The sequence below is a fragment of the Dunckerocampus dactyliophorus genome, chromosome 14, assembly GCF_027744805.1.
Source record: "Dunckerocampus dactyliophorus isolate RoL2022-P2 chromosome 14, RoL_Ddac_1.1, whole genome shotgun sequence".
Lineage (NCBI taxonomy): Eukaryota > Metazoa > Chordata > Actinopteri > Syngnathiformes > Syngnathidae > Dunckerocampus > Dunckerocampus dactyliophorus.
In genome coordinates, this window is record NC_072832.1 from 16,228,958 (window position 1) to 16,289,905 (window position 60,948).

Here is a 60,948-nt window from a genome sequence, read left to right on the forward strand (position 1 = left end):
TCTGTGCCACTGATGAGACCAGAAAATCCAACCGGAGACTGAATCACTCTTCTGATTATTTTTTGGTTTTTATGCTAAAATAAAAAGGATGTGTAAAAAGGAAAAAAAAACAAACATCTTCACTCTCAGTATTTTTACACAAAAAGAAAGCAAAAAAACATCATTTATAGATGACAATGATCCTTGTGACCTGCAAAAAAGCTGTAATACACGCTAAACTCTTGCCACTTTGCGTTTTGAATTTCGTGGCCTCACTCTATTCACGGTTTTTCAAAAAAAATTAATAAATCATGCTGTTTCGTGATAGAATATGGCCCATTATTAGTTTAAAAAAATGCATATTTAAACACAATTTACATATGTTTTGCCTAAATAAAGCATTTTTCAGCATGAAAATGGCTAAATGAACTAAAATACAGATACAACGCATTCCGAAGACATATTTCAAAAACACTGATATGATAAAACGACGATATGTAGCATAGTCGTCTCTCGGTACATCACGGTTCGAACATAGCTCCCTCACGCTCATGTTTTAAAAAATGTAATTCATCAATAAATGATGGCTGTTTCTTTGTGGAATAAGTATGTATATATATTATTTGTAAAATATAGGCATATTTAAGCTAATTGTACTTATTGTTGCGTTTTCAAGCAAAAAATGGCTAAATGAACTAGCTAAAGGAACTCAAATACAGAAGTACAAGGCAGAAGAAGCATTCTAATTGTGAATGTAGTACTGTATTCTTCATTAAGGTTCCCTGGGGAACACATATACTGTGACACTGCTTGAGCAGGAGTTTAATTTACGTCTTAAAGGGCTTTTTTAGTGTTATTTGGTGTACTATATTGGGTAATACAAGTGTAAAGTTATAATTCTGACCTTAACATGAAAACAGCAGTGGAGCAGTCGTCAGTTCCAACACTATACATACAGTCAAACCTGTCTATAGCGGCCACCAAAGGGAGACGGCAAAAGTGGCCGCTATAGGCAGGTGGCCGTTATAGACAGGTTGGCTGCCATTTTGAATGTTGACCAGTAGAGGGCAGTGTGGGACTGCGGATAAAAGTTGTAAAGAACTACTACTGTAGGTTAATAAACCGCTGTTAATAAAGCCATTAAAGTGCATCAGCGACGTGAGTCTCTCCTTCCTCACAACAAGGGGCATTACAGTATTGACCAGTGCACATTGTCTCACACCAGGAAATAAACGGTGTGACTGTCTGCAACAAGCTCAAAAGAAGACGGCTTTTTTATGTGGAACAACTGACAGTTTGTGTGGATCTTGTGAATGATTGTGACTGAGCTAGGACTCAGTAATTAAAGTCTACACACGACGGTTTCATTGCTTAAAAAACTAAACTTTTTCGTGCATGAAGCTTCTGCTTGAGTCGGCATTTTGGCCGCTATATGCGGTCAGATATTGACCAAGGGATACAAAATGGGTGGCCCTGGCCGCGTTAGACAGGTGACTGCTATACACAGGGTCTATAACATGTAAATTTTCTGCGGGGGATTTTTTCAGTGGCCGCTATAGGCAGGTGGCCGTTCTATACAGGTGGCCGCTAAGACTGGTTAGACTGTATCTCCAACTTGCACACCGTCTCGACGTCCTTTCTAGCGATGTGGCGTTTGTGAACGAATCAGGTCTAAGAGGTCTCTTTGAAATAAACGACAGGAGCCGGCTCGCATCTTTGGCGGCCAATTGGGAGCCGATTCAATTTTTTCCTTGTCTTTTTTTCTGTTAAAGTCGAATGTCATTGGTCAAGATGTGTGGCGGCGTCTCTGTGTCCACACTGACCGGGGGAGGGGCGGGGTTAAACACGCTGTAGTGCTCTTAGAGCCGATTCATTCATGAGAAATTTGCATGAAGAGATTTGACCTATTTTGACCAACTTTTTCTATTGAGATGGGTCTTTGTTTTTGTATTTTATAATATAACATTATATTATAATATCATTTTGTAGCTGTTCATTGAGGTTTAAATCAATCCATTTAAATCATAAACATTTGATTTCATGTATTTTTTACATGAGTATTTTACGCAATACACATAATTTGGTAAAGACAACAAAATTTGAGGATCCACTCGGGAGCCGAAAGAGCCGTCTCTTTTTTGTGAGCCAAGCCAAAAGAACCAGCTCTCTAAAAAGAGCCAAAATTTCAATCACTAGTCCTCTCCACACCCACGCAACACTTCGTCAATCTCCAACAATCATCACGCAAGGTGCATTCATGGACATCGGCACAAAACACAAGCGGGTCTTTCCATTGTGACAAGCTAAGCTCTCAATAGCACACGCCTGATACTGTATGTGAACGTTGTTCAAAAAAGTAACGCGATAATGACTTAACCTGGTAATGAATTCCGTTTATGAAGGGGGAATTCTGTTACTAATTGAATTGCTTTTTTTGGGAAAGTAACTTTTGCTTTTTTAAAGTAATTTGCCCAACATTGATGCCTACACTTAATACTTAACAAGCAGGTATTCAAGACAAATGTTTCACAGTTGAAAAAAATGTCCACTTCGGGAAAGAATGTGAACTGTCGGCTTTTTCAAGCTCCAAAACGCACACATCCTATAAATGATCAGCCAAAACGTCTTTTACAGTTGTGTAAATAATTAATATCACTTTTGTGGAAAACTCGTAACTACGTGCAAGAACTACGATGCCCTCTTATGAAATTCCTTGCCTGAGTTAGGCCACATAAGTATTTAAATGATTGCCAGATGGTTTCCCAAATTAGCCACTGATTGAATTAATCCAAACGAGTTTCCTAAATCATTACCATAACTCATCAGTGGAAGTGTCTTCTAAGTGCCCTTCAACTTTGGAAAGTGTGGCGCTGCAATGACCACGTCACATTCAGTGGATCGTTCGTCTGAATATTTAGAAGACTAATGACGTGCACAAAAAAACCCAACCATCATCATGTCTTCCTCAAGTAGATGCTTGTGTTGGTTGCACTAAACTAATAAACAGGATATCCTAAGCGGTGATTGGGCCCATTTCTTTGTTACCTCGCTGAGAATGTTTTATTACCTTTTCATAGTTGTGAAGTTGTTCAAGGAAACAATGCTGTGGTTTGATGGATTCAAAGAGAGCGCCCGTGGGTGATGTTAACACTCTCGCTCGCCCAAAGTCATCCATTTATGTGGCGTGTAGCTCATTCCTTTGGCAGATGTTTATGGTACAAAAGAAAGAAAACCACAGCTCTGATCCTTATCTTTGAATGTAACCTTTCACCGCCTCTGAGGCTTTTTGATTTAAGACAGTGAAGAAATGTACCTGTATGCTACATGCATGTAGTCGTACAGTGGAACATCTAAAAAAAAAAAATGCCGAAGAGGTTGTAATGTTTGGAATTTGACCAAAAATTGCCTGGAAAGATATTTTGCCCAAGTCACACAGAACTTTGGAATTCAAACCAGTGACCTAAGACCTCAGTGTGCCTCGCGAGGGTTCAATTCAGCAAAAATCAAAGCATTAAAGGGATAGTTTGGATTTTTTGACATGAAGTTGTATGACATCCCCATCAGCAGCGTAGTTCATCAACAGGGACTTTTCCCCCACTTTGTCCCGTGAGCCAAGTTCTGGTTCGGTGTTGACGAAAGTAGTTCCGGTTAGTTTGTGAGGGTCACATAAGTAAAACGCTCAAAACAATATGCCTTCCAAAGAGTTTATACATTTGCATCACAAAACCGTTTTTCACAAAAAAGTCAGACCTCACAATCGCTCTGTGTTATTTTCTCGCCCTTCATACCACTGCACACTGCGGCCAGCGTATATGCTCCACAGTGTTTACGTGCGAGGGTGACGATGAGATGCAGGGGGGTTAAAATGACAGTGGTATTGTCACAAAAGAAAATATCTACAAAAAGGTTACGTACTTGTAGTTATCTGGTTTGTAACAACAAAAATGTGTCTGCATCGCTACTGTATATTCCACCGTTTTCCTGTCACGGACACTGCTATTATACAACTTTGTTTTTTTTGCCAAAGTTGGTTTCTTGGCTATAAAGTGGGAACCGAAGTGGCCAGGATTAAACAGTGTCATGTGTGTAGTGCACACTTCACTGAAGACGATTTTGTTCCTACACGGCCAAGACAGAGGAAGAAACATGTTTTGAAGACATCTGCTGTTCCAGCACCCCAGGTAAGAACTAACTATACTAGCTAATTAGATACCACCTACCACCTTGTTTGTAAGCTAACTGTATTACACTCAGAACAGGCTATCAAGAATCAGCCAGTAACATTGTGTGCAGCAAATCACAAATGTCATATTACCAGTGACGCCGCTACATATGTAACATAATATGATATGATGACTGTTATGATTATTATAGTCAGCTACAGTACATGGAAGTGTGCTCATCTCCACGTTTCTATTATAATGCTTCCATACATATGTTAGCTGTATGTGAGATGTCCAGTGTCATTTGGAACTCAGCCAATATAACATGGAAGAAGTGGACATCGGTAGAGTCTACTCACATCTACAGCTGTGGGTCCAGCTTTAGCATGGACCAGCTGTCCCTCTTCTCTCTCAATGCCGTCCTAACTCCATCTGACGAAGTTCGACATCAGTGTATTCCTGTTCACATAGGTATCCCTTTGGGTTTGAGCTAAAAAGAATGTCACTATCACTTGTCAGACATGTTTACTTTCACGATACCAGCAGTAAACAGTGTGGAAAAGGTGGAAATGTGCGCAACATTTAACAGCTGACGGCAACGCGCATTGAGACGAAAGGAGAGAACATAATGCAAAGCGATTGTGAAGTCGCACTTTTTTGTGATCGATCACACAATTTAAAAGGCTTTCAAATTGTATTAAAAATAAGAGCAATATATTTGAATACAGTGCCGGGCTTTATCATAGACAAAGACGAATGAAACTACACAGAGTCTATATAGCAGTTGCTGCGCCCCTCTAGAAAGTGAAAGTCAAGCTTGTGTTTAAGTGAGAGTTAAGCTTGTGTGAGTGAAAACGATGCATCTATTGTGTGTCTCCCAGCATTTTCCCATCAGTCGTATGTAAGCATTATGCATCTCTGATTGTGCTAAGTGTGTGTGTGTGTGTCATGGAGGGCATGCGTGTGTGTGTGTGTGTGTGTGTGTGTGTCCTGAAGGTCTCTATGAGAAGCAATTAGACTCACATTGCACTGAGCTATTATGGGTGCCACGCACGGGAGGCGACAAACGACTGCGATTGGCTCAACTCATCGCCAACATGTAACAAACCACACACACGGGAGACGACAAGCGTCTGTGACTAACGACACCCGTGAGTGACGTGTTCACATCCAGAGCCTATTGTACGAGTCTCCCACGCTTTTGATTGGCTGTCAGATGTGGAGGGAATTTGGGGATATCAAAGTAATTCAGAGGAGGAAAAGCGGCCGGTGTTGATCGAGTACTCTTGCTAGTACCGGATCTTGCTAGTATTGAAGATAAACTTACGTAAATGTCAGTGTAAAATGAATGTAAACTTACTAGATATGCTTACTCTGGCTCAAGTTCCCATGCCGCTCTTTTCTTTATATCTCTATATTCTTTTTTAGAAATGTCAAATAGCTCCGGGAAATCTGACACGGCAAGTGTAGCGTGCTGATGAGAATCCTGTCCGCTCATTGGTCGATCAATGAAACTCCCGCTGACAGCGATGAAAAGTTGAACATTTTTCAACTTTCTGGGATCGCGTCGCAAGCCAGTGTGTGCACAACGACGCAAGCAAACACAAACTTTCGCACGCATGAATTTCGCATGTCACTTGGCGGGATGGTGACACGCCCAATCGTGCTGGTTCCATTGAAAATCAATGGAGTAGTGGCGATATCACCTCCCGTGTGTGGCGCCCATTAGACGGAATCTAAAAGTGTAATAATAATAATAATAATAATAATATCAATCCAGTCCAGGGTATACCCCGCCTGTCGCCCAAAGTCAGCTGGGATAGGCTCCAGCATGCCCCTGCGACCCTAATGAGGAAGAAGCGGTATAGAAAATGGATGGATGGATGGATAATATCAATATCAGTAACAAGCAAAGGATGGTCATTAAAGAGAAAAGGATGTGTTACAGCAATATCATTATTACAGCAATGTCATTTTTATTGCAAATGTTGATCCAAAATTGAACGAGAAGACGTGGAAGTGGGCTGTCGACCAATCACAGCCTGGAACCCTTGGACCCTGGAACTGATACTTTCCCTTTTAATTCTTTTCTTTCGTCTAAATATTTTGTCAAGATGCAAACAAAATGAGAAACCGACGGATGCCCAAGACCTGATTGTATTCGACTTTCAAGGTTTCCCTGTTGCTAAACATGTCAGCATCCTTGCACATACCAACTGGATGTATCAATAGATGAAATATCATTTTCTTGAGAGGCTGACGAGTAGAAAACGTAGTCGTAGTCAGCGGAAAAGCCCCATCTCCCCTCTTCCAGTCTGTTTTTGCCTGTATAATCTGACTTTTCTAATGAAGAGGAAAGTGAGAAGAGTGGAAAGAAAGAGATGTCAAGATTGAGGCAGGCCGCCCCCCTTGCAGGGTCAAACTCGAGGGGTTAATACCTGGTGTCTGACACTGCACATAAACTCTGCTGAGCTCATCACACTAATTAAACAGACACACATCCTTTTGGAGCTCCGATGGCCAATCGCTGCCAGCTAAAAAAGCACTCCATTCATGGAGGCTGGCAGGGTGTGCGTGTGGGGTGGGGAGCTCGAGAAACGCTACCTGCCGTTCCTCAGTTTGATTAATGCGAAGAACAATGGTGCTCTTGTGGCCTGCCAAGCTCACTCCACTTGGTTCTGGTTCACCGCTCAAGGAGAGGGGACTGCATGTTTCCGACTCTACCCTTGGACAAACCACCAGCGAGCCTAACAACTTGTTTGCCACAGCTGCTACTTGAAAAGACTTATCTGATTAGACTGGACTGGTTGAACGAACAGGAAACTTAACATTGATGCTGCTAAAAACAATGCAAACAAATTATTTTTAAAACAGGAATTGATTGTTGCAGTGTGATATTTGTGGTATGCTCGACTACTGGATCAATCAAGCAGAACTGTTCAGTTCAGCTTAAGTTTGAACAGTCCCAAGTTGGGAAGGACACCAAAGCAGCAGATCCGCCCGCCCTTACGTGTTGTACCTAAAGGGTTGAGTTTGATACACTGCACTTCATTGGTCACTTCTGAACGACACCAGGAAACAAATGAGAAGAGCAAAAAATGTATCTTCAAAAATGCAGTCAAAGGTGTTTTTTGATGAATCCATAACTACAAAATAAATGCTTGGTATCCTGCATTGTTGTCTTTAGTTTCCTACAATGTTACAATACAATGTAGAGTTACAAGGCACATTGCAGTTTGCTGTTCTAAATGAACGTGAATGTGTTAAATATCATTAATAAGGAAACCCAATCCACACTATTGTTTTTGCTGTGTAATTATGATCCAACAGTCAATCAGTCCGTGACATGCAGTCAAGGGAGGCAGGCGAGTCTCACCAGTCATCAGGAAAAATGAAGATATGATAACATTAAAAAATGAATATTAATATTTGTCCGTTGAACTATATTATAAATGTATTACAACATTTTTTTTCTTCAGTAAAAATTGCTGAATTTGCACATGCCCTGATGAAATGCACGACAAAAACCTAACATGAGGCTGCCGCGAACGTCTCCTCTTGGCTTAGTGCGCAAGCCCCGTCTACGGTCTGCGAGCGCTTAGTGACTGCACTGAGTTGGGCCAAGGCGCCTGGCAGTTTGTGTTTGTTAGCACGTTGCCAAAAATACAATGTTGCATACACCATGACTTTCTAAAGCTATGTCTTTAATGTAAGTGTGACATCATTATCATTGCTAATCGGACAATAAAATACACAGAAATGTCGTACAGGAGGCACTTGCAGTACTCGCTTCATCCTGAGGGGTGGGGGTGTGCATGAACAGGGAGGTGCTTGCCACCGCCATCCTTCCATAGAGAGGAAAAACCAGCCTTTTTTGACAGTCAAATGCAATGAATGAATTTGACTGCCAAGATGGAGGATTATATACCCAACCTCACCAGTAAGTGATTAGACTTTTACAACAACAACAAAAAAAACTTTTTCTGCAGAAGGGTAGCGTGCACGTACTTCATATACAGATCAAAAGTAACACAAATGTTTGTCAGTTGATAAAAAATTTAATTAATGGGACAAAGAAGTATCCGAAAAAGTTTTTTATGAGAGTTTATTATCCTCTTCTTTTCTGTTATCCTTTTAATGAGCAACCCGCATTAACATTCAATATAAGAATTAATGTATTGAAAAAGACCCTAAGTCAGCTGGGATAGGCTCCAGCTTACCTGGTACCCTCATGACGACAAGCAGTATAGAAAATAGATCAATTGAAATAAACTTGTCTAATAATTTACATACAATTCAGCAAATTTGTGGATTTTTTTTTTCCTGAATTTTTTTTCCCCCACTGACCATAAGTCGGTAATCATTTCAAAATATGTGATAACACGAGTAAAATGTACAGCATACATGTACCACTGTTAGAAAGCCCACCATTTTTACGTTTATGTCTTTACGCTTAACTGATAATATTTTTCGTCAAGCGTTGGGATTTTGCACTGTGTTCGGTGGTCCGTGAATGCACCACAGTTGTGTGCCGTGAGATGCAAAAGTTTGTTTCACGATGGAAGCGCCAGCTTCGATCGTCAAAACCAGACATTTTTATTTATTATTTATTTATACATCAGTTGCATTTTTTGCCATCGGTTGGTGGTCCTGGAGCGATAACCCCTGTGAAAAGCTTTGCACCATGAGCCAATGGTTTGCCATTCAAACAGCCTAGAGGGCGTGGCTAGCAGTTACCATTTCTTTCATTGGCCAAGCGGGCTGTTATGATTGAGCCCTGTGAGCTCTACCTAGCAACAAGTGGCTGCACACAAGTAGCATGGCCAGACAAGCAATTATGTAAATCTAGGTGTCTTGTCTGCTAGACAGCTAAGGTGTTATTTCGCCATCAGCGATTTTTGTTGTATGTCTGACACACTCATTTCTTTCTTGAAAGTTTCTTGGAGTTGAAATTGTAAATGTATTTACAGTATATGACGATGTCTTTAAATAATATTTTAATGTCTCATCTGTTTTTCCCAAGATTTTTCAGACTTCTATGTTGGGAGAATTTTTTTCATGTTTACACTGATTTAAGCCAAGTTTTTGTGGCTTTATGTTCATCATACAGGTCTGAGTATCAGTCTGTCCGACTCTTGAGGAGACGACTAACAGACATCCAACAATTACCTCTGAGGGATGAAGACATCAAGCCTCTGAGAGAGTGACAGCATAATATTGTGTGTGTCAAAACTCGGGCGACATAATTAATTGCAGCGCTCGCTGAACTCACAGACACGTTGAGCTTTACCAACACTTTGCCAATAGTCAGCGCTTCGGCTTTGTCAAAACAGGGAGACAAATTGCGCCACCTGCACAAGTCTCCAACGCTTGACATCTCATCTCACTTGCAAATTGTGACCATTCTAGCCTTCTACAAAGAAGTCCGTAGAGGCCGGATAGGTCTTCACGTAGCAATGTGATACTTTCAAAACAGTGGATGCCTTCAATAATATTGGAGGCAGGAAAAAGAGCATGCAAATTCCTGATGATGATAGCCCATATGGCCAAGAGCAGCACGTCACTCAAACACTATGAGCGGTTTAGAGAAGTGCTGCACAATTATCTGCGGTGAACATACATTTTAAGAACAAATCCAGCTGGCTCAAAGCCAAGCAGGTAAGACTATACACTGTGTGCACGATTATTAGGCAATTTGCATTATTGATTATTAGTTTTATTATTTAACGATAACAGTGCTCTTGGTCAATTTGAATTGATAATAATAATGTCCTGCATTAAATCATGGTGGTCTTGAAAGGTGCACACTTTTTCCTGTACCACTGGGTGAAAAAGTGGCAGTAGATTTGGGAGTTGAGTTTGAGTCCATCTTCAACCTGAAAAGGCCCAACAAGCTCATCTTTGAATAACTCCAGCCCTTCCCAGTGCCCCACCGCCACCCTGCTGGCGTCTGAATTCGAGTGGAGCTCTCTGCCCATTGCTGATGCAGCCACAGGCCCATCAAGAGTCACTCTCATCTCATCAGTCCATAAAACATTTGAAAAATATGTCTCCAGATATTTCTTGGCCTTTCAACTTGTGTGTTCAGTGGTGGTCGGGTTTCAGCCTTTCTTACCTTGGCCATGTCTCTGAGCACTGAACACCATGTACCGTACTTCTGGACACTCCAGGTAGATTACAGTTCTGGAATATGACAGCACTGGAGAATAATGGGTTCCTGGGAGCTTCACTTTTGATTTTTCTCAAATATTTGGCAGCTAATTTGCATGTTTTTCTCTTCTTTGCGAGCCTTTTGTGCACTTGCAACAAAACATTTAATATCTTGGCAATTTCGGCAATTTCAAGAGTGCTGCATCCCTATTAAATATGTTTTACGGTTCTTGACTTTTCAGAGTCTGTCAAATCTCTTTTCTGGCCCATTTTGACAGAGGAAAAGAAGCTTCCTGATAATTGTGCACACCTAATAAAGGGTGTTGATCTCCTAAGGCCACACCGTCCCTCAGTACACACATGCACATCACCTGGTATGCTTAAAGCCAATAGGCGTTCAAGTTTGTTCAGCTTGGGATTTGGTTTGGTTGAATTTTATTTGAACATGCATGCAAGTTACAATGGAATCACATGACTCATTTCGCAATTCCACATGTCCAAAAGGAGTCGGAAGAAGCAAAGCTTATCCTACCCCCCCATCCGTTCCACATCTTGTGCAGTACATATTATTTACTTCTTGTATTCCATGTGATTTTTAATACATAGAGTAATAATAAGGTAAAGTCACAATATGATGATGTAATTATTAAGATTTTTCACAATTAATATAATAATCAATAAATAAATAATAATAAAAACAAGCATAACAGAACAATGAATATAATAATTAGTATAATAATAAATAAATAAACTAAAGACAAGCACAATAAAGCAAGTTCAAGACTCTTGTATTTAGCAAACATCAACTGCTTGTATTGGTTTTTGAACTCGCTCATCTTGGTGCTTTGTTTGAGTTCCTTGCTCAGTCCGTTCCATAATTTAATTCCGCATCCTGTGGGTTTTTAGCGTTGTTCTTGCATGTAAGCGTTTCAAGTTTAGTTTTTCCCTGAGATCATATTTCTCCTCTCTTATAAAGAAGTAGTGTATGGCATTTTTGGGTAGCAAGTTATTGTTAACTTTATGCATTATTTTAGAGGTTTGAAAATGTATTAAATCAGCAAATTTTAACATTTGTGATTTTAAAAATAAAGGATTTGTATGTTCTCTATATGTGGCATTATGTATTATCCTCACCAATCTTTTTTGCAGTACATTTAGTGAGTGAAGGTTGCTTTTATAATTATTACACTATATCTCCATACAATAAGTTAGATATGGTAATACCAGAGAACAGTAAAGAGTGTGGAGTGATTTTTGATCAAGAACAAACTTTGCTTTATTCAATATTTAAGTATTTCTCGCCACCTTTTGTTGTATATGTTTGATGTGAGATTTACAGCGAATTTTTTCATCTATTATGATCCCCAGAAATTAATTTTCATTCACCCTTTCAATGTCCACTCCGTCTATTTGTATTTGGTCGTACGTGTCCTTTCTGCTATTGCCAAATAGCATTATTTTGAGGTTGGAAAATGTGCATAAAAATGAGAATATGGTTCCAATTAAGGATTATTTGCATATTTTTGGTCAAAAAGAAAAAATGTAATTTTTCTCCAAAAATAGGCAATTTATTTTTTCAGAAAACACATCCAATTCATCATAAGACAGTAATAATTTAGTTAACGTACGCCCCAGTTAGCGTGTTTTTTCATCCGAAATTCATGCTAAAATGTGCCTTTGCAGTCACCCGCCTGGTTATCTTGCAATATGGTGTGCGTAATAAACTTGTATTTGTGCTTGGTTTGTTTACGCTTGGATCATGCGGCCAAGACAAAACCTCACGATACTTAGGCTGTATCTCAGTTCTAAACCTTAAGCACTTCCCCTATGCCATGAAACCAAGTGCCAGGGGAAGAAGCCACTAAGAAAAGGGACACTACTTGATTCTCATTACGTCATCACCCTTCACCGCTTGCTAGTTGTGACATAGGCAGATGAGATAATTCAATTGTTCATAATAAATGTTTCCTACCATAAAGTACGGTGCATACATTTCTACATTATTTCAATGTTATGTAGCCTACCTCAGAACACTTTTGTAACCTACCACAGAACACTCCCCCCAGGAGTGGCCGGCCAACCAAAATTACCCCAAGAAAGCAGTGACGACTCATCCAAGAGGTCACAAAAGACCCCACAACAACGTCCAAAGAACTGCAAGCCTCACTTGCCTCAGTTAAGGTCAGTGTTCATGACTCCACCATAAGAAAGACACTGGGCAAAAACCACCTGCATGGCAGAGTTCCAAGACAAGAACCACTGCTGAACAAAAAGAACATTAAGGCTTGTCTCAGTTTTGCCAGAAAACATCTTGATGATCTCCAATACCTTTGGGAAAATACTCTGTGGTCTGACGAGACAAAAGTTGAACTTTTTGGAATGTGTGTGTCCCATTACATCTGGCATAAAAGTAACGACGCAAAAGAACATCATACCAACAGTAAAATATGGTGGTGGTAGTGTGATGGTCAGGACCTGGAAAACTTGCAGTGATAAATGGAACCATGAATTCTACTGTCTACCAAAAAATCCTTCAGGAGAATGTCCGGCCATCTGTTTGTGACCTCAAGCTGAAACCAACTTGGGTTCTGCAGCAGGACAATGATCCAAAACACACCAGCAAGTCCACCTCTGAATGGCTGAAGAAAAACAAAATGAAGACTTTGGAGTGGCCTAGTCAAAGTCCTGACCGGAATCCTATTGAGATGCTGTGGCATGACCTTAAAAAGGCAGGTCATGCTGGAAAACCCTCCAATGTGGCTGAATTACAACAATTCTGCAAAGATAAGTGGGCCAAAATTCCTCCACAGCGCTGTAAGAGACTCATTGCAAGTTATCACAAACGCTTGATTGCTGTTGTTGCTGCTAAGGATGGCCCAACCAGTTATTAGGTTTAGGGAGCAATCACTTTTTCACACAGGGCCATGTACAGTAGGTTTGGATTTTTTTTCTCCCTGAATAATAAAAAGTTTCATTTAAAAACTGCATTTTGCATTCAGTTGTGTTGTCATTGAATAATATTTAAATTTGTTTGATGATCAGGAACATTTAAGTGTGACAAACATGCACAAAAATAAGAAATCAGGAAGGGGGCAAACACTTTTTCACACCACTGTATATGTTACTTCTTAGCATATCTACTGTACATGTGTTGTTTCACAAAATATCAAAGTGGCCCTTGCATCCTTTCATTTTTCAGTATGTGGCCCTCGGGGGAGAAAGTTTGGACACCCCTGATTTAGATAATAATACCTTATGCATTTTTATCAGCAAAAGCATTACTCCCTGGAAACATTATTCCAATTATATTGCCATTATAATAATATTATAACACTACAAAGACTAAAACAATAATGAACTCTTGAAGATATACAATTGTAAAACACAATCATAAAGCACATGTACAACAAAACATGAACAAGTGTTGCAGCCATAACATTTGCAAACAACAGCACTACGAGAACATTTTGCACACTCCCACAGGTGTTTTCACTTACTCTGAGTGATTACACCTCTGTTCTCACTGAAGATGGGACGCAATGCATTATGTGAGGTCGCAGGTCACGCACCAATAAGAATGATAAATGCATCATGGGACTCACGCTGGCAGGTGCTGCAAAGGTGAGCAGTGAGGAAGCAGCACACGCTGATCATCCAAAGTATGTTAACTCCCCCAACGGATAAGAAAAAATAAAAGGATTTCAATTTACATCACAAGTTATTTTTAAATTTTGGTAAATTACAGCCTGGCCTTCTTGCTAATGAGTGGTTTGGATCTTCTGGTGTAGCCATTGTACTTTTGTTCATGTGGTCTTGTATGAACAGTAAATAGTGATACCTCCACTCCTGTCCTTGTTGCTGATGTCATTAATAGTTTGGGGTCTTTCTTTACAGTTCTCGCAATGTTTCTGTCATCACCCGCTGGTGTTTTCCTTGACACAAAACGACACCAAAAAAAACCATCCACACCTTTATCGAGCTCTGCATCTAAATGTAATACATGCTATCTTGCTGTTTACCACACTCGTCCAGGACGTTTTGTGCAAATCTACCAGTAATTTCGGACATCTGCCCAATTTCAATGGCTTGTTTTTGCGTAATCTCATGAACACACAAGCAAGCATGCATGACCTTGGCAGAGGTTAAAAAAAAACAAACAAACATGGTGTGCTTTAGGCTCTTGTAACCCTGCCAACACATCTGCATCTCACTCATATCCAGCTCTTGCTCCTCTTTTGCATCACCTTCACACCAACACAAATTCAACAATAAAAGGGCAGCGCACACTTGAATTTTGTGAGCAAAACACAAGAAACAGCTTTTATAAACCTAAAGATTGTGTTGATTCAAGTCTGCAGCAGTATATATATTTCTTTTGTTTAGACAAGTAGCTGTAAACTGTCGTCATCATGCATCAACCAGACGCACCTGAGAATGCATCTATGTGAAGAAGCGCCATGAAAGCCGCCACTCAGACATTGGCACACTTTGCTTGAGCACAGCCCAAACATATGAAACTCTCCACTCAAACCCACGCTTGTTTAGCTGCTGGCACCCAAAGGCGTCAGTTCCATGTATGCCAGCTGAGCTAAAGTGCGCCCGTAGGTACACACTGCAGCATCACAACCTGTGCCCGTACCCTCACCTTGTCTACTTTGGCACTTTCGGAGCTTGATGGAAAAAATGTCCCTTTCCAAACGGCAAGTCAAGAGCCAGACAACATATTCATACATCTTAATTAGTAATAATGACGTCCCCTTGCTGCCAAATGTGTGATGCCAGTGGTTGTGTTGACTACATTCTGTCTGTTTGCCTGCTACTTACATCAAAATTGTTCAAATAAAATGGGAAAAATGGTCTTGACTGTTATGGCAAGCTAAATCTATAGTGCACCTCTAAAGTTCAAAGCAATTTGATTTGTTCGGATTTTGAAAGAAGACTTCCAATAGAAAATGAAAATAGAAATACTGTAGATCGTTGGGATGGCGGCACTGCACGAGACAATCCACTCTGTGGACTGTGGTTTTTCACTGTGTGTGCATGTGCATGCCTGTCCTGGCTGGCAAAAAGCCCTCCCCGCTACAACAATCACTCATTTCCTACAGTGTACATTTTAAGTGGGGGACAGTCTGCTTAAAAGCGGACAAAAGGCAAGGCATTTGGCGACAGAGTACATAACGGAGTATAGATCGGAGAGTATAGGCAACAACAGCTGCGCGGCCCTACCTGTCTGTATCGATTTTGTGCAAAGGGGACTCAGACTTGAGACTACATGTCTGCTGGTCCTGCGGCCTCCTGGTCCTGACATCGACGTGCGGTGCACCTATTTTTGAACACTTCACCGCCGTAACCGGACAAAGATGAGTGTATAAGATGAAAGCAGTGCGCTGCCATTGTTTAGTAGAGATGAGATGAGAGATGAGATGAATTTCCTCCGCTATGTTCGACTCCTGGCCCTGGCGTCAAGGTGCGGCGCACCTGTTTTTGAACACTTGGCACATGTATGCTGTACATTTGACCTGAATTATCACATACTTGTCAATTATTACCGACTTACGGTGGAAAAAAAATGCCCATTTTCGGAGACAACCTGTTCAAAGGTGTTTTTAGAAACTATCATTTTCTTTAAAATAATTCCATATTGTTCATTGTAGCTTAGAGGTTTCACTGTATTAAATATTGAGCCGTCATTATCATGTGAGCATGTTTAAGTACACTATGTGTGAATGTTTGGAGATTTATGTTAACACAGAGACTTAGCTGGCGGTTGTTGCTCTTAGGGTTCATCATGTCACAAATCATTCAACTGAAAAGGCTTGCCACAACATGGCGCGGCTACGTGATGCACGTTTATATGCAAACATGTTTAGATCTGTCCACAGCGATTTGAGCTCCGCACAGCAAAACCTACTTTATGAAGGTAATGAAAACAAGTTGCATGGATTTTTTTTTTCTTTCTTTCTTACCGTGAAATAGGCTACAGTTGTCTTCATGACGTCTGGATTTATGGCCTGGTAATTCCCCCGTTGGAGTAATTTGGCTGGTACATCTGCAGCTTAGCAGCATTCCAGCAGGGCTCCTCTTACTGTGAAGTCAGGAGATGACTGATTGATTGATTGTATTACTGTAGTTTTAGCATGGCTTTAGCAAGCTATTGCAATAAACTTTTAATGTGATCTATCCACTGCAATCTAAAGCACAGTTCATGTCTGCTGCCGTGACGATCACAGATCATAGCCCAAAGCTATCAGAAACAATACCAATTGGGATGCATACAGCCTGAATGCTGTATGCATTCTTCACACTGTTGAAAATGAAACACCTTCACTCACACAGTCACGCAGTGTCGTTCCATAGCATTTAACCACATGCATGTGCAGCTCACAGTCGTAATGACAGTCGAATGGCACTTTGGTTTTGTTTGGCCTAAAAAATCCACAATATTAAAAAAAAAGTAACAAAAAAGTATTAAATAACTCTAAAAAAGACACATCCCTTCATTTAGAACATTGCAATGAAGTAATTCATCCAAAAATGAACTGTTGTCATTATATCAAGTATCAACGCCCACTGAAAAACTTGGAAATGTACATTTGAACCCTCATAATGAAGTTATTAACTTAACTTTATTTACTTTTGAGTGTTTGTATTATAATCATTATATTGCTGTATCACAAAAATGTATTATTTTTTAATTATTCATTATCACGGATTGGCTGGGAAAAATCAAATATTTGTACTTTCTGGGGTCCCAAACAAAAATGTTCCTTCGGGGTCAAATTTAATGTCTGGTCCATGAAAACTCACAACACACGAAGTACAACAATACTACTACAATGACAGTATTTCTTTTTCCATTTTAGCAATAATGGCTAATAATGGAATCATGGAAAAACGGAATGGGATAGGAATTTTAGCAACAACGTTTTACTACATGCAGGAACGCGACAGCAACAACATTCAATTTAACAATACTTACATTAATTATTCAGCTTAAAACATTAAACAATGCGCTTAATTAATTGATAACCATAAATATGTTAATTTAATTAATTTACAGTCATTTATTTATGAATTACACGTTTGTCAGATTTTTACTCCAGTAGTTAGTTATTTATCGTACATTTTTATCTATTTCGTATTAATTAAAATTGCTCTTATTTTATTTAAACTTTTCATTTGTATTTTTATTTAAATCGTTTTTTTTTTAACACTTTTTCATCTTCTTTCTTTTCCTTTATCAGTGCGCAAGCTATACTCTACTACAGGGTTGGGCAAACTGCGGCCCGCGGGCCACTCCAGACACCCCGAGCGTCTTAATCTGACCCACCGGGCTTTTCCAAATTCCTTTTTTAAACCTTGAACATGGAAAGTGTAGCTGGCAACATGACTTGCAGTTTCTGTTGTGGCACGCTTGAGTTGCCAAAATCGTCAGATGCAACCTGTAGCTTGTACAATGAGCCATCCAAACAACACAACACAACACGTCAACACACACGATGCACAAAGTAACCTTACCTACGGCACCATGTGGGCATACAAACAAATATCTACACGCAATACCATGCCAAAAAAACACCCATTTATTCATGCCGCAAGGCATGCTGGGTCGCTTGTGGTACACTTTCTCCCAAACATCTTGCCATGTTTTGCTAGAATGCAAAATAAGTTGAGGAAGTTGTCACAACAAGGATACTCTTGATATCCAATGTTTTATTGTTCATAGTTCATATTGTTGTTTCAGCTGAACTACCCAGCATGCCTTGCGGGCATTTGGAAATAACAGTTTTGAGTTTAAGTTGTTGCACTTAGTTGTTGATTTATGTGTTGCGTTAACTTGCTGTGGATGTGTTGCGTTTCCGTTCCGTTGCACAGTGAGCAAGTACAACGTCCTTTTTGATGCTACCTATGCATAAACGGCCCCTCCGCCAAATGTTTTAACCCAATTTAACCCTCCTCTGCTCTACTCTATGACCACACCATACCAAGAAACAAAGATAACCCAAATAATGAAGTTTAATTTGCACAAATTACACACGTTTTGTAGTACCAGCATGTTTTAAAAGAAAAACATGTATTTTTCCATATAGTCATGTTGCACATATGACATTATGTAAATTATTACTAAAAACTATTTTAAAAAAAAAAGAAGTAAAACCTCAATCAATTTGTGAACCTGTGGATGTCAAATGTAAAGGAAAAAATTCAGACAAAAAATTCGATAAAATGTATATTATGATGGCAAGTGCAGCATGTCTAAACTAAATAAGCACATTCTCCTGAAAGTTGTGCCAAAAGTGTGACATAGCAAGCAAAAATTACAATTGTTATTTTCTAACCAATTTGCATATTAAAATTAAGTATCAGTTTCATTTTATGAATAAAACCAGGCAAGAAAATATCACATTTTTTTTTTATATTTCATGATAGCAGGGAACTCTTTCCTGACATCTCAATTGTAACATTTCCATCAAAAATGCTGGAATTTATTTACTGTTATTCTTAATTTTCCGATGAATGCTTGATTTGCACTTTTAAATGAATGAGTTTTAATCAAAGGTTTTGAAAAAAACTCTTTTGACAACACAAACAACGTTGTACAACAAGTTGTATGGAGGAGCAAACACAATGTGTACGCCTTATGTACCGTTACTGTCACATGTTTATGTACATTACATTTGAACCACTCTTTTTCAGGAGGGAATGGTTATACAATGTACAGTACATCTTCAAATATATTTTAAAAAACAATAATTAGGTACACGCATTTGAATGTACTGTATTTTATTGATATTTTCTCTCAACTGCACTCAGTCAGCAGTGTAGATACCGAGCTGTTTGCCCGTAACGGCAAGAAGTACGTTTGGAGGAGTCAAGGTGAGGCTTTCTAACCTAAGAGCGCTGGTAGCATCATGCTCTGAGGCTGTTTTGCTGCCAATTTGGTGCACTGCATCCCGAAAAACGAACGGTTCAAATAAAACATTCCGAGCCCACAATAACTATGCCACTTACGCCCATGGTGGTTTATGTAGACTTCTGAATGCAACTGTGGTTGTTGACACACAGCGACCAGGCTACAATGCTCTCACCACTTCCACAGTCTAATCAGATCCTTTATCGACAATTCTGCTCAGTTGTGATTGACGGCGCCAGAGGTTAACTCAACAATGTTTATTAGTGTTGTTCGCGGTGGTGGACAGTCGGTGTATACTCTTTGTGATCTCAGTGAGTCGGGGCCTGTGCCGTCTGTGTCTTTCCTCTAGTAGTCATCTGTCTTTGTTCACCTGATACCAGACGCGTGGCAGCCATCAAAAAAACAATACCTTCACCACAAAAGGCAACATTAGCGTCGGCGGCACATTTGACGCCTGATTTATGTCAAGCACCTATTTACATGAGCTAACTGTGCAACAAAAGAGGACTGGGTGGGGGTCTGACACTCTGGAGAGCTGAAAGGGTTAACCTTGACATCTGGCCCTCGGTGCATCCACCAAGTTCAGGCCAGCTGCTTAAACAGGTCTGCTTTTCCCTAAAAAACACCTCATCCATCTGCTAAATTTCTCCCCAAACAAGTTCCTCAGTAACCGCCTGAGGCCATCTCAGCCGCAGACGCGTGCAGGGTGACACTGATCCCCCGCTATGACGCCCATCCATATTTAAAAGGCGTGCAGGTGACCCGCGGCACGCTTGCTTCTCTCTCGCATCCGCAGAATCTTACGTAACACATTTGTTGGATATTTCCTCAAATTACAGCAATATGATATAATGCACATGGAGCTGATGGGCTTCCATGTAGGAGGCACTCGGGTGACACGTGCCAACGCCGCACAAGCTGCCACGTTTGTAATCTGACCTGGTGATGAATGTGTAAGGGTGACAATGAGCGGGCCAAATTAGTTATCAATACAATAGGCGACACCTACATAAAGCCCAATTACAAACTCATCTGTGTTCAGTATGTCTTCCAAGGCAGGACAAGCTAACACGGGATGGAAAATGAATCATGATGCATGTTGTCTGTGAGCATGGCTGCATCTAAATTTTGCTGATAACCCTCATTTTAAAAGGGGGTAACTAGCTGGAATTTTTCTTGGTTTCCCAGGTAACTTTTGTTTCTGCCGCAGCTGCCACACTTTAATTATTGAGTTAACAGGAGAGGGGACATGGTTTTAACCTGCTAGGTGGCAAGCAAAGCCACCAACAAAAGCATCAGACAGTAAACAACACAAGTGTTTCTTGTCACCAAGTCTCTCACACAGTCTTGTTGCACACATAGGCAAATGAGAGTGGAGTTTTAACAAGCAGTCACAATGCCGCGCCTCCGCCGTGGAGGCATGGGAATTCCTCGAGGACAAAATAAAGAGCCGCTTTAAGCAGGGAGAGACACATGCTTGACCAAAGAAAAAAAATCAACACAATTAAAAAAGCAAATTGTAGTTTAATTTCCAGTGTAAAATAAAAGAACTCTTAGGAGAAATGCAGTCATTTGCACTCCATTGAATCAGTCGTGTTTAGGGGCTGCAGTTGAAGATTTTCCTAGTCAATTAATCTGAAGCTTGTTTTTTTTTGATTAATCGAGTAAAAATTTAGGCCCTAGACCAGGGGTGTCCAAGCTTTTTCCACCAACATGCTACTAAAATGTAGCATGATTTTTTCCTCACAATATTACAAGTTTATTCTTGTAAAATTGATGCAGTTTTTTTCCCCATTTCTGCTGTTGCTTTTTTCAAAATTCTCCAACTATTTCAATTTTCTTCTTGTAAATTTGATTCTCGTAAGATAACTTTTTTCACCGATGGCCACATACCCGTATCTAAAAAGATGAAAGGATGCAAGGGCCACTGTGATTTTTTTGTACTAGATATGCTTAGAAGTGATATACACAGTCATGGAAAAAATGATTAGACCACCCTTGTTTGTTCAGTTTATTGATCCATTTTAATGCCTGATACAACTAAATGTACATTTAGTTGTATCAGGCATTATGATAAATATAGCTCATAATTGAGCTCATAAGAGCTGATATCCAGCAACTTCCATGGTTTTCTTGATAAAAACCAAAATCACTTAAGTTTTTACATGAATAGCTATAGCATTGTACTGACAAAAAAGTTTTCTCTTATGAGCTATTTTTGTTGTCATTGTTATATTTGTCCAGACAAAGGTACCTTTAGTTGTATCAGGCATTAAAATGAACAAGAAACTGAAGAAACACGGGCGGTCTATTTATTTTTTCCATGACTAATTCAAGAAAAAATGGCCTGCATATATGACATGAGTGAAAAAGCGTATTTTTAGTATGAACTTTGGTCTTTGCTCGTTTGTTTCCCCATTTTAACTTTCTTCTTAAATAATCATTGTAAATTTTCTTGTAATATTTTGACTTCATTTCCATAATATCAGAATATTTTCCACAAACTGATTTTCCAAAACTTACAACTTTTTTGCTTTATTATATAGTATTACTTTTAAAAATATATTTTTTTTTTAATAATTCAACTCTATGCTACTAAAATGTAGCATATTTTTTCCTCACAATATTACAAGTTTATTCTTGTAAAACTGCAGCTGTTTTTTCCATGTCTGCTGTTCTTTTTTTTTAAATTTTCCAATATGTCAACATTCTTCTTGTAAATTTTATTCTCGTAACATAACTTTTTCCACAACCGATAATTACTTTATTTGGTGTTTTGTTTGTTTCTCATTACAACTTAAAAAAAAAAGTAACAATTTTTTCTTTAATATTTCCACTATGCTACTAAAATGACTTTTTCCCCTCATAATATAACATCTCGCAAAATGATTGCAACTTTTTATTTTTAAATTTACAATTTTATTAACATTTCATATTTTGACTTTATTTTTGTAAAATTATTCAATTTTTGCTGGGTTTTTTTCCCCTGTTTTCTTGTTAAATTATATTTTTAAAATGTGCCGCAGTCCAAAAAAACCCCAACAAAAAAAACACAAAAAAAGCCCCCCAAAAAAAGGCTGCAAATGGCCCCTGGGCCGCACTATGGACACCCCCGCCCTCGACGGACCAAGAGTTAGTGGTTTGGTTCGCAGTGTATCAGAAGGCAACAATATCGATCACCGTTTACCAAAGTTAAAGTTGATGTGTGAATATCTTGTTTTGCCTAAAACCCAAAGATAATAGGGTCTGCTTACCAAATCAAATTCGAAAATAGTTGATTAACTGTATAATCACTTGGATTAATTGTTGCAACACAACTTGTGTCGTGTGCTTTTAATCTTTGTTTGATGTAAATAAAAAATAAAAACAAGAGCAGTGAGTCAGCAGCATTTAGAGTGAGTTTATTGAAAAGGACAATACAATCTCGTGTGTGCCTTTTAAAACTACATTCAATTTAACTTTAGAATCCAGTTAGAGCCAGTCTGGCCTAAAATGATTTGTTTAATCACTGGGTACACTAAGCATTCTTCCATTGGCACTTGACATACAGTCCCCATTGCCTAAACCTTAAACACAAATGTGTTCCCAAATCCCCCTGCACAACAAAAAGTCACTACAATCTTACTCCCAAACATCTTGGTTTAAAAACCTCAACCTGGCCATTGAAGGCAAATATTAATGTAATATAAGTCAGTTTACCTCCAACCTTTCAGGAAGGTACACTCACTAGTACCTACTCTAGAAAACAAATGAGAAATGTGCCCGCTAATCGTATAAAATTATTAACATGCAGATGCGATAATGAAGAGCACACTGATTAAATATTCTGTCATTTACATTTCAAGGCAAGTGAATGAATTAAATAGAAGACCCTGAATACATTCATAAGTAACATTTGAAGAACGAAACCCATGTTGTGTATTTTGTCAAAGAAAGAAAAGTGTTTTATTTTAAAACTCGTATACATTATTAACATTGTTAAGCGCTGCAGTGCAAGAATACTGCAAGAGCAGAATTATGGGAATCATGACGAGCTTTACATCACCTTGGTCAAAAATCGGAAAACAAAAATCCAACGCTTTTCACGGTGGGTAGGATACATTCACCCACTAGAAATCTACACAGCAATCAGACCATATTTTATAGGAAATATTACCTTCAAGCAAGCATATTTAGTGCTTTGCATATTCAAACAGGTGCATTGACTGCATGAAAAACATTATGCAAAGACGCAGCAAAGAAGTATAATCAGGATAGTCACTCCCCTTTTAGTGTTGTGCTTGAAAAATGATTTGTAAATGCTTTTCATTTTAGATTCACGTGTTGCTGCCTGACATCTAGCAAAGAACCAAATGATATTACAGCAGCTAAAAGGCAAAAAAAAAAAAAAAAAGACAGGCACGGTTATTTCATTTCAAGAAATCACTCCACTTCTTTGTGTGAATTAAATCTCCTGAGGGTGAAAATGTGTCTAATGCATCTCATCTTTAGTATTTCTATTTCACCATTTGAGTAAATAAATGCTGCATGCCTTCACTCTGCAGGCACCTGGTGGGAATGAGCATAAATGACATCATGTTGTCTATCCAAATGATAGAAATCTATTGATGTGTATTTTGTAAGACCTTCTTTGGCGATAAAAATGCCTCAGTTGTACAAAAATTTCAATTCCCCGAGTATAAATTTTATATCAGGTGGTGAATTTGTCTTTTCTTGTCAGGGATGGTGCTGGAGTGGTGGGCTGAACTCCAAAATGCAGACACCTTAGTGTGGGAATTTATTGATACTTGAGTACGTGAATGGGGTGGAGGGGGTCCTCGGTGGGCGGAGCATGCAAGGCTGGGCAATGAACAAAGCAGCGGGGTCGGGCTGGAAGGAAGGTGACCCACCCTTAGGTGAAATCATAATCTGGTGGCTTTCCTCCTCTGGGCGGGCCTTTCAGGGATTTGCCATCAAAGATGTTGCGGCAATGATTCCACATCAGGGCGCTGTGATAAAGGAATGACAGGTATGGGAGGGGAGGAAGTCTTCTTCCCTGCCTGCCCTCTGCTGCTCACAGAGGATTCTCTTCACCCTTATTCACATTCTCCGAGTGTCAATAAATTATCATATTTTGCTCATACTAAGGTGTCTGCATTTTGGAGTTCAGTGCACCACCCCAGTAACAATCCCCCACAGAAGAATCTGGTGATGTTTCCTCCTCCGGGCGGGCCTTTAAAGGAAAACTGCACTTTTTTGGAATTTTGGCCATTATCCACAATCCTTATATGAAATATGCACACATATTTCTTTCCCCTTTCTGTGCGTTCTAACGAGAGAAAACGAGTTAGCATGAGCCAGCTAACCATGCACGTCATGGGGGGCCCACCTATTACGACAATAAAGCCCTAAAAAAACCTAAAAAAGTTACTGTAGCAGCAAACGTCAAAGAACTATATTTTCCTGGCGAAGTAACACAACGCCTCGTTTGTTTCAGCTTCACAAGCCACTGCCAGGCAGTATACTACCCACTGCAGCTGTGTTGTTTGCGAGTTTTGAAAACGTCAACGCTAGGTCATAAATCATGCCACGCACATGTATTGTAGAAGGTTGTGGCAATTAGCCCAAAATCTGGTCAACTTTGAGATTCCACACGGTACCAACTAAACTGGACAGACTGAAGAGTGGATACTACTGGCTCTCAACTTTGTTACGAAGACTCGATAAGATGCCTGTTTGCTGTCAGCATTTTTTACCTGAAGACGACGTTGAATTCACCAGGTCAACTGGGAGCACGAGTCTTGTGCTGAAAGACACAGCCATTCCAGTGAGAGAGGACATTGTAAGTAACTGTTTTCATTATAGTGTTATCGATGAAACATTTTGCACAAGTGCTAAGGGCGGTAAGGGCGCATCTTACCTGATTAACCTGTGTAGCTCATCCTCCATATATTTAGGCTTAAAAGATACGGTTCTGATTCCTCATTTGTCCAAAAGTGTGCCATGATTAGTAAGAGCAAACAGACCTTTTCAGCTTTTTCTATGCTGCTGTTGTGGACGGAAGTAGTGTTAGATCCCATGACATCCATTGTTAGCTTGCTCATGCCAACTCGTTTTCTCTCTTTAGAATGTACAGAAAAAGGAAAGAAATATGTGTTCATGTTTCATATAGGGATTGTGGATGATGGGCAAAATTCCCCAAAAATGCAGTTTGCCTTTAAGGGCTTTGCCATCAAAGATGATGCGGAAATGATTCCACATCAAGGCTTTCTAAGGCGTTTTTCATCAGGGCGCTGCAATAAAGGAATGAAAGGTGTGCGAGGGGAGGAGGGACCTGGAGGAAACCTGGCATTTCTGTAATAAGAATAAGCACTAGTAAATCTTCACTGAAAACATTTTCAAACATTTTAAAGCACAACAACAAAAAAGGTGGACTATTATTTTGGTGAGTACGATCCTTTTTAACCTGCTAAAGCAGTTGGTTAGGTCACACTTGAGCACATGTTGGAAGGCAATCAGTGTGGAGAGTTCCAGAATGGGAAACTTAAATGTTATCTACATATTTAGTCAGGTATTCATGCACAAATGCACAGATCTAATCACACAATTTTCCTTCATTACACCTTGTGTATAAACATGCATCTCCTTTGTCTGTCCAAGAGTTGTGGAGGTAAAAATAAAACAATCTATATGAAATAATTTCTTTGGAAATAACAGAAAGGCAAGGATGATTTGGTGACCTTGTTGGTGTACCTTTACACACGACACAAAATACAATCTCTAAAAAAGCCGCAAGTACAAAAACACATACCCACCTTGGAAAACTAATCAATACTTTGAAACAGTACTTTATCTTCCTGGTAATTTGGTATCATAAAGAGCAAAGTGGGGGGATAATGAGGAGATGTGATTAAACCTTTTCATAATGTAACTTTGGGGGTAAGACAGTCACATGATGAACAACGCAGGCTATAACACTGTAGAGGATGCAGCTGCTGTCTCTCAAAAGACTAAACAGTAAACCTAAAGATGGCCATGACCATTTAGCACAAACAAAATACAGTGTCGTAACCATTTTGTTAATATCAGTACGAGCAGTGTGATTTAACAGCTGCCTTTGCACTTCACTCACATCATAATGAGATGATGCCACAAAGTCAAATGAGTTCATAATAATTCATATTTTAGTGCTGTAGGAAATACATTATGAAATAAATGACTGGCTTTGGGCTCTTCTGATGAGACGCAAAGAAAAGTGCAGTCATATACTGTGGTACAGTACATTGAAAAGCATTTCAATAAAATAGGATCAATTATCCATATTCTTAAAACCAGCACTTGTTGTACCAGTGTCGAAACAGCAGTGTCATGCTCAGGGTATGTGGATACAGCAGCAATCCGACAGAGTACCTTAGCAATACATGAAACATACACGTAACAATACCGTGTCAGCATTTAGTCCCGTCTGTAGGCAATGTTCGGTAGGTAACATGAAAACAATCACACCACAAACTTGCATTGAATTGAATTAGAGATGAAAGCTGATAAGAATGTAACCCATCCCTCGGAATCATTCAAATGGTGAGATGAACTCCGAAGATGTGTTCAAAAGGAAAATACATTTACCGGTATAATACAAGCAAGATGATTATTGCACTTGTCAGTAAAATCATTTCCCACTAAATAAAAGATAAGTCATAAATTATATTCTTCACACTTAAAAGTAAACACAACCCAGAAATTCAGATGAGGAATATTACGTTTGTTCATTTCAAAACAAGCAAGAAAAACCCACTACCCAAGATAAGCAGCTGAGAACTAAATTGTTACCGCCTGACGAAATGTCAGATTTAGAAAAGTGTGCTTACGCATAAACGCAAGTGTTGCGAGTTCATTTATCACAATCGCCTTTTAATAAACAACGTACACTTGCTTCTGCAGCATCCAGGAAACACAAATGTGACTTCTTTTGCGCCTGAAGAGCTTCTGGGCAAAGGATAGAAGCTGAGTGTTGCTTCACAAGTGCAAACGACAAAAGTCAATTGGAGCCTTGCAGTGACATGCAGTCAGGGGAGGCAGGTGTGGCAGAGCCTCGCAAAAAATAATAACAAAATAAATATTAATATATTATAAATGTATTTTCTGTATGATTCCAACTGTTAACGTTTTCTCGAGTAAAATCTCTGAATTTGCACTTTTCCTGATCAGTTACAGTGTTGTGTACTGAGTTGGATCATGGCATGGCGCTTGACAGTTTGTCAGCATCTTTCCAATAATATCATGACCATGATTTTCTACAGCTTGTGTAATGGCTTTAATGTAAGTGTGACACTATTATTCTTGCTAATTGGACACTACAATACATAGAATGTCCTACGCGGAGGTGCTCACAGTACTTCAGTACATTACTTCATCTTGAGAGTTGGGGGCGTGCGTGAGCTGGAAGGTGTGTGTTACTACTGTCCTTCCATTGAGAGGATTTTTTATTTTTTTTTTGATGGAGAGCAGCAAGTCAAAGGCAAGATATTTTTACGCTCTGCTGCATGAATGAATAACTTTTACTGCCAAAATGGAGGATTATATGCCCAAGCTCACCATGAAGTGATTGGACTTTTGCAACCAAGTATCGGAGCTTTTCCTGGAGAAGGATAGAGAGCATGTACTTCATATACAGATAAAAAGGTAAGAATGCAAATGTTTTTCAGATTAAAAAAAACCCAAAAAACATATGGGACTAAGAAATATTTGACAAAATATTTGACAAATATTTGACAAAAAACAATTTGAAGATATTTTTTTTAACCAAAGTGATTTTTTTTTTTTTTTTTGCTATCAACTGAGGAGTCAAAAAGAGGCAGTGCCTTATCAACCATGAACCTCTCGGTACATCACTGGAGCCATGTGTATATGCGCCAAATTAAATTTGATTCCAAGTACCTCAAATGTACAGTATCGGTAGCTGAATGACTTTCAAAACTACGATGACCAGTGAATAATTTCATTTAAGACCAAACGTACCTGCTTCAATTTACCACATGATGCGCAAACAACTGCCAAAGTATACGGTCTCTCTCTCTGCTTCATCTACTTTTTACCAAGTTTACCTGCCTTTTTCTTAGGCTCATAGGGTGTTCGCAGTATGCTTGGTGTCTCCTCCATGACACGTACCAGCAGGTTATCTATGTAGTCTTCCAGCTCCCTGATGTGGGCGTCTTTCTTTTTCACCACTTCTTTATGCTTGATAAGTTCCTGCACCACTTCCTCGAAAGACAGGTTTCTATAGGCTGCCATGCTTCCTTGTATTGTTTCCTGCAAAGGGAAAACATTCACACAAAAAGCTTTATTTCAATCTAAACAGTTTGCCTTTGGTTATGCTTCATGCATAGATAGATACATTATCATGTTTTATGGTGTGAGACTACCCTTTAAGCTCGGGATAAATTAGACGTGTCACCCAATTGTGACAAATTGCCACATTTATCTCTTAGTGTTGCTAATAAAGGCCAGTCGCAAGACGTTAAGATAAGCCCGCTATTGAGATTCAGAAGTGACATCGATGAATTCTACAAATGGAAGTCCTGACCTCAAGTCACTGATAATACAGCGGTTCACTTGGCTGACTTATGTGCAGCCAGTGTGTGTTCATCTCCACTCTGTGATGGTGAGAATGTGAATGGCTGTTTGGCTAGTGCAACTGTGAAAAGTTACTAAAATTGAATGGGTTGTTCCTCGGCTCATGCCGCCACATTCTCCACAAAGAGAAATGCTACTTTTTTTTGCACAATTTTACTAAGCCAACAGAATGTCTTGGCACACACGTATTCTTGGCAGAGGTACAAATACTCCTTGCCAGCCCACCTTTGCTCATTTGAGAAAATTCTACTTTGCCAGAACAGCATGGTCCGTTATGCGCAGATCTTATTTCATGAGAACAACAGGAGCTGTAATCGTTTTTAATGAGGAAGCACTTTATCACCTAAATGCTGGATATCCTCCCCCAAATCGATAGTGCAGCAAATGGCTGACTCTGTTTGAAATACCAGAGTTATCATCCTGCACTCCCATGCCTTAGCCATGCCTCTGCTACTGAGCACAGACAATGCAAAAGGGCTCAGAGTTGGATTATTTGCCAGGTGCCTTATCACTTTTAGGAGCACAAAGGCTACTGAGAAGTGGGGGGCACAGGGAAAAGGAAAGATTGTGACTGGCAAAGAAACAAACATGCAATTAAAATACACCACTTGGCCATTTGAAACAGAATACAAGAACAGAGGGCCATTAGGGCAAAGATTCTCAAACTGCAAAGCCTAGGTTGGGGCTCCGCAAACATCTTTTTTGGAGTCAATAAATTTAAGTTCTGGCATATTGTTAAAAAATGCATAACTATAAATGGGAAGCACAAAGCCAATTTTATCTGCAGCAAGTTGCATACAGTTCCCTTTAATATGGCCTGAGCAAAGTGATTGATTTACCTGGTGCATCACCGTATCATCAATTTTAAATTCACCAACCCTAATTTAAGTTAGCTTTATTGGCTCAGAATATTCCTTTTTTTGGCTTTGTGCTTCCCATTTATAGTATGCATTTTTTAACAATATGCCATAACTTAAATTTATTGACTCCAAAAAAGATGTTTCACAATTACAAATTAAACTACATAAAAATTGTTGTAAATTTCCGATTGTACAAACAAATGTAAATTAAACTACTTTAAAATTGTTGTAAATTTCCGATTGTACAAAAAAAGTATATTTCTCACAATTATAAATTAAAGTACATAAAAATTGTTGTAAATTTCCGTTCGGCCCGAATGAAATATTTGGTGTTCAGGGCTGTCACCCACGGCTATATTGTATTGTATTCACGTATGTGTCTGTGGCACGTACACACAAAAAAGCAGCCTCAGGGGCGGCCGACGGTTTACAGTCCTGTTGTTGTTACAATGTTCTATACAATCAATGATAGCTAATGTTAGTAGGTAAACTTAGCCAAATTACTATTATTAGCTGATAACAAACATAACAAACCCTAGTGTGTGTGCTAGAGAAAAGGCGGGATAAGATGCTATTTGTCAAATGTCGGCACCTTTTAGGCAGCTGGAAGAATCTGCTGCTTACGTCCCTTTTAAGTGTGAAACAACTGCTGCTGAGCTATATAGCACAATGGACAAATATTTAAGTCTATCCATTTCATCAAGGGATGCAAACTAGCTAAACTTAGAAAATATGAAAGTTTGGTTTTATTGAAGACGACAGAAGGCCACAATGTATCATGTGTCTTCAGTTGCTTGCAAATGAATCCATGAAGCCAAGGCGTAATTAATTCAGTTACAATGTTCACTTTTCTGCCAGTAATTTTAATACAAGACAGTAAGTAATAATAATATTCTCATTATGTTAAAGTTGAACCAGTTACATAAGCTTTAAACTGGTTTTAAAACAAAGTTGGACTGTTTGTTTGTTTTCTATAAGCTTTAACACATGGGTGTGCAAACTTTTTCACAGCGAGGTAAAAAATACAAATAAAAAAAATGAGGCAGCCAGTTTGATATTTTATATTGTGTAAACCAGTGCTTCTAAAATTGTTTTGTTTCTAATATTCCGACTTTAAAAATTAAAAACTATGTTCTATTAAAATGTATATATGAATATATATACATACACGGTATATATTTATGATATATTAACTAATATTTTAAAATAAAACAACTTTTTCTCTTAATATATACTGTATAATATGGTATATTAAATATATTCGTATAACATACATTGATATATTAACTATTTTTTATAATTTACCTTAAATACATAAATGCAAATTAATTACTATATATTTATAATACATAATACTTTATTCTAATATTGCTACTTTATTTTAATTAATATAATAATAATATAAAATAATAAAATGACTGCCCTTCGTCCCATTTTTGTCTTGACTTTGGACATCCTTGCTTCAAGATTGCTTACTTGAAAATTATAATTTGTTTAATTTCTGTCGCTTACTTGAAAATTATAATTTGTTTAATTTCTGTACAACAGGTCTGACGTATTTGTGTTATAAAGGGGGTTGCTGGAAAAATGAAAAATTTGAGACCCCCAGTATTAGGGAAGAGAGGTTGGGTTCACATATTTTGGACTGAGCACACGTACTCAGTTTCTCACAATAAAATGAGCTTCAGTGGCTGGTGGTGTAAGGCTTGGCTTTGACCATGAACTGGCCAAGTAATGGTGACCATTCCTCTACGATCATAGGTAAGGAAAGATAAGGCATAAACTGGGTATTCTTGAGAAACATCATTACCATTTCTAATGAGCTAAGCTTTGAGATTTTAAAACTCTAACTTGTGCACCCCCACCCCCCCACCCTCACCCCACCCGTGCATGTGGCTAATTAGGGCCTTGAAAAGGAGGAAATGGGAGCTGCCATTTCTGTGCAGGGGCACATGTGTGGATAATGACAGACCTCAACACCCGCTAAGAAAGGTGATGAAAGCCATTATCAGCATCGCCTTTCTCATTTAGGCATCTCTTGAGCTACTTACTCTGCTGTAAAACCAATTTTTTGTTATAGATGACAAATCTTAGATAATTTTTATGTTATTTAAGCAGTAGTATCATAACATTTTTAAGAGATAAATAAATTTAATTTCTGTGGATTATGCAGCAACATAAATATAAATAACCAGCAATATAAATAACCTTATGACAATTTCAGACAGCTTCGAAGTCAGATCAGACATGATGACTTAACTGTGTAGCGGCTAATTAGTGGAGTAGCACATCTGAATTTTTAGGACGAGGTCACATCGATCATTGTCACCAGCTGCTGCGTCAAATGAGACATGTTCTCAATTACAAAGCTTCAACATTTTACAGTGGAAGTCCATTGTTGCAATTTAAGTTTGTGTAATAGTGGCACCATGCAATACAATAAATAACCTGGATAATTATGTGGTTTGACATGCCAAGTTGTGCTCCCTGTCTCACATTTTTCATGCCGTCGATGGTGCTGCTCCTTTGGCCTTGGGTGATGACTTCATTTCCAACTGCCTTTTTGTCACTGCAAGGTAATGAAACAGATGGACATAGCAGTAAGTAATGCATATAACTGTCATGAGGCTCTCTTGTGGAAACAAGCAGGTTTAAATATGTGAGAGGAAAGCGACGGATGTGCTTGAGTATTACGCTACAGCTGTCATTATGTTTGAAATACATATAATTATGTATATTAAACCACCTCTATGTATTAATGCACCCCATTACAACTGACCAATGAGCTACTGAATGACAAAGGCTGCAGTTAAGATGATGGACTAGTGCCTATAAAGATAAGTGGTTAATTGGGTGGTGTATCACTGCAGAGGATCTCATTATGATTGCTTAGAGGGGCCCGTTATCAAGCCAACGCTCTCTAAAGAGCCACTAATGACACCTTCTATTCTGATAAAGTACTATATAGCTGCAGCGCTCCGCAACTCTTTATAGAAGAAAAAGACACAACAGGCACAATGAAAACAGCAATACCTCGCGGAATGACAGAGACTGAGAGAAAGCGAGAGGAGAGTTGTAATATCTAACGAGAACACTTCACTTTAAATGCTGTTGGACACTAATTTTTCCCCACTACTGTTATTTGATATTTATTTTTATAATGTATCTTCTGTAATGTGTATGAAGGAATTTCAATATGATCAATACATTAGACACTGAGTAAAAATGTCCTTTTTATGTCAGCTGAGCCTATTTGGTAGAATTATTAATACGTTGCATTACTTGGAATAAGTAACAGGTATACAGTCATCCCTTGCAATATCGCAGTGCGATTATCTCTCCCTAGCTACATCGCCGTTTTGTGGTAGACTATGGTCTATTATTAGTCAAAACATTGAAATACAAGTGATATGTAGTATTCTGATCACTCGGCAGCAGTATTGACACAAAACATTGAGAAATCACCTTACATTACATTACCTTAACACTGCATGAAGTCAGCCATGGCACGGCTGACATGATAATGGAAAAAAAAGTTATCCTCCCTTCCCGTGTGGAAGTGGTAAGATTTTGGCTTCTCAAATTTAGAAGAAATAAATTTGAGGTTAACTGGTTAGCTCGCTTGCTAGCGGCTCTCTTGGGTGCCTGCAGCATTAGAGTTGCAATGTGGTGTAAAACTGAATAATAGGTGTGTAAAGGTGACTACAGGCGTGTTATTTCATGTCTACAGGGCAAATTTAAAAATTCATTTAACGCGGGCGGCTCTGGAACTAATTAACCGCCATCAACGAGGGACGGCTGTACTGTGCCATTTATCACGCATATTTATCAATGATGTCAACCCAGGCTTGGTCATTGCGCCAACAGGTAACATATATTCCAGTTTTTGTATGTTGTACTGGTGCTCAACATTTAAGCCATATAACTGTTATACATGGCTTTGTGGAATTTTTCTTAGTGTTGTACCGTAAAGTAATAACAGTAGCACGGCATGCTCTACACCTGATGCTGTGCAGTGATAGGGCAGGATCACCAAAAGGGAGGATTCATGGAAAATATGGTAACCAATGTATAATATTTACAACTGCAACTGTACGCTGACACCAGCCATGGCATGAGAATGCATGGATGTGATGAATGAATCAAGGAAATATGCAATGCCTCGTAAATCATAAACTGTCCTTTGATCTATTAACTAAACACTTAATGTACCTTGTTTTGTAGTTGGAGCTGAAAGGGTTAGTGTGTATTGGTGAGTTGCCACTAAAAGGGTTGGGGGAGCGCAGGTCTCCAGAGCTTCCTGAACGACCCCCATCACTGTTCTTGCGGCCATCCTTCTTGCCAGTCATGCGTTCTAGTAGGCTGACCTTCTCCTTTTTCTCCTTCCGCTCAGCCCGGTCCCACAGCTGCCCTTGCTCCCCCTCAAAAGGGTTGCGGTTGCGTGGGAGCGTGGCATACTTCTGTGGCAGGGTGTCACTGATATCAGTGAAAGGGTCACCGTGTGCTTCGTTGTCTTGGAGGCCTGGTACCGCGCTCTGGGAACGCCTGTGAGGGACAGCTGTACATGGAACCAAGAAGCAATGGCATGGCATCACTCATCAATGTTTGAATTCCTACGGTTGATGAGCATGTCATTTGTATGCAACAGGATGGTTTATTCCAGCTTTTTAAAGGCCAATAAAAAAATGATATATTGGAAATGTAAAATTATGTATACATATTTTACTAGCGATTGCTAGGCTATGTCCACACTGACTCCATCAGAAATCTCCATCCACAGTGGAGTTTTGCATTTTGGCCTATCAGAAGCCTGAAAAAGCAACCACAGCTGACTTGGTCACACATTATAACGCCTGAATGTGTTATAATGAATGTGTTTTTAATAGCCAGTGCATGTTATAAGGCGCAAGTACGCAGCACAGAACAAACCAACACCCGTAAGTCAATGACTTCATGTTCTGATGTTAAGGTTTAAAAACTTGGGCCTATTATCCGTAATTATCGGGCTGATATGAAGAATCATGACGCTACATCGATAAATCTGAAAACATTAAAAAAAAAAAAAAAAAAACCTCCGATGAGGCGAGATTGCCCGTACTGTGCTGTAGGTGCGTTAGCAAATCAAGTGCTCCTTTTCTGTGACATGACGTAAACAGCCTGTCGTAACTTCCCCTGAGCTCAGAGAGAAAGACATTTCGTCAAATGCTCTGCAAACATACCATGATGATTTAAAAAAAAAAAAAAAAAAAAAGGTTGCCAGAGACGACCAGAGATAAAGTGATCTGTGATTTCATCATGGAAATGATGGCACTGGACGACCAGCACCTTTACCATCAACGATACGGGTGTTTGTTAGCTAGTAAACAACTTGGAGCCACCATTCGTATTTCTGAGCTGCAGCTATTGTTTTTATTTGTTTTGTTAATAGTAGTGATGTCATATATTTGGTCATGACAAATCTACATCTACAGTTTGTCAAATCCAACTCTGTTTGAGTCGTTCTTCCCTCCATGTGTGCACAAACTAGTTTTTTTTTTTTATAAAAATTTTAAAAAATAATGCATGTAAAAAGGGATCAGTTATCTGTATCCTATCAGTATCAGAAAAATGTATATATCTTGCATCCCGAATAAAAACATGATAGTGTTGCACATTTCTTATGGCACAAACCAAAACCTCCATTTTACCTGTCCACACGCACTGGCTAAGGCCAGCGTGTTCCAACAGCTACGTTTTTAAAGGACAAAAACCTACATTTGCGTGCGGAGGAGAGGCCAAAACGCAAAGAAAAATGTTTTTAAAATACCCATATTCGTGTGGACATGGTCTTACATTGACCCAACTTTGTGCTGTCTTATGACCTTTTAAATCTAATTACACAACACGGCAGTTTCATTTTTTACGTGCAACCTCTGCGAGTACCAAACCCTTGCTGGTAGTGTGCATGGTATCTAAATAGAAATGCAAACCTTTCATAACCACAGACAATGGTGTGGCCTTACAATACAATTGACTTGCTGACCTTAGTATACCTGTTTCATTGACAAATTTAACTTAACGTTTGAGTGCTGTGAGGGACAAATCAGAACATTTCCTTGGACTTTTAAGCGGAATGAGATGAGTCATTTTAGAGATGGGTGTCGTAAACATTCTCTGTTGACATGTACTGATGACCACGTTAACACGCTGACAAAAATACCATAATTAAGAACAAGTAGACAGCAATAGCTTACAACAAATGACATGCTACGACAAGTCTGACAAATATTTACTCACCACTTTCTTCTATGGAGTTCATGGAGTCCAGTTTGGGGCGGAAGTGGGTACCAATGAGATCTGACATGGAATGGGCAGCAGAAAGTTTCTGGGCCCCAGAGAGTAGTGATTTCTTAGGCTTGGTTTCAGGTTGGTGTTGCGGTACTGGGGAAGTGGGCTGATGATTGGGCTCTGAGTTGTAAACTGCAGTGTGAGGCAGGATGGCTGAAGATGTGTCACTTAAACCACTGTCATGTTTGCGACTCTTCATTTTCACCTTAAGTTTTGAGAAAGGTGAGCGGGGCTTTTCCTTCATAGAGAGGTCAAACATACTGGCTGTCATGTTGTTCCGCATGAACTGGATGCTGACTTGGATGCGTCCTCGCTCTTTCTTTTTCTTTGACGGCTTGGAGTCCAAGGTATACCAGCTAAAATGAGAATTGGAAAAGCTTAGGAAACTCAATACTCAATGAGGCCATTTATACAAAAAGGAACAGGATTTATCGATGTTGATTATCCATTTAGGCAGAATTCATGAAGATAATACAAGGTTAATTTGAGCAGACTAATCCCAAAGCTACACACCATGGCAGAGGCACAAATCCTTTCATTTTTGGAGAATACAATTTGTCATTCAAGACAAACATTCTTCTTTGGAAAGCAGGATATAAAAAATAGCCTACTGTTGAATGAGAGTATTTCAGGCTTCCTTTTGGGCACCTATTCATTTAACCTCCCCAAGTCTTCAACTGGAAGTAATGGGATTTATGCATTCAAAATAAAGTGGCATTTGTACAAATCAGGCTTTTGTTCAGAAATGCAAAAACAAACAACTGGGACACTGAACCACAGGGTGACCAGCCAGTTCATGCATGCTAATCAGTTATATCCTCTGTGTTACAAGAAATTAAAAAAAATCTTAATAAAACCAGATAGTACTAAAAAGTACTACATAAAAATTAATGCTTTAAAAATAAAATAAACAATATTATTTTAATGGGATGGGAAAATCTCTCTCAATGTTTTGAACTCCAGTGCTGCATTTAACAAAATGCTGCCTGAGAATTCGGGATGAGGCAGATACATACTCGTTTTAGACGAGTATCCGTTACGGATAATGCATTTTTGCCGAGCATGAGCATAAAATTGTGATGAAGGAAAATCGTCATTGGGTAACTACTTGTGTATTCACTCTTCACGCTCTTGTGATTGGCCAGTCACACACAGCGACCGCCCTTGCCTAGACAAACTTCTTACAGCCAGAGCTCTTTCCACAGACACAATACAGACAGTGACTCTCTGCTTGCTTGGCTGGACTCCAGCTCACATTCTCAATTTCACTCTATTTCTGTATGTATAATATTTACACTTAGTTGTTAGACTTGTTTCGTTACATACGCGGTACATTCGACAAGACACAGTTGAAAACGGCTCGTGTCGCATTGGTCACTGCCTCCACTCTGGACATTTTTTTTTTAGGTTTTCCTCAGGTCAGCTCATATCTAAAGTTACTTGGTAAACTTGTTTCATTACGTATGCTGTGCATTCAACAAGACAGCTGTAAACGGCTCGTGTTGCGTTGGTCACTGCCAGTGTTTTGTTTTTTTTCCTGTCTGCTTGCTTCTAATTTGGCTGGTGATATAAAGTCAGTTGGAAAACTTTGCTCGTAGTACTGAACTCGGTGCTTTTGAGAAAACTACAGTGAACAAGGCTGACAGATTATTTCCCCGTTTGCCGTCACTGGATGTTTGCATGAATCACCAACTTCACCCAAATCATTAAAAAAAAATAATTAAATAATAAAGTCTTACAGATCACTTTTACACACAGTACACATGTAGCTGAATAATAATAACTATCGCAACTTCTGATCAATTTCAGGCTTAAAATAATGTACCGATGTAAGACCCACCCATTTCCGCTTAAACCATGCCAACTTCCGGTTTTAATGTATCCCAACTTCCCATTTTATTTATGCTGGTTGCAGCAGAGAGTACACTTCATTTTGCCGTAATTGCTTCAAGACACAATTAACAACACATTCCACACATTTTTTTTTTTTTTTTACAATCAATTGTTTGTTTCCCATCATTAGCTGTATCTAACCTCACACGTTCTGTAGGGGTCCCATACATTCACTCTTCAGTGACGGCCTGCCACCATTGATTTTAGACCACCACAGAAGGATCTGGCACTATCTTTTGTTGTATGTGATCTGGCAGCGTGGTACAACTCCGCACAATACCATCCTCGCTCCGCATAGTCAGAGGCACTCCAGCTTGCTACAGGAAGACGCTCTTTAATTTGCAAGCGATATCCAACAACTAGCATGACAACACAGTGCAACCTGACAGATGGTCATCAAACAGAACAACAAACTTAGCCTAGGTGACAATCAGACGTGTGTTTTTTTTGGCCGTGCCATTTCTGGCATTCCCCAAATTGCTGCGTCTTCTTTGCCCGTGAAGAACACTGTGGTGGTGACCATGAATGAGTAAGATCACCACGCCTCTCTCGTCTCCTCCCGATCCGATATTGGGAAAATTCAGGGTGGTATCGGCAATACTGATCTGATACCTATACTTTGTGCAAATTCACCAAATGTGTCTGATAAATTTTAAAAAGTAGTGTACTGTATTGAAAATCATAGCATAGAGAATACAAGCCATCAGAGTCATTTATTGATTTACATCTTGAGGTAGCGGGGTGATTTACAATACAGCCAAGCTAACATACAGCAACAGAAAAAACAGGACAAAATCATATATCTCAAGTATAAAAAGTATAGATATTTTGATTTGGGAATCAACTTTAGAGCATGAAGAGCTGGTATCAGAAGTATCGATATTTCAGTATACAGTATGTCAATTCAATTTAATGCATTCATTTGATGCACTCTCGCGTATGGGCAACACACGACCGACTTACTCAACATGCGTGGAGGACGTACAAAGTATCTGAACGTGCCCTGGCTCCACCAATTACGTATGTGGGGTGCACGACATACATATGGAATCCACAAGTGCGACGCACAAAAAAAATTGGACATTTTGCCCAAATCTGACATCAGCAAAACGTAGTGTTGCGCAACCTGAAAAAAACATAAGTGCCCGTGGAGTTTGTTTGACGTGTTAAAAAACCCCTGCCGCCGATCAGCGGCCAGTCTGTGACTCGAAAATCAGCACGTCACATGCGTGCCCTTCGTGTGTTTGTTTCTTGCACGTAGTCCGGCCGTAGGAGCCTGTATGACCGGTTATGACCAATGCTACATAGAAAAAAAAGCACCTGTTTTCACTAAATATGGTCCATTATTTTTTCCAGGGCAATTACAAAAAGCTTATCACCAAAATACACATCTTCAATATTAGTGCTGCATGATTAATATTTTTTTTTCCATTTCACTCTGATCGTTAATGAATAACCATGACTGTTATTCTAGCCTATGAATTCCACCATGGATAGTTATCAGTTCAATTCCAAAAGATGTTGGTATTGGCTTGACACAAGTGCAGCTGTTGAGTGCTATTCTACACCATCAAGCTTGTGGCCCAGTAGCCCAGTCATGAAGGCCCTTGCTGGGTCCATTTCCCAGGCTGCACGCCATGCTCGGTCAGATCAGCAGCCACAGCATGCCACCGCTGTGGGGCCCGAGCTGCAACTCAAGTGTGTCTCAAGGCCAAGATAAACCTCCGTGCATTTGGATTGACAATCCTCCTGCTTGGTCCCCGGACCGCTGGGAAACTCCTCATAATCAACAAACACAGGTGTGCGATAATTATGGGCTGCCTTCTCAGATACCGAGTCAGTCTTTCCTCCCCAAAATGTCAGCTCAAAACATTGCAAATGGGCCGCGGCAAACGCAGCAAACAGACTGTGGAGTGTGGACATAGTATCTACGGTGTCATTGTCAAACTTGCCTGCAGTGTGGGAATGGATGGACAAGCAGCATTAGAATCAGCACAGGCACAAAAAAAAAAGTGTCCCACATCCACACTGATTGTAACATATTGCAATTCTCTACAACTGCAGGGCGGAGAGGAAGTGCTAATGTAGTTCTATGTTGGGGAGCTAATTAACACCAGATCCAATTTGGTTGATCTGTTCCTGTTTCCTTAATGTGAAGTTAAGCAAGAGCATATGTGTCTTAAAAGTCGAAAATCAACCTAATCTCTTAGTTTACTCTACAATTATTACGTCAGGCTTTTGGTGAATCACATTGATGTCTTATGCAGTCTCCACCTCACTTTCATTAGTGAGTACCTTTCCCTGCAATAAATTAAAATTATTGAAATAATTCTGTTGCTCCATTTTTCACACCTTGGTGTGACATCCCAGTTTACATGCACCATATCCAATGCAATCACTGGCCATACGCTGTTTGCCTAGATGGCGCTTATGCTCCTTTCAGTGCGAGTAAATGTTTGGCTTTTTCGGTTGACCTGTTATCTCACATATTGTACAAGGCATCTAAAAGGCACAGTGTTGCCAGGTACACTTATTTTAAGCAACTCCGGGCTTGTTTGTTGTAAAGGGGCTTGCAAATTCACAAATTCCATGTTTGGGCTTTTTTATAAAGTTGCATGGAAATTCTTCTGTGCCACATCGTGAAAAATGAAAGGATGCAAGGGCCACTTTGATATTTTGTAAAGCTGCACATGTACATACGCTAAGAAGTTATATATATTTAAAAAAAAAGCTGAATCTCAGCTTTGTGAGATAGATGAAAAATTACCTACTATTTTTAGTATGAGCTTGGCTCTTTGTTTTTTTCCCCAATTTTGCATTTGCATTTTCTTCCTGTAATATTACTTTAATCCCATATTTTGACTTTATTCCCATAATATTACAACTTTTCCCCCTTATCTGATTTTCCCAAAAATATTTATTCTCAAAATATTCCAACTTAAAAAAATACCAAATATTTTATTTAATATTTCAACTCCAGGCTACTAAAATTACATTATTTTCCCTCATACTATTACAAGTTTACGCTCGTAAAATTGGGACTTTTTCTCTTAATATTTTGGCTTTATTCTCATAAAATTACAGATTTTCCCCTCAAGTATTTAAACTTTCTTCTAGTAATTTCAACTTTATTCCCATAATATTTTGACTATATTCTCCATTCATATGTACTGTACTTGCTATGTCTTTAATAGCCACTAACGGTAGAGACAGTTGTTTTTCTCCACATTTATAAGCGACACCGCAATTTACATTGTAGCTCAAGTTACAACCACCAAATATGGACACATATTAGCTTGAACATCTACTGACAACGTGCACACAGTGAACGTTTATCAATTTCTACACAATCATGACCCATATGGCCACAATTAATTCCGGGTTATATCCCAACATGGAGACTGTCACATGCGCAAAACGCTGGAACCGCTCCAGTAGCACATACAGTCATATAAATAAAATATTAGACCACCCTTGTTTCTGGAGTTATAAATCCATTTTAATGCCTGGTATAGCTAAAAGTACATTTGTTGTAACAAATATAATGATAACAAATATAGCTCATAATTTAAGATCTGATATCAAGTATCTTCCATGGTTTTTTGATAATAACCAAAATCACTTAAGGTCTTACATGAATAGCTATAGCATTGTACTGCCAAGAAATGTAAGTACTTTAGTTGTAAAATGAACAACTGAAGAAACAAGGGTGGTCCAATATTTTCTTGTTTTTATTTTTATTGTTATTGTTTTTATTGTACATGCAAGAGTTCCAGTTCCAATCACATAATCTAGGTGTGTTAATCTGATCTATAAAAAGACAAACATGATGTATTAAGACAGTGATGTTTGTAGGTACTCATGACTGACGCAATGAAATCTGAAAGGACACAGTAAATGCACTATACCTCATTTTTCCCATGTAAATTGATACATTGTGAACAACTCGTGTTTAAAATCTAACTAGCAAAAGAATTCTTGTTGTCAGCAGACGAGACAAGCGCTGTTTCAACCCACGCTAGCCAGTCACCATGGATTTAATTTCAACAATGCTGCCTCTGTCCACCAGAGGGAGCCAGAGCCCAAAGGAAGGCTGACATAATTGCAGCGCCTCGACAGAAATCACCAATGAAATGCTTTGCTGGGACGAAATGCATTATGGGATAGAGTCAAAATAGCTGTTTTTTTATTGTAAGCTCGGTACTTGCCTTGTATATTTCCTACCTAACTTTTGAATGTGAAGTTGCTGCGTGATGATTTTTGCCTTCTTTGTAAGATGAAACTGCGAGTCAGACTGTTTTATTGAATAATGACCTCCTGCAATTTCCAAGCATGTTTTTCACAGCTCGTGATTGGCTCCTGTCAAAAAAAAGAGCTGCCTGGTCCTCACAGACTCGTGCGTGCCACAATATGCCATTTTATGACATGGACACACATGCAGCTTCTAGTACGGTGCGGCTTATATATGTACAAATGTGTTTTCTCTCTAAATTTCATGGGTGTGGCTTAAACACCGATGCGTCTTATACACCGGAAATTATGGTATGTTACCACATACAAATACCACATACAAAGACTAGTAGTGGTAAGTACTTCTATTAGCCTCTGAGTACATTCTCTACAGGACAAAAAGACGACGGGTTTAGAGTTACATATGTCCAGCTAGGGGCCGCACGGTGGTCTAGTGGTTAGCATGTTGGCCAAAAAGTCATAGTCAGGAGATCGGGAAGACCTGGGTTTGAATCTCCGTTAGGCATTTCTGTGTGGCATTTCATAGGCATTTCATGTTCCCCCAGTGCATGCGTGGGTTTTCTCCGGGTACTCCGGTTTCCTCCCACGTTAGGTTAATTGCTGACTCTAAATTGTCCATGTGAGTGTGAATGGTTGTCTATATGTGCTCTGTGATTGGCTGGCGACCAGTCCAGGGCGTACCTGTCGCCCAAAGTCAGCTGGGATAGGCTCCAGCTCCTAATGAGGAGAAGCGGCATACAAAATGGTTGGGTGATGTCCAGCTGGTTTGTCATCATCACTGTACTGCCAAAATGATGAATGCAGTATCAATCACAATCACACAGATTAAGGCTACTGCTTCAAGTACCATAATATAAACAGCTGGGTTAAGTTTATGGTACTGAGCCTTTCTTGTTGCATTCCTTTGGCAACTTTTGTTAGATCTTTTTTCTCCTTCCCTAACTACATTGACTTTGAGGCGGCAGCACCTAGGCTAAGATGAAAGTCAAGCGGCTAGCGACTCAAGCGAGATTCAAGCCTTCGGTACCTTCTATTATCATGGGAAACGTGAATTTACTACCGAGCAAGATCGACGAGCTGGCAAGAACGTCAAGACCTTCTGGGAGTGCAGCTTATTTGTGCTTCACTGAATGGCTAACAGCTAGCGTCCCAGAGGCTAACGCGAGGAGCTAGCTGACTTCAGTACAGTCAGAGCGGCCAAGCACAAAAGAGCCTGTGGAAAGCACAAAGGAGGTGGCTTGCACTGTATGTCAACAAACTGTGGTGTCATCCTGGCTATGTGAACATTAAAATGTCCACCTAAAAAACAATTTAATATCGGTTGTCATTATCGGGAAGACACCTGATACCGACGTCTACCGATACCACATTCTTATGCAACATCGGGCCGATATTATCGGTGGGCAGATATTATCGGACAACTCTAGATATTTGCAGAAATGTGAGAGGTGTACTGTCTTTTGTAATGTAATGTCTCATTAGATTGAAAAGTGAGTTTATAAAGACACACCCTGCAAACAATGAATACTCATTTTGTTAATGCTGCCCAGAGTGACAAAACATAACAAGTCAGCATGTTCTAAACATCATCTTTGTTGCTTTACAAGGACAAAGAAAAGCTAGAAGCAGTCGTGCAAATGCAAGTGATGAAACCTGCCACTGGTACCAGTCCACCAAAGGACCAGACCCCCGGATGGCAACCATCATAACTGAGGACAAAACAATCCTAATGTGCAAGGATATCCCAACATGCTGTGCCTTGCTGATGCTCTGAATCCGGATTATTGTAGGGAACTTAAATATACCTTTGTGGTTATTCAAAAGTTGTTGCTTGAACTTGAAGGACTGAAAATCTGTACAAAGATAGTGAGTTTCAATAACAGTGTTGCTTAAAATGTTAAACACATTTTGATGCATTTTCCAACAAAGCACCTGCAAAACTGTTAAAGTGTAATGTTAAAGTATGACAGCTGATTTTCATGTAGATTTTTTAAGCTAAAATTGTATTTGTGTAATTTATAGAGATGTTTATTACACTTGGCACTTGTTTAACTATACAAAAGGATAATTGTGCCAGCTGTGCTGCAATCGCATGTTAATACAGAATATTGTTTATTCAAATAAAAAAACTGCTTAGAAAACTTGATTTGCTGTGTTGTTGTGGATAAATTTTGATTCAAATTTGATTAACTTAATTTTTAAACTCATGTCTGTGTACAAGTAAATAGCTACACCAATTAAGTATGTTTTTATTTTAAAATAGCTATACCAATTAAGTATTTTTTATTTTAAAAATCGTTTTCAATAACAGAGAAAAGTAATTGGATCAACTTCATTTTTAAGAGTAATTAACCTCAAAAAAGTGTCCAAATAATAAGTCCATGCAAGTTAAAATTCCTCTTGTTGGAACAGAAAAAGATAATTTTGCCAACTCAATTTAGGTTGTCTGTTGAACATAATTTTTGGAAGTTGATGTCATTAAAAATATTGATGCAAATCATTGCGTTTTTTGTTTGTTGAGGCTGTATATTTTTAGAGTGTAAACAGATACAATACACAAATATACATTGAAAACCTATCACCATCACTGTTGAGGCATTTACAGGCGTGTTTAAAAGCTGCTTTGAAGCCAATTCATGCAATAATTCATTTGTTTGTGCATAGTGACAAACCTGAGATCAAATACAAAATTAACAATAAACACTTAACTTAATTCCAAAACGCCAAAAAAATTTGACCGTATAGAACTGCTACCATAACAGGTTTAGCAAGCTCCACTCGTTTTAAATAGGCCAGTTAGTGCTACCCATGTCAGCGATTAGGCTAAAAATAATCTTCCTACAAAAGGGAGGCCAAGCCGTTGCTAAGCCTCAATAGAGGGTCACAAAATAAGTAAAGGTACAATGTTAGGTCAGTAAATGGCCACATGCAAGAAAGCAAAAATATTTAACTTCGTCCTTTTTGCAAAAGATAAGTCAATATCAAAGCACATTTATCCTGTGGCAAAACACGGCAGCGACGTTGGCACTAATGCTAAAACAATGCAAGAAGTGTCCAAGATGTCCACTATTACGTATATACCACTAAAGTACATAGTCTCCTTTTTCCAAGTGTACCATCATAGTTTTAATTTAAAAGATGCCATTCTACTATCTATTATAAGGACACCCAATTTAGTCAGTGCAACTTGTGCAAATATTTTCCACTTCCTACATACTCTGTGAAGAAAGCAGGTGGACCATCTCATTAAAGTGGCATGCAAATATCACTAAATCCAAAAATTACCTATCTTTTGCTTATCCTTATATCAATCGATCGATAGCCTTTAATGCTGGAATACTCACTCAGTTTTCTGTTTCTGCTTATTGTCACATGCTTCATTGAGGTTGATGGTCTTCTGACCAAGGAACTTGTCCAGCCCAACCAATGACCGATGCATAACAATGAAGCACAGTTCATACACTTCTGGGTTGCCCTCCAAAAGTAACCCGGGCAATTCAAAGGAAGCTTCTTCTCTCCAGACAGGGTTGAGTGTCTTCTCCGCCACTGATGTGGAGTACTTTTCCTTTCCGAGCTGGATGATCGTGTAAGCATCATTGGTGCCATTTTTGCCCTTGGGTTGTAAACCAGCAGCTTGAAGAACAGTGGCTTGGACATGAGTTGGAAACCACTTCTGAGATTGTTCACCCAGGGACATTGTCAGCAGGGGTTATCAATGGGAATTCTTATAGTCTTACAGAAATGAGCATGTCACGTAAAAAAACATAATTGACAATAATTTGTCATTCATGTTAATATTGTCTGCCTACAGTAATAAACATAATAAAGTGAATGAGCCACATCAAACCGCAGATGTCCAAGCCACTGGAAAGTCATCTGGAGAGGGAGAAATGAAACAGAATGAAAAATAGATCAATCTTGTTGAATCATCCATGGTATGAGTCATGGTGCACAGGAAGGATTCATTGTATTACTTTTCTACACCAATCACCAAACCAAGACGGTAACATGCACTATTTTCAATATATAATAGACTACCTTTATTGCATCACATTATTAAGATGCAATACATGTGATTATCTTCCACTGCACAAGTGCAGTACCAAGAATACAAGTGATGATCACGTCCAGAGACACATCACGGTGACAGTAAATCAGTGATGCAGCAGGATGACGATTAATGACCATTATATTATTTTAACTACTAACGAGTGACATGATTTGTTTGTACATTGCTCACTTCCACAAATCTTATTTCAAACAATCAAGTTCAAGAAAAACAGGTTTTAATTGATCAGTCGAAGGCAGAAAGTGTTACATGACATGTGACTTGTCATTCTCAGCCCATTTGCAAAAGCCTGTCACCACGAATAAAGCCGTTGTTCGCCGAATAACACACGGTTAGTTGACAAAAAAACACGAGCGTACAACAATTGCCGAACAAAATTTGCCACTGTTGAACACAACCGTGCTACATGAAAATATTAGCTGTAGGCAGCTAGCTCCAGCGTTAGCAGTTACACACTGCTTAAAAAAACATTCTTACCTGGGAGTCATTTAAACTGACATTTCAGTCCGACATGGTCCTACGCCACTGACACACAAATGTGTTTTTTAACTGCAGAAGCCAGTTAACATTAGTTGTAGCCGGAGTTGTTCATCTCCATTGCTAATCAGTGCTATCGACCAGATTCGCTCCACTTCCTCGTCGAACGTCACTTCCTGTTAACACCGGCGGAAGTTGAGGAACAAAACACCACCCTGTCTCCGTAAAGCCGACACCTACTGGAAATAATATTAAATTCTTTTAAAGCAATTTAAAAGAAGTTAATAAAAAAAATATATATATTATACGGTACAGCAGCGATGGCTGCACAATATAAACTGTAATAAAGAAAGGCATCCATGTAAAATGTAAAGTAGAGTTCCACATGTGCAAAATTAGTGTGTGCACTTCAGGCGAACAAGCGTACAAACATGGGAAGTGCTTTTGTCCCTTGAGTGGGACATGGAGGTGCAGATAAGAGGTTCACTTGAATGAGCACGGACTTGATTATCACACTACTTGACAAGTGCATCTTAACCAAACACACCTGCCAGTGTTGGTTTTATCTTGTGCTGCATCCACTGCATTGTAGGCATTGCACACACCACCAGTCGGGGGGGTCTGGTCAGGTCAAACAAAAGTTATTGCAATTATCTACATCTTCAAATGTAAAGATGTCACTAAAGGTGAGTGAAAAAATAGGCTGAACCTATTGTAACTTGGCATTTTGTTTTGCATTTAGTGCCACATTGGAATTGCATTCATACAGTACAATGTACAATTGCCCAAGCAGTGTATTACTTCATGAGGTCTCATGCACATAGTACAGTATTCAAGTACACGTATCCAATATCAAGTATCCAAAATCAGAACAATATTATACACTAATTTTAAAAAATGAGTAAAGGCAAGAATCCAATCTTTCAGCAGCCCCCCCCCCCCCCCCCCCCAACTACTGCTACTACCCTTGGCAATACCAAGTGTAGTATCAGTATCTGATTGATACCAGTGTGACAAGATCAATATTTTTCATTATCAATATTTTACTATGGTTGGTTTCACAAACAACTGTTCTTGTTGTGTTATTCATACGGTTATATTGTGGATATTGTTATATATTGTTATATTGTTTACAAGCTGAGGGAATAAGTCTTGAGGGACGGGAGGGCTTTGGAGGGGGGGGGGGGGGGGGAGGCAAAGGGTTTGAATGAGAGCCAATAGTAGTTTTTGCTTTTGTTTAGTTATTAGGCACTGTTGACTTTAATTTGCTCAAACAATTGTACAATGTGTACAAATTAAAGGCATAACATGACAAAATAATTTGATGATCTTGAAAAAGTCCGAGTAAAAAGTAAAATTTAGATATGTATTTCCTTATTGACACATGGCTTCCACAAAAGGATTGCTGCTAAACTGAGTTTAACTTGTGTGCAAAGATTCTTCTTCTTCTTTTAAATCACATACAGTACTCCAGGTTTCAATGCATGAAATATTTCAGTTGAAAATGCTAAATGACTACATCAAACAACCAATGCTAATAATGGAAATCCCTCGTTTATAACTGTTAATTGCTTCCAGACCTGACTGTGATACGAGAATTTCCGTGAAGTAGAATTCCTCGTTTATAATTAGAATATTTTCATAGTTAGAACATAGAAAACGTGTCTTTGACATTTTATATACGGTTTTTAACATTAGACCCCCTCAAGACATGAAATAACACCCCTCTAGTCACCTTTACACTCGTATTACCAAACACAGTAGTAATAACAGAAAATAAGCCATTTAAGACATAAATAAGACTCGTGCTTGTGTGTGTTGCTGTAGATGTGTTCCGGTGCTGGGGGAGATGTGAGGGGGGCGGACGGAAAGTGATGTTTGGGGTTCAGAGATGGGTTTTAGCTTGGCATGGGTTGCAGCTGCAACAGTAGCTGTCTTACGGATTATTGTGCCTGTTTTGAAATAATTCAAACCTGCAATAAAAGGCCGTTGTTTCAGCAATCAAACTTGTGTGTCCCACCGAACATTCAAGTAACATTGCTGACACCTAGTGACCATTGTAGAATACTACATATCATTGCAACATCTTTGAATGCATCTTCTGAATGCCTTATATTAGAATTTGAGTTCATTTAACCATTTAATCTTATACTTGAAAATGATTAATTTAGGCAAAACATACATACAATTTGCTTCAATATGCATATTTGTTAGTAATAATAGACCGTCTTCAACCACAAAACGACATGAGTTATTAATTGTTTGTGAAAAACCGTGATAGAGGGAAGCCATGAAATTTTAAGCACAAAGTTGCGAGGGATTACTGTATACAATAACATAATACATGTGTTACAGAAATGGGCGTGTCATATAAAAAAAACATAATTAACAATGATTTGTTGTTCATGATTTTCTTTTACATGTGAAAACACGCACTTTTAATGGTAATAACAGTCTAATCTCAACAACAACTCACGCTTAACTATTCAGAAGTCCTTCTTCAACATGAAAAATACCAAATATGTGTCATTTGACTACATACAGTACTTACACACTTAGGTACTGATTTTCTTAATACAGCACGTAGCGTGAGGCAAGTCAGGATGTTCCATTTTATTTGATCTGCATACTGTTTCATTAGAAATGGTTAAAAAAAAAAGACTCTCAGTCAATGAATAATATGTTAAAACTGCAGCTCCTGTTTGACACCCGGGTGTGATTTATCCAGTTTGATCAGCACCCACATTCATTTTCAGAATTATTTTATTATCTGTTGTGTTTGGGAGTATTGTGTTGAACTATATGAAATAATGTCCAGAGGCATCCATATGGTCCACCAGGGTCTCTCCCATAATTTGAAAATAAGTCAAAGAAGCGTCATATATTACCCTCCACAAGAACATAATACCAGTGCACTCCTCCTTTGTGAGATAAAACATGAAAGACACCGCATTCCAACATCACCTGTATCCTTTTATTACCCCTTTCTGCTTGAAAATAGATTGTTGCATTTAGAGACAAAAGATCACTCAATAAATTAGAAAGTATGCTCTGGACCTGCTCGTCACAAGGTCATAAACTGTCCGAGTGAACCAGCTTTTATGTTTGGGTCCACATGCTCAGCCATATTAGACTATTATGCATGTGGTTCAGGTTTAGATCATCATACTATATGTTGCATTATATTTATTAAATACTTAAAACATGTCAAGATACCATATTGTCTACCTACTGAGGGGATTTTATGGCGGAGCATGATGGAAACACTCGTGATATCAGCACTGATGTCCAAATTCTGCAGGACTGACTGATTTAAAAGGTCTACAGCTTTTAGCCCAGCGATCAGTTGAGATCCTGAATAAATTTTAATGAAAAAGAAGGAGAGAGACACACAAATCAAACGCTGGCTTTGGCCTCAGGAATGTTATTGTGGAAATTCATTGATATATGGGTGCAGATGTGCAGGTCCAGTGTGAAGAGCAGAGCTAACACAGGCCACTAAGCTGGAGCAACATGTCAGCCTGGTGACTCCCTAAAAGTCTTCATTTCCACATTTCAACTTAAAAAAGTAGCACGTGGCAAAACCTACCAAAACCCACATTTGCAAGTTTTATATTTAGTAAAATCTATTAAAAAATAATGTATTCTCATGTGTATATGGTTTACCTGTCTGTCAATACTACAGTATTTGAGAGGAAAAACAAGATAATTCTGCAATGTCAACTGAAAGATCAAAAACAATGGCTTTTTAATGAGGAGCAGTGAGAGTCTTTTATTCCTCTTTCATACTGACAGTAAATTTGTGGCGTATTTTGCAGCTGACCCCTGATATTCATGTTTTTTTTTTTCTTTTTGCTGATGACATTGGCTGTTCCATTCCCAAATTAGTGACTGAAGTTACTGGGCTGAGAATAGTAAACTTAACTCTTTGGTTATGTTAATTGACAGGAAAATGTAGTACTGGAGGTTTTTTTTCTGTAAAATGTGTTCAGTAAAATGCTGTATACCAGGAGTCTTCAATTACGCTTTTACAAGGGCCAGAATTTGTCTCAGCAGACACTGTGAGGGCCAGATGGTATTGTTAAAACAAAGGTTGGAAATGTCAGCGGAATGGAGAATATATAAAATAAATGAGATTTCAAAAATACAATATATATATATATATATATATATATATGCATATATATATATATATATATATATATATATATATATATATATGCATATATATATATATATATATACATATATATATGTGTAATATGTGTTTTGTAACTTCAGAAAATACAATGTTTTCAAGAACATGTGCATGGCGCGTACACATACACAACAATTTGGAGTCATGGTGGTGTGCACCTTCAGAGCAGGAAGTGGGCAAAATATACAGCAATCCCTCACTATTTTGTTTTTCAAATTTCGAGTCTTAAAAAAAATATATTAATAATTCATGCTATTCTGTGGTTGAATATGGCCTATTATTAGTAAAAAAAATATGCATATTTAAGGAAATGTTACATATCTTTTGCCTAAATTAAGCATTTTCAAGCTGAATGGCTGTATGAACTAAAACACAAATATCAGGCATTCAGACGACGCATTCAAAGACGTTGCGATGATTTGAAGTGTTATACACTGGTGACTAGGTGTCAGTAATGTTACTGTAACGTTCGGTGAGACACCTAAGCACCAGACTTGATGGGTGGAGCAACAGACCTTTGTTACAGGTTTGCATTATCTCACAAGAGGCACAATAATCCCGAACACGGGCAATTGTTGCAGCCGTAACCCATGCCAAGCTAAAATTCAACTCTGAGCCCCCGAAGTCACTTCCTGTCCTCACCACCACCCAGCTCCCCTCGTACCAGAACACATTTACAGCAACACACACAAGCACAAATGTTATTTATGTCTTAAATGTCTTACTTTCTCTTGTTATGACTACTGTGTGACCAGTCCAGGGTATACCCTCTCGCCTGACATCAGCTGGGATAGGTTCCAGCATACCCCCGTGACCCTAATGAGGACAAGCAGCATAGAAAACGGATGGATGGATGTCTACTGTATTGGGTAATATGAGTATTAAGATGACTGTTATTTAATGTCTAGAAGACTCTAATAATGTTAAGAAAATTTATTTAGAAGGTTGTAAACAGGTTTTCTGTGCTCTAACTACAAAAATTATTCCTACTTTGCATTAATTCACTTATCACTGTCGGGACTGGAACCACTTCACCGCAATAACTTAGTGAATACTGTACAGTACTCCAGTGTTAGCGCCCTCATGCAGTACCTAACCATAATGCGGCATGCTTAATTTTATGTATAGAATATATACTGTACCTTTGGGTCCAATAAAAATCGATCCGTGGGCCTCCATATGATACATCAACATAGAAGACATTTTAGTATGATACAGTACAGTTCCACAACAGTAACTATGACACACTACAAAATAAAAAAATAAAAAGATTTAATAAGATAATTAAGATATAGCATTTAAAATGATAGACACTTTAGATAGATCAGCATTATTAACTTTGCTTGCAGTATTTAAGGCTTCCCTGTCGTGTTAAGTATCTCCTTGGAATAGTTACAGCAAATTACTTGACTTTTTCCTGCTGTTCAGTTGAAGAGAAATATTGGACTGATGAAAAACAGCAAATTACATGTTTGCATGGGAGAAAAAACAAAACCGCTTCATGCTGCTTACTTCCAGTACATGCACAGTTTAGTGTCAGCAGCACACTCGCAAGTCATGTGTATAGGGTCAGGAAACGCAGGTGTCTGTCGACTATACCAACATATGTATGCCCCGATGTCAAGCTCATACACAATTATATCATTTATCGCAACTGTTCGGGAGAGACATTGTGAGCCAGAGTTCACAGGCATGCTAATGACAAGAACGTGTTTGTGAAGAAAATGAAAACTGTCAGGTTTGAATGAACTGGAAAGTATATGAATAACTTAACACCTCAAGTAATTAATGTAAATCATGTATCAAATGACTCTCTTAATAGAGCCATTGACATGTTAACAGCAGGAGCAGCAGCATGCGCGTAGCTAATATGTCTTAGCTTTTACATGCGATGAGAGCGTCATCGTGCACATGAGGTAGATTTACCTTAAACCACTGCAGAAAAAAAAGTGGGCTGTATCATTACATTTACAAGCCTTCGATGGTAGAAGCAGAATGGAATCAGCTTATTACCAGTTTCTCCAAGGATAAACATCCCACGCAGCTACTCACTCTGTGAACTTTCATAGCAATTTGACTATATTAAATAACAATTCACATCTGATAAATATGAGCATTTAGCTCAACACCAGTTATCCCTTTCAGTGCATTGGATGGATATGGCCACATTAAAATGTTTTCTTATTTTACATACAAAAACCATAAAAACAATATATATTTATCTAAATGGGGAAAAATACAGGGAACAGACATAATAGTTTTAATAGCAAAACCACCACCGCAAGTACAATAAAAGTATATGCTCTCCTCTCAGAGGAATGCCGCATTTTTGTCTTCAATGGTCGGTCGGCATATGCTTGATGGTGCTCCACCATACCGGAGGAGAACTGTAACTGATTGGCTGACAGACTTTTCCTTAAATTTTAACCCTTTCATTTTTTTGTAGGACATTTTTTCCTCAACAAAAATCATCCCTGGATTGCACTGTTAATAACTGATAATACCAATCAGTAATGCTTTTATGGTAATGGTTTATTTGCTTCGAACATGTTATACTGAGAAACATCAAGACCACAATTCATGTACGAAAAGAAGAAGGAATAAGAAGTGCTTATTTGCGGCTACGCCTCCTCCATGTCCAGCATGTTAGCATGTTGGCCAACACAGTAACAGTCTGGAGATCAGGAAGACCTGGGTTCGATTCTCCCTTGGGCATTTCTGTTCTCCCCGTGCGTGTGTGGGTTTTCTCCGGGTACTCCGGTTTCCTCCTACTTGTCCAAAAACATGCATGTTAGGTTAATTGGTGACTCTAAATTGTCCATAGGTATGAATGTGAGTGTGAATGGTTGTTTGTCTATATGTGCCCTGCGAATGGCTGGCGACCAGTCCAGGGTGTACCCCGCCTGTCGCCAGAAGTCAGCTGGGATAGGCTCCAGCATGCCCCCGCGACCCTAATGAGGAGATGCGGTATAGAAAATGGATGGATGGATGGGTTTCATATTGGTACATTAACTTCTTTGCGTTCTGTTCCGTAATTCAACTGCACTGATATCCACTAAGAGTATAAATTTACTCTAGGGATTTTTCGATTATTGTATTTTAGGGCTTGTAAAGAATTGTACCTGCGTGTGTGTTACTGTGTGTCACCTGGAGTGTGTCAGAATCATCTTTAGGTTTCTGTATTCATTGTTCCCCAGAGTGGTTCCTCAATCAGGTCAGAAACTTTGTTGGTCTTTCAGCGTGCTTGTTGCTCTTCTTCTCACGGCAAAGCACAGTGACAGAAACTCTGTCATCTCCTTACACAATAACTTTATATGAGTTAACGTGTCTGCCAGATGTTTGGATTTCAACAAAAGCATGTTCATTTCCAAATAGCTTTTAAAGACATGGTGTGTAAAACAATAAAACAATTCACATTGACTGATGATGGTAAATCATGTTCATCCATCTTCTACCGCTTATTCGAGGTTGGGTCGTGGGGGCAGTAGCTTAAGATGAGAGGCCCAGACTTCCCTCTCCCCGGCTGCTTCGACCAGCTCCTCCCGGCGGATCCTGAGATGTTCCCATGCCAGTTGAGAGACGTTGTCTCTCCAACGTGTCCTGGGTCTTCTCTGAGGCCTCTTACCGGTCGGAGGTGCCCTGAACACCTCCCCAGTGAGGCGTCTGGGAGGCATCCTGACCAGATGCCCGAGCCACCTCATCTGGCTCCTCTCAAATGTGAAGGAGCACTGGCTCTACTCCAAGTTTCTCTCGGATGACAGTGCTTCTCACCCTATCTCTTCAGGGAGAGCCCAGCTAACTTACAAAGGAAACACATTTTGGACGCTTGTGCCCGCAATCTTGTCCTTTCGGTCACTACCCAAAGCTCATTACCATAGGTGAGGGTAGGAACGTAGATTGACCAGTAAATTAAGGGCTATGCTTGTGGACCTCCCTCTTCACCGCAACGGACCGATGCAGAGTCTGCATCACTGCAGATGCCGCACCAATCCGCCTGTCGCGTAAATTCCTTCTCTCACTCGTGAACACACAAGTTTAAGTACCTCAACTGAAAACTTAAACTCATGGGGCAGGATCTAATCCCTGACCCGGAGAGTGGCTCCCCACCCTTTTCCGAGAGAGAACCATAGACTTGGACTTGGAGGTGCTGATTGTCATCCCGGCTGCTTCACACTTGGCTACAAACGATCCAGTGAGAGCTGAAGATCACGGCCCGATGAAGCCAGCAGGACCACATCATCTGCAAAAAGCAGACCCAATCTGCAGCCACCAAACCAGATCCCTTCAATGCCCTAGCTGCACCGAGACATTCTGTCCATAAAGGTTAGGAACAGAATCGGTGGCAAAGGGCAGCCCCGGTGGAGACCAACCCTCACTGCAAACGATTGTGGACCAAGCTCTGACACATACAGTATCTACATAAATACTTTTATTACATTCAGTGGTATTACAAAAATACATTCCAAAGGGTCCGTCCAAAACCAAACTACACAAAAACCAAAAAATGTTTCCCATAGGAAACAATGCAAAACCCACTGAATCTGTTCCAGACCCCTAACAGTGTTAACAGAAAGCACTTTTTTCTATAGAACAATAGAAAAGTTTTAACAATAGTAATACTTTTACGCGAAACAATGTGAAACACATATAAATGATGAATGAAAGGGATAAATAAACATTTAATGTCGCTTATACGTTGATGGAAGACCCTTGTTGGTGAGGACTGGAGAGGGATGAGGGGAGGAGAGAGCCACACAGATGACACCTTCGTACTTTGCTCTGAGTTATTTCTTGAATTCAAGAGTTTTTCTCACCTTCTTTATCATAGTGCTGGCCCGTGCAACTTTCTTTGGCCACATGGTAGGTTAGCTGCAGCCGTACTCAGTAAAAAAAGAAGACACTTGTGGTGTAAGTGTGTTAGTTCGCAAAGAACTACAGACTCAACTGGTGATGACATCACAGAGGGGTGATGGAGCTGGAAGACAGTTGAGAGCAGACCAGCAGGCACGTTTTGTCATGTTTTGGCGTGTACTGAGTTTGGACCCCAAGATGCAGAGAGGCACTGAAAATATGAGAACAAAAGTTTAATACAAAAAGTAACGTCCATAGAGGAAAAAGGTGTACAAAAAAATAGATACAGAAATAGGTGCAGGGCTACAGAAAAAGGTAAAACAAAAATCACAGCTAGCAAAAGGCTGCCGGAGAATAACTACACACAGGTGGAACCAAAAAAATCACTGCTGAAAACCAAGCAGGAAAATACTCAGAAAAACAAGGTAACAATATACCAGAGAGCTAAGGTACGCGGGATAAGACAAGGCAAGGTGGCACAGGTTGAAGGCGAGGAACGAGGACAATCTAGCACTGAGCAGAAGCAAACCATCAGTATAAGAAGGCGAAGGTGGCTGCAGGTGTGCGCTGGCAGCTCCGCCTCACCAGGACAGCATGCACTGCAACACAAGGCAGAAAGGCGGCAGCAGAACGACAACACAGATGACAACATGTCACGAAGACAGTCGGACTCAAGCAGTGTATTAACAAGACAAGACTGAGTCACCAATGTTTGGGATTCTTTGTTTGGGCACTGAATTCACAATCATAAGCGGGTCAATGAATCTGAACCCCGACAGACAACTGTTTAATAAATGAAATGAATGACAACTTTGTTAGGCGCAATGTTTGGCCGTACGAGAACCGAGTGTGCAAAAACAAACATGTTTTTGGCAATAATTTTTGTCGGAAACAATCCTACAAAAACAGTGGTGCACAAAAACCGAGGTACCACCGTAACACTGATTGGTCAGGTAAGAGATTTCAAAAAGTATGTAAAAGTGAGTGTCTTTTGAGGATCAATTTGATTACTTTATGGACTGTTCCCTGGGATGTACAAATGGATTGATAGTATCTGCCATGTATCAGTTTGGTGATGACAGACTGCAGTGGCTGGAGATCATTTTCACATTGTCAATGTGACAACAAAGGTCAAGGCCAGTGATGGAGAAATGCTATAATATTGTTTCATTTTGGTGTCATATCAACCACAAAAGGTTAGCCAGATGACATTAAGCAGAACTGCCATGTCTGATTGGCAATTTGATGCTCATGACCTTTTGTGGTGCACGGTCTTTGCTTTACTGATACCAACTTCTTTTAAATCCATCCATCCATCTATCCATTTTCTGTACCGATTGTCCTCACTAGGGTCGCAGGCATGCTGGAGCCTATCCTTTAACTTTATTCATTCAATTTCTATACCGCTCATTCGGGTCATGGGTGAGTTGGAGCCTATCCCTGTTTACTTTGGGCGAAAAGTGGGGTACACCCTGAACTAGTCGCCAGTCAATCACAGGGCGCATATAGACAAGCAAACATTCACTGTCACATTCGCACCTATGGACAATTTTGAGTCTCCAATTAGCCTAGCATGTATGTTTTTGGCATGTGGGAGGAAGCCAGAGTGCCCGAAGAAAGCCCCCCCACACACGCGGCGAACATGTAAACTCCACGCAGAGATGCCCCAGTAGATTCATATCATCGATCCGCAGGCTATGAGGTTGACATGCCCACCATTAGGCCACCAAGGTCCTTTAGATTGTAGAGTAGCTCTCTTTAAATTACTATTATGATACAATACTGTACATAAAGGAGCTATGAAAGAGAATGTAGAAACCTGGGCAGGCTGGACAGAAGTAACAGCAAGGCGTAGCTCCCTGTAACATAAGAATGGGACGGCTGGAACAGTCATCGTCAGAAAAAAATCTCCACATACCGTAGTGTCAGGTAATTAATACGAAGCACAAAATAAATTTACAACATCTGACTTTGATTAACATAGGTGGTCTGTAGGTGCTGCTGTTTTGGTTAACAACATACTGTACTGTACTGTTCAAATGGACGAAATGGTTGTATCTATGTTGGAACGTCAAACTCATTTTCATCGCGGGTCATATCAGAGTTATATCAATTACATACCTGTCCCAGGATTTGAATATTAGTGTCTTTTTGTTGGATAACTGGTTTTGACATCACAAGTCAAGGAAAAATAGGGGCAAAGAGCTCGTCAAACAAACCCGTATTGTTCCATTCATTTAAAAGTGTTTGACAAAGACCTTTACTTGTAATGTCCTGTTACAACAAATAACATTGACCTAAATGCGCAGAAAAATTGCAATTGCAGTAAAAAAAATCCATCCATGTACCACCTCTTGACGTAATGTTTGAGCTCCGGGACTGTAGGCTTGTAAATTGTTTAGTAAATTTTCAATTACGAATATATTGAAAATCTCATTCTGATGCATGCGGAACTCACGTTCAAAAATGGCTTTTGCCACAAATATGGCATTTTCCAGCAGAAAGGCCAATTTGATGCTCATCAAGTGCCCTGGTGTACCTAAGAGCTGTTTAAAATACATCAATGCAAAGCGGGATTAAATATTCCTGTATTTCGCTAATCATTTATGAAATGCATAATTACATCAGCTGCTTGTTGAGTGGATTACAAATCTTCTTCTCTCTCATATATATATATATGTATATATGTATATATATATAAATATATATATACATATATACATATATATATATATATATATTACTACCTAAACCCTTGCAAAGTCTGCAATAGAAATACTCAGCATAATGCGCACATGCACCGTTGGCAGAGCTGCACACTGTTTCATATTTCATGCAATGTGAATGACTAATCCATGAAATGTGTGGGTGGGGTGATTAACACAGACACCAGCACTGAAAATATGTTTGCTTTGAAACTGTGAATGTGTTATGAACATGAAACTGTGAATAATTGGCAGAGAATGGCAGCCTGGGTGAGTGTAGAACTTAGAATCGCAGTTAATGACTAATTGCGTTAAGTGAAAATAAAGTGTACTTTTGTTAGTGGGATAATGAGCTTTTTTAATGTTGTGATGACGCCTCTCCCGGGCTGTGCTGCTTTTGGAGTGAGCCCTCTAGCTCCCCACTTGTTAAATGCAGCGTGTACATGCAGAATAGCGTGTGACGCAACAACTCGCACTCACCTTTCTGATCTGTCTGGTTTATGCCTTTAATATTGTTTGGTAACATTAATCTAAAGCGAGGTGTTTTGCACATATGAATATGTTTAGGGCAGCAAATGGACAACGTTTACAGCAAATATGCACATGCATTTTTTGGGGGGAATTATGGCCAAACAAATAGACCGATACAGAGATTATATTTTGTCAATGGAATGTTGAAACTGTCCTGTTCTGTAGAAGTTGCTCTTTAGAAGATTCAAGATTCAAGATTCAAGAGTTTTATTGTCATATGCATAGTAAAACGGACAGTTATACTATGCAATGAAATTCTTATTCTGTTCCCCGCTTTTCACAGGTGTTACGTCCTAGAGCCCCTAGCGACTTGCGAAATGAGGCGCCCATAAAAATGTCTGTTTTTGACGCACGGCTCACTCATCCCCGCCCTCCAAACTCTCCTGCTAGCTTGATGTTGACGGTCTCCGATGATTTCAGATCAACATTTGCAATAAAAGTAACTGTTGTTATTATTACATTCGATACAACTCCAGAACCCTCCACCGTCTCTCTTCAGTATGCCTCACACACTTCTTAATCACATGTTTAAAATGTTTAGGTACTCACCAATGAATGATAATGTAAGATGATCAATGAACAGATAGATGATAGATAAAACATTATCAGTGAAGGACATAAACATGTCAAAATGGTGGGCTTTTTTAACAGTGGTACATGTATGCTATACATTTTACCTGTATTATCACATATTTACAAATTATTACCAACTTGGGGCGAATGAGATGTGTTTTCTGCGGAAAAATCAGCCTACTTTTGGTGAAAAAAACGTCTTTTACCAAAATCCATGAATTTGGAAGTGCAAATATGCGGGGAGCCGCTGTATTTATCCACTGTGCCAGACAAGAATACAAATAGCAGAGGTGAAAAATAAAGCTTATTTTTTCGGGTAATAGAATATTTATTTGAGTTTATTTATGTGACTTGGCTTTGTAACACTTTCAGTTTGAAAAAGATATTTCCTGATGTATTTGTGTCAATATGACGGACACATAAAGTTAAAGTATTTGTAGTATCAGTATATAAGTCGTCCTTGGGGCTCTCTTTAAATAAAGGTGGTTGTTTAAGGATTAACCTTGTTTCTCATTTGCTATAGATAGTTTGAGCAATAAATAATAATAATACAAAAGTTGTTAAAAATGTTATTAGGAAAGAATACCTTTTTTTTTAACCAAAAATCCACAAATGTTGTGGGGTTGCGAGTGCTAAGTTGCATTCCATTGTCCATATCAGAGGTGTCCAAACCTTTTCCATTGAGAGCCCCAGTACTGAAAAGCAAAGAATATTTTTGATTTGTTTTATTATTAGTTGTTAGTATCAATATTTCATCTGTTTTTGCTTTATATTTTGCCTTTTTGCTCTATTTTTTCCATTTTTGCTGGGTTTTATGGTTTAATTTTATTTCTACAATGTGTCACGGGCCAATAAAAACAGACTGCGGGCCAGATATGAACCCCGGGACACACTTTGGACACCCCTGGTATATCATTTATCATTTCAGGTAAGATTGTGTTGCTTTGCATTTCTAGTCCCATCTTTATTTTGAATATTTTGTTGTTAACACTATTCCCCATGAACACAATGATGCATCTCCCATACTTGATTTGAGGTAACGGACATTTTAAATAGTGCTGAACACACTCAGCTGCTGAAAATGAAATCTTTTAGAACAGTACGACGAAAGAGGTTTGCGAGAGTGGGAAATTTGGTTTTCCACAGAGGAGAAGGAAGAGGAGGATTTGGGTAAATCCGAGGACAAAATAGGTGGCAGCGGGGAGAGAGGGATGGAGTAATTACTTGATGTAAAGGCCACAAACAGAACGCCTGCTGTTGCTGAAAAATCAAATCTGTCAGCAATTAGAACGAGGCTAAGCAGCACTTGTCAGTGGACAATGGAGCGACAGGAGAGGGGGTTAGCAATTATTAGAGCGGCTAGAGTACCTTTATTTATCTAAACAGCAGGTTAGT

At 39.2% G+C, this 60,948-nt stretch overlaps 1 protein-coding gene across 6 annotated transcripts; it reads right to left on the bottom strand.

Moving 5' to 3' along the window:
- Nucleotides 1-16,262: 16,262 nt before the first annotated feature.
- LOC129193942 (rab11 family-interacting protein 2) lies at nucleotides 16,263-46,868 on the bottom strand. Of its 6 annotated transcripts, XM_054798765.1 has the most exons (8): nucleotides 46,696-46,868; nucleotides 45,494-46,025; nucleotides 35,955-36,361; nucleotides 33,891-34,236; nucleotides 32,175-32,247; nucleotides 28,354-28,494; nucleotides 24,942-24,991; nucleotides 16,263-16,377 (listed from the first exon to the last, which is right to left on the bottom strand). In XM_054798765.1, exons 2-7 carry the CDS (start codon nucleotides 45,844-45,846, stop codon nucleotides 24,968-24,970), a joined length of 1,344 nt encoding a protein of 447 aa, XP_054654740.1. In that variant the 5' UTR covers nucleotides 45,847-46,025; nucleotides 46,696-46,868; the 3' UTR covers nucleotides 16,263-16,377; nucleotides 24,942-24,967. The 6 variants fall into 6 exon arrangements, 5 of the variants coding, with proteins under 5 accessions (XP_054654740.1, XP_054654742.1, XP_054654738.1 ...); XM_054798767.1 differs by lacking the exon at nucleotides 24,942-24,991 and having other exon boundaries at nucleotides 16,359-16,377; XR_008573655.1 differs by lacking the exon at nucleotides 16,263-16,377 and having other exon boundaries at nucleotides 22,443-24,991; nucleotides 25,106-28,494.
- Between the last annotated feature and the right edge of the window lie 14,080 nt (nucleotides 46,869-60,948).

Coding starts and splice junctions, on each gene's coding strand:
- LOC129193942 (XM_054798763.1), bottom strand. CDS start 45,846: ATGTCCCTGGGTGAACAATCTCAGAAGTGGTTTCCAACTCATGTCCAA. Junction 34,237..35,954: donor GAACTCCATAGAAGAAAGTG/GTGAGTAAATAT, acceptor TTCCATGTACAG/CTGTCCCTCACAGGCGTTCC. Junction 28,495..32,174: donor CCATCGACGGCATGAAAAAT/GTGAGACAGGGA, acceptor TTCCCTTTGCAG/GAAACAATACAAGGAAGCAT.